General features: G+C 34.1%; 3 protein-coding genes, 2 long non-coding RNA genes and 1 pseudogene across 11 annotated transcripts; 4 read left to right on the forward strand and 2 right to left on the reverse strand.

Moving 5' to 3' along the window:
- Positions 1-4,635: 4,635 nt before the first annotated feature.
- On the forward strand, positions 4,636-7,312 carry LOC128923058 (uncharacterized). Its single transcript, XR_008472141.1, has 2 exons — positions 4,636-5,671; positions 6,573-7,312. It is a non-coding gene; the product is annotated as an uncharacterized LOC128923058 (long non-coding RNA).
- LOC128923057 (uncharacterized) lies at positions 6,059-36,779 on the reverse strand. Of its 6 annotated transcripts, XR_008472138.1 has the most exons (6): positions 36,640-36,779; positions 28,521-35,307; positions 23,902-24,151; positions 23,701-23,833; positions 23,467-23,641; positions 22,499-23,266 (listed from the first exon to the last, which is right to left on the reverse strand). It is a non-coding gene; the product is annotated as an uncharacterized LOC128923057 (long non-coding RNA). The 6 variants fall into 6 exon arrangements; XR_008472140.1 differs by lacking the exons at positions 22,499-23,266; positions 28,521-35,307; positions 36,640-36,779 and adding exons at positions 6,059-6,112; positions 24,219-24,616; XR_008472136.1 differs by lacking the exons at positions 28,521-35,307; positions 36,640-36,779 and adding an exon at positions 28,263-28,420.
- Positions 31,099-37,727, forward strand: LOC105220467 (tetratricopeptide repeat protein 39B). Of its 2 annotated transcripts, XM_054235423.1 has the most exons (10): positions 31,099-31,239; positions 31,397-31,544; positions 32,468-32,502; positions 33,271-33,559; positions 33,695-33,852; positions 33,918-34,083; positions 34,147-34,475; positions 36,738-37,220; positions 37,283-37,423; positions 37,580-37,727. In XM_054235423.1, exons 1-10 carry the CDS (start codon positions 31,157-31,159, stop codon positions 37,674-37,676), a joined length of 1,929 nt encoding a protein of 642 aa, XP_054091398.1. In that variant the 5' UTR covers positions 31,099-31,156; the 3' UTR covers positions 37,677-37,727. The 2 variants fall into 2 exon arrangements, with proteins under 2 accessions (XP_054091398.1, XP_054091399.1); XM_054235424.1 differs by lacking the exons at positions 31,099-31,239; positions 32,468-32,502 and having other exon boundaries at positions 31,403-31,544.
- Positions 37,728-43,818: 6,091 nt separating this feature from the next.
- Positions 43,819-46,109, forward strand: LOC128923030 (tetratricopeptide repeat protein 39A-like; annotated as a pseudogene).
- Positions 46,096-49,812, reverse strand: LOC128923054 (uncharacterized). The gene is made up of 2 exons (XM_054235422.1): positions 47,529-49,812; positions 46,096-47,448 (listed from the first exon to the last, which is right to left on the reverse strand). Coding segments are annotated over exons 1-2 (2,286 nt in total). The 3' UTR covers positions 46,096-47,446.
- Positions 49,813-56,007: 6,195 nt separating this feature from the next.
- LOC128923055 (tetratricopeptide repeat protein 39A-like) lies at positions 56,008-58,119 on the forward strand. Its single transcript, XM_054235425.1, has 3 exons — positions 56,008-56,144; positions 57,504-57,918; positions 57,981-58,119. The coding sequence occupies exons 1-3, from the start codon at positions 56,032-56,034 to the stop codon at positions 57,987-57,989; spliced, it is 537 nt and encodes a 178-aa protein (XP_054091400.1). The 5' UTR covers positions 56,008-56,031; the 3' UTR covers positions 57,990-58,119.
- The last annotated feature ends 4,434 nt before the right edge of the window (positions 58,120-62,553 follow it).

Here is a 62,553-nt window from a genome sequence, read left to right on the forward strand (position 1 = left end):
CAGATGTCTTAAATTATTTAGTTACGTTAAAAAATTCGTTTATATATGGCCCTGATATGATTCCCTCAAGCTTTCTTAAAAATTGCGCAAAACATATCTATCAGCCCTTAACTAAGCTTTTTAACCTATCTCTTAAACAAGGTATTTTTCCGTCAATGTGGAAAAACTCTTTTATATTACCTTTGCATAAAAGTGGAGTTAGGTCATCTGTTGAGAACTATAGGGGGATAGCTAAAATGTCAGCTATACCCAAACTTTTTGAAGCTATTGTCACTGACCAAATAACTTTCTTAATCTCTCCTTTAATTTCATTCTCTCAGCATGGATTTTGTAAAGGGAAATCTACAGTAACAAACTTGCTTGAATTTGTAAACCATGTGTCAATGGGTTTTAGGGATAACAAGAATACTGATGTTATATATACAGACTTTAGTAAAGCATTCGATAGAGTAAACCACTCAATTCTTTTGCAAAAACTGAATCTTCTTGGTTTTCAACCAAGACTTCTTGAATGGGTATCCTCATATCTTACTAACAGAAAACAACAAGTTTTATTTAATAATACATTATCCGATTCAATTAGTGTCACTTCAGGGGTTCCACAGGGTAGTCATCTCGGCCCGATTCTGTTCTTGTTGTTCATCAATGATATACCTTCAGTAATTAAGTTTTCAGAAATTTTATTATATGCGGATGATGTAAAACTTTTTAAATCATATACTTCTCATAACGAAAGGACTGAGTTGCAATCGGATTTAAATAGTTTAGTTACTTGGTGTCACAAAAATGATATGCCACTGAATCTTAAAAAATGTAAAACGATGTGCTTTTCCCGTAGAACTGTTGATCTTTCCCCCTATGTAATAAATAACTTCAGTTTAGAGCAAGTTTTTAGCTTTGTTGATTTAGGAGTTAATATGGACCCTAAACTAAATTTTAATTCTCATGTAAATTCAATTGTCTTAAAAGCTAAAGGTGCTCTTAGCTTTGTTAAACGTTGGTCTAAAGAATTTAGTGATCCGTATATTACTAAAATTCTTTTTACAACATTGGTAAGGCCTATATTGGAGTATGGTTCTGTGGTATGGAATCCTAGCTATCAATCCCATTCTGATAAGCTTGAGTCCGTTCAAAAACAATTTTTACTTTTTGCTTTAGGCCACTTACATTGGGATTCAAGATTGAATCTTCCCCCGTATACTAGTCGTTTAAAACTTATAAATCTTCCCACACTCACTAGTCGCAGAGAAATGCTAGGTATAATTTTCCTTGTAAAACTTTTGAATGGTTTAGTTTGTAGTTCATTCCTTTTGTCTGATATTAAGTTTAATGTCCCATTGCGTTCATCCAGGCAGTTTAGACCATTATTTCTAAAATCTTCTAGAACAAATTTTGAGTTAAATGAACCATTCTGCCGAATATGTCATGATTTTAATTCGCATTCCAGCACATTTGATCCATCTGACTCAATATTTAGCATCAAAAAAACTATTTTGTCTTCTCTTAATAAGTAATATTCAGAAATTTTTAACTTTTTGTTTTTATAAATTTTTAATTCTCAGCTGTTGAAATGTTTGTTTCTGTAGCTGAGCAGTTTGAGAACCGGACGCTTAAAAATCTCTTGCCTTTCTAGACTCGGCAAATTCCGCTCGCATGCGGACTGCGCCCCACGCGTCGGTTGGGCGGGAGGAGGGTAATCGTTTGGGTTAATAATAAATCTCCCTGAATTTGACTTGAATCGTATAGATTAAATCATCAACATCGGTATTTTTGACAGCTAAAATTGCGCGTGCACTCAACCAATCGTAGGTACTTATAATTTTGGCCAATGTATTCAGATCGTCTTTCGTTGAAGTGAATTGACAAATGGCAGGTGGAATTGATATCAAACCATTGAAAAAATCAACCGGAATTTGTCCATTTACAATTTTTAACAGTTCTTCTGTGGTTTTATCCTGTTGCAGGAACACTCGCATATTCATGGTCAATCATATGGTTTTCACGTACCGCCACAAATACTACGACTTGAGACATTCAATTCAGCCGCCGGTGTTGATTTTGGAATAACAGGAAGTATTTGTCGAAAATCGCCAGCTAACGGTATCATTGCGCAACCAAAGCGACGATTATTGATCCACAGATCTTTCATTGTTCTGTCTAGAGAATTGCACTTATCTCATACTATCAGTTTACAATTCATCACTTTTGCCACAGCTGATTGCCTTGCAAACAGGTGTTTCATTGATTTGCATGTTTAACGGAAGCTTCAGTGCCGAATGTGCCGTTCTTCCAACTTCTAGTAACGTTGCAGAAATTCCAGTAGATGCGAGAGCCAACGCAATGCCTTTTTGAAATTGTATTGTTGCCAAAATCAATATTATCTGTTCCGCCGTTATTGTCAACATAAGTATAATTCTTTTATTATTATCTTTCTAGCAAATTTTCAATATTTGTTTACTTTTTCCCTGTACTTCCACGAATATTTCAATACTAAAACATATAAGGAACGCCTAAGTTTGGGTGCAACAGAACATTTTATGCTCTTGCAATTTATTGCTATAGTTTTATTAAGATAACACACAATTTTATCCATATATTCGGCATAAAGTCCAATAGAATAACGAAAATCATCATATATAGTATAATAGTTATCACATAAACGGTACTCACGGACTTTTTAAGATCATTAAAAGACAAATAATTCTTTCATACATAACTTTTTTGTATCTTGAATCGCTTTCGCAGCGCAAGGAACGGAAGCCTTCAAAGATAAATAATTTCTCCCGTTTTTTATACATTTACCACTGTTTCCTCGCTCCTATTGGTCGCGGATGCAGCGTGATGCTATATAGCCTATAGCCTTCCTCGATCAATGGACTATCCAACACAAAAATAATTATTCAATTCGAACCAGTAGTTTCGGAGATTAGCGCGTTCAAACAAACAAATAAACAAACTCTTCAGCTTTATAATATTAGTATAGATAATTAATGATTTTGTTATTAATTCTCATTTGGGATTTTGGTAGAACTAACGGAAAATAGCTGGTATAGTTTCTGGGCTTTTGTGGGTCGCAGTACTGAAAGTGCACGTGGAGATATGGTTCGCAATATTGGGTCTTTCATCCGTGATTGTACCAATAACATTCCCGAAATTGTGCAAGAGGTATATATACATTGCTAAATTATGAATGTAATGTGCAAGAAAGGGATGAACGTTCACACGTACACAAGAGTTTCTTGTACTTTTGTCCATTCGACCTTAAGAATCGCATAAAATCTTTCATTGAAACTGCGAGTACCGCTCCCTGGCTTTTCACCGAAGAATTCGCCGGTACCTGTCTTGCAGGGCCGTCCTTCGATTTTACATTAATAATTGCTCACAACAAATAAATGGCCATAAAAAACATTTTTTCTTTAATAAAAACTGTTAGATTTCAAATTATTAAAAATTGTGTACCAACAAAATTCTTTTTTATTTGTTTTGTCAAACTGTCACAAAGAAATCAGCTGTTTCGAATTGAAATTCGAAATCAAATGAAATCGCACGAATTGCAGAAAACCTAAAACAAAAACAAAATAAAACAGAAACAAATAAATTTGTGTACTGTCAATGGCAACGCATCGAAAACACATGATGTCGGTCAGAACGACTTTGGTTCCACAATCCACAAATTGTGTTTTCAAAATGTTTTCAACGTTGGTCCGAACATATTAATAGGCACTCTTTAGTTGCTCATTCAATAATGGAACATTTCTTTGTACTTGCTGTTCCAAAGTTAATCTGTCCTATGTACGCTCTCGTTCCAATTTACGATTCAGTACATTTCTGATTTGGCGTTGCCATATGAATTTCAGTCAATAGTTTGCCACTCATAATATTTCATTGTACAGTACCCTGCAAGACGAGTATAGAAGAAAGATTGTATTATTTTTTGGTCTCGCAGCAGGTAAAAAGTTACCACTTCTCTCTTTTACGGCTTGTCGGTGTGATTATCTTGCTGCTCTCTCTCATTGATTTTGGTGCCAATGCTGCATATGTCTTTCTGTTCTAATTTTTCTTTGTTTGGAAAGGCATATGTCACTCTGTGTTTAGCAGAGCCCCCTGTAGGATTTTTTTTAATCAGCCATCTATCAGTGGAGACGATTGGTGACAGTGGTTTGATTTATAATTTTCAGGGTAACCCTTTAATCACAGGTATTGGTCATTTGTTGGGTCACCATTTCGTTACTTAAATTTGGTTCATTGGTATCCATTGGTCTTCATTCTATAGGTCACCTACTTTTCCGTTTAAAAATGAAAAATTGAAATTGTTTTATTTTTATTTATTTAATTGTATGAGGTATTTACATTTATAAATTAGTATGGTATTTTACATTTGTAATAATTATAATACATTAATTTTTAAATTAGCATTTCAGTAGAAAGTAAACTTTCATTTTTACAAACGTTTTACGGCTATCATTTATACATTGACAAAATTTACATATTTTACATATAAAGTTAGTATTATTTATTAAATTTTTATAATTTACAATTTCACAAAAGTTTTAAGTATTGTTTTTTTTTTTGTATTATACAATACAAATTAAATTTCACTACTATTACGATTGTTGCATATATTCGTACATTCATTTGTATATAGATACTAATTTAATAATATTTTACATTTATATTAATAAATTGAGTGCTATTGCTTGCGTTCAAAATTTATAAATTATAAATCACAATATTGAAAATGATAAATTGCAAGTTCAGCCTAATAATGCCTCCATAATCAAATCAGGAGCAAGATGAACAACTTCGGCGCCTGAATGTTGTTTTTAGAGATCTGTTAATTACACGACTCTACAAAAAAAAAATTTCTTAGTCCTAAAGTTTATTTTATGATTTTCTGATTAATTCTGAACAAAAACGACAAGAAAGTGCCATCTTTTCGTATAAAGTTTGCTTTTGTAAAAATTATAGTAATAATACTATATTTGGAGTTAAATAAGAGATAGTACCTATGAACATAAAAGAAAAAGTAAAAGTGTGCACTTTTAAATTATTTTTTACTTTTTTGTAAGTTATTTTGATAGTAAAACTTAATTAAAATGTTTCTTTAAGTGATTTCATTTTCAATTAAAAATTAAAACCACATTTTTTTTTAAATATTATTAAAACGGTGTTTTAACGATATATTGTTATGGACCTTAGTATTTAATGCATGCAATGTAAAGGATTGTTTGCCCTGAGACCGCAAATGATCCTAAACGAATCATAGCTAAAAGCAATTTTGTTTGCCCTTGAGATCGCAAGTGATCCTAAACTAACAATAGACAAGAAATCCTGACCTTGAATCTTCTTCTACTCCAGTTTCACACGATTTGACACGACATATACCTGAGCCATCGATAAAATTATCGCAAAATAGTAGCTTATCTCTTAGTTCTCATAAAAGTAATTCCGATAAGGAGTTTTTACCGACACCAGAACAACCAAAACCTCATTTCGTCACCACAGAAGATTTTAATGATTTGATTAGAGATTTTAATTTGCCAAAAAGTAAAGCAGAGCTTTTAGACTCTCGCTTAAAACAGTAATATTACGGATCAGAGGACTAGGCATGAAACATTCTCAACATTTTTCACAAAAGAAGATGGACTTTGTTTTAGCAACGACATAAAAGGTTTGTTCAAAGAAATTGGCATACTTTGTGTTTCTAGCGAATGGCGTTTATTCATCGATAGTTCTACTGTTTATTTACATAATGGAAATAAATTTCCATCTCTTCCAATCGCTCACTCAGTATATCTAAAAGAAAATTATGAGCTTCGATCAACGTTATCAAGGCCAATACAATGAAAACATGATGGGATACTATATTTGGGGTTTATTAAGATAGATTACCTATGAACATAAAAAAAAATAAAAGTGTTCACTTTTAAGTCACTTTTTGCTTTTTTTGTAAGTTATTTTGATAGTAAAACTTAATTAAAATGTTTTTTTAAGTAATTTCATTTTCAATTGAAAATTAAAACCACATACTTTAAAAAATATCGTTAAAACGGTGTCCTAAAGAAAAAAGCAAACCTTTTCATGGCATATATTTTTTTCGTCTAATTAAGACCTAAACAATGGAAATTTACTGCTTTAAAGTTATGGTCAAATTTTGTGTTGACACGTGTGTAAATCCAAAGGCATCATAGGAGACACTGTGTTTAGCACGTCGAAAATAAGTGTTAAAAGTGCTTCTCCAAAAGTCCGATGTAATTTGTAGTAGATCATCCGATGCCTGAAAAATATTTAAAGTTGGTTAGAAATAATTAAAATATCTATATTCGTAGAACAAACCTTGTTATTTGCCTGTTGCGTTGTGCGATTCTACTTTTATTGTGAATTTGAATATGTATAAATTGTTGTTGCTGCTACACCATTAGGCGATTATCCACCAATATTATAAACATGGGAAACATTAATACCAACTCTGTTAAATAATAAGAATATCATTATTGTTTTGTCTTAGTTTTGCAAATAAATTCGTTTCAATAATTCCTGTTGTTGTAGCATATTTTGTGTTGTATTTCTAGGTGCATGATTTTTGTTACTTCCTGACACAAAGGACTACGAGTGCGTCTTCCATCATACGTCGAATTTGTAATGTACGATTGATGAACGATTGCCGTTGTAAGCCTTGAAGAACTGCTGGTAGTTTTCCCTGCACCCATACCAAGTATAGCTACCTTCCTATATGGGAGTATATGGGTGGTATCCAGCTTAAGCTTTCTCCGAAGTTTGCAAATATCTGAAAAGGATAATAAAAAGATAAAAGTATATTCCAACAAAAGATTTCATGTTTAGTATATATGTACATATATAAGGTGTGATATTATCAGGGTGAGTTGATGCCACTCTACTACCGAGATTGCCATTTCACTACAAAAAGTTACTATAGCGTATGTGTTGGTAAAAGCTGAAAAACTTTGTATTTTTAGTGGTGTATGAGTTAGCTCCGTCTTGTAGGGTACTTTTCGTTTAATTGACCCTATGGTTAATTGGTTTCCCCGTTTAATAGAACGGTGTTATCGGGCAAAAAATATAGCATATGAAAGCCCATGTAAATTTTCTCGGATAATTGGACTCGGTCAATTGATTTTCCCGCTTAGTGGGTTCATAATATATGTCATCAAAAATCATTTTCCTTTTAAATTTCCCCGGTTAATTTCTCCAAATAATATTGTTGAAAAAATTAATCTTCTAATCAACACTGTACAATTTTTTAATAATAAATTTGAATAACAAATATATATATCTTAATATATAAAAATCACGTGTCACGTTGTTTGTTTTCGATGGACTCCTAAACTACTGAACCGATTTTAATGAAATTTTTAACACTGTGTGCAGTTTGGTCCAACTTGAAAGATAGGATAGTTTATAACTCTCTTTAAAGTCGCATTATTTATTTATTGCAAATTATTTGTTTATTATTAGCAAAGAGCCATCCACCAGTTGGAGGCGCCAAGTGCGCTATGTTACACTAGATGGCGCTACACTTCTTTCTAAATTTTCATGGATTTAGGCTGTCATAACAAAAGCTGCCACTTGCTAAAAACATTAAATGAAAATGAGTTGTTTGAAGTTTATACTATTTGTGGTAAAATTATACGAATCTATGACTTCCAATATTCTAAATTTAAGAAAAAATCACATACAATTTGTGAAATAAATAAAGTTATGTACATATGTATGGTCAGACAAATAAGCAATGCTGCCACTCTTTTCCAGTAAATCTTCCTCGAATTTGGGAGATTTCAGAGGAATTTAGGAAATCGAAGAGTTGCAAAAAAAAATTCATTTATTTGCATTTAGGTATAGAATTTTGTAATGCCCGGTTTCACAGTCCATACTTAAGTTGTGCCTAAATAAAATCTTAGCTAAGTATTGTTGCAAACTGAGTAGTCGTTTGCGTTTCACAGTCAATGCTTAATCTCTATAAAATTTTATTATGATATATGGCAACGTTATTATTATTAACCCAAACGATTACCCTCCACCCGCCCAACCGACGCGTGGGGCGCAGTCCGCATACGAGCGGAATTTGCCGAGTCTAGAAAGGCAAGAGATTTTTAAGCGTCCGGTTCTCAAACTGCTCAGCTACAGAAAGAAACATTTCAACAGCTGAGATTTAAAAATTTATAAAAACAAAAAGTTAAAAATTTCTGAATATTATTTATTAAGAGAAGACAAAATAGTTTTTTTGATGCTAAATATTGAGTCAGATGGATCAAATGTGCTGGAATGCGAATTAAAATCATGACATATTCGGCAGAATGGTTCATTTAACTCAAAATTTGTTCTAGAAGATTTTAGAAATAATGGTCTAAACTGCCTGGATGAACGCAATGGGACATTAAACTTAATATCAGACAAAAGGAATGAACTACAAACTAAACCATTCAGAAGTTTTACTAGAAAAATTATACCTAGCATTTCTCTGCGACTAGTGAGTGTGGGAAGATTTATAAGTTTTAAACGACTAGTATACGGGGGAAGATTCAATCTTGAATCCCAATGTAAGTGGCCTAAAGCAAAAAGTAAAAATTGTTTTTGAACGGACTCAAGCTTATCAGAATGGGATTGATAGCTAGGATTCCATACCACAGAACCATACTCCAATATAGGCCTTACCAATGTTGTATAAAGAATTTTAGTAATATACGGATCACTAAATTCTTTAGACCAACGTTTAACAAAGCTAAGAGCACCTTTAGCTTTTAAGACAATTGAATTTACATGAGAATTAAAATTTAGTTTAGGGTCCATATTAACTCCTAAATCAACAAAGCTAAAAACTTGCTCTAAACTGAAGTTATTTATTACATAGGGGGAAAGATCAACAGTTCTACGGGAAAAGCACATCGTTTTACATTTTTTAAGATTCAGTGGCATATCATTTTTGTGACACCAAGTAACTAAACTATTTAAATCCGATTGCAACTCAGTCCTTTCGTTATGAGAAGTATATGATTTAAAAAGTTTTACATCATCCGCATATAATAAAATTTCTGAAAACTTAATTACTGAAGGTATATCATTGATGAACAACAAGAACAGAATCGGGCCGAGATGACTACCCTGTGGAACCCCTGAAGTGACACTAATTGAATCGGATAATGTATTATTAAATAAAACTTGTTGTTTTCTGTTAGTAAGATATGAGGATACCCATTCAAGAAGTCTTGGTTGAAAACCAAGAAGATTCAGTTTTTGCAAAAGAATTGAGTGGTTTACTCTATCGAATGCTTTACTAAAGTCTGTATATATAACATCAGTATTCTTATTATCCCTAAAACCCATTGACACATGGTTTACAAATTCAAGCAAGTTAGTTACTGTAGATTTCCCTTTACAAAATCCATGCTGAGAGAATGAAATTAAAGGAGAGATTAAGAAAGTTATTTGGTCAGTGACAATAGCTTCAAAAAGTTTGGGTATAGCTGACATTTTAGCTATCCCCCTATAGTTCTCAACAGATGATCTAACTCCACTTTTATGCAAAGGTAATATAAAAGAGTTTTTCCACATTGACGGAAAAATACCTTGTTTAAGAGATAGGTTAAAAAGCTTAGTTAAGGGCAGATAGATATATTTTGCGCAATTTTTAAGAAAGCTTGAGGGAATCATATCAGGGCCATATTTAAACGAATCTTTTAACGTAACTAAATAATTTAAGACATCTGTTTCAGAAATAATTGGTGTATTAATTACAGTACTCGGACATAACACTTGATGATATGGCACATTCATAGGGTAGTTTGAACAATAATTGGATTTGAAGAATTCTGCAAACATATTAGAAATAATATAATTGTCACATGACATTGTTGATTTATATTTCATCGCGGACGGAAAATTTGAAATCCTGCGTTTGGAGTTAACGAAACCATAAAACAATTTCGGATTACGAATAATATTATTTTTTACTTTGATTATGTAGTTTTTATAAAATTTTTTGTTAAGTTCCTCAAACTGACGACGCAATTTAGAATATTTTAAATAGTCAACAAGAGCTCCAGTTCTTTTATAAAGTTTAAAAGCACGAGCTTTTTTATTTTTTAATTTACATAGCTCATTCGAATACCACAAATTTGAACTTTTTCTTTTGATAATAAAACATTTCGGAACAAATCTTTCAAAAATATTAAAAATTGTTTCATTAAAATGTGATACATTTAATTCAATATTACCACTATAATCAGGCCAAGTCAATTTAGAAAGTTCACAATTAATCTTTTTGAAGTTAGCTTTCGCAAAGTTGAACCGAGAACAAAGGTCCTGTTTGTTGCATACAAGTAATTCGTCTATGATTTCGATATTAATTTCCAAGGCAGGGTGATAAGAGTCCTCTGGCAAAACTAAAGGATCAGATCGGACCACAGAAACTGTTGAAGTATTATCAACATAGACCAAATCTAAGAATTTACCAAACTTGTTCGGTATTAAGTTAATTTGGTTAAGACCCATCCCAGACATTTCTTCCAAAAACTCATTAAAGCTTAAACGAGTGCAAAAAGGGGTAATGCAATCGTCAACCGATTTCCAAGATACACACGGTAAATTGAAATCGCCTAGAACAATTATGTAATCAGTATTCTTAGCAATTGAAAAAACATTATTTATTAAAGAAACATGCTGCGTATATACAGATAAGTCCGATTGAGGCGGAATATAAGATAAAGTTAGATAAATAGAACATTTATTAATACAAATTCGTATGCACTTAAATTCAATAAAGTCCGCATGAGGAACTTCTACTTCTTCAGATGGAATTGAAGAATGCACAGCAAATAATACACCCCCCCCGACTCTGTTCAGTCGATCGCATCTAAAGATTTGAAATTCACTATTTAATATTTCGTTATCAAAGATATGAGGTTTAAGCCAAGTTTCAGTAAAAGCGATGACTTTAAAATTACAATTAGTGCTGTTCAAATACAATTCTTTTAATTTTGTATTTAAACCCCTTACATTTTGATAGTGAATTTGTAATGAATTTTTTATAATTAGTTTTTTGAATCCGCGGCATTTTTTGGAATATGAGCAATTACAGTTTGTTTTTGTTGCTTTTGCTCGAATTCGCGCACGAAAGCACCAGGTGGCCAAAATGATTCATCAAGTAGCAATTGAAAATTAACAGCTGAAACGCCAATCTTGAAAGAAGATATGTTTCTTTCGTATTTAAAGTTAAATTTTCTCACATCAATATCAATATCGTTAATTTTTAATTTCGACGAGATGTAAAACTTTATATCTTCGATTGTGGTATCCGAAGCGAATCTCGAAACGAAAATAGATTTTCGTTGAGGTATTACTACCAAATTTTTTGCCACAAACTCAGAGTTAATAGGAGGCGGATCCTGAATAGTTTTCCGCTTAAGGTTATCGTTAATTGTTTTCGGAGGATTAAGCACTTTTGAAGAGGAAGGCTTCTCTCCTTGAGGGCAAGGAGATGAGAGATTAATAAGGTCTAATTTCACCGGTGACATACTTTTCACGGACAAAGTGGCAGGTTCCTCATTAGACGGACGTTTACGTTTTGATGAAGGCTTAGCATTATCATCTTGATCATTTAGGCATTTAAATGATTGAAGCAACACTTCATAATGCTTAAATTTTTCTGTAAGGTTTTGAAGTTCTCGACCGATTTCTTTAAAATTATTGCGCGCCTGTTTAAAAACTTTAAATAATTCAATATCTGTCGGTCTACACTTTAAGCACGACCAGCGCAGACCCTTTCCATCGAGAATAGAATCTAAGATTCTACCTGTCAATCCAGCACATTTAAGATGGGCAAGCCCGTCACAAAGCCAACAAGAAACAAAACGATCAGAATCGCCTTTAATAGTACAATTCGGAAAATTGCAAGTCATTATGAAAAAAAAAAAAATTTAAATTGAAGGAAAAAACAGAATAGTAAATAATAATAAAAATTAAAATATGATATAATAGTAAATAGAAAAACAATAATAGTTATACTGAATTAGCCGAGATCACAACCAATATAATAGTGAGCAGTTTGAGAAGCACTGAGCCACTTAAAAATAACACGCAAACAGCTGTGAGCAAAAATGAAAGAAAAAAAGACGAATCAAAAGAAAAAGAGCAAATTAAAACAAAAACAATATGCAATCGCACAAACAATTGCAAAGTAGGAAATAAAATTGATAATTGATAACAACAACAAATGATTTAAAAGACTCGGCACCAGAATTTAAGAAAATAGTTAAAATACAATTAAAATTTAAATATAACACAAAAGCAAATTAGCACAAATACTTAGCTTTAGATTACACTTATTAAAAGTAAACTTTCTTTAATTATATTAATAAATTTAAGCACAAATTCAAGAACCGAGAAAAAATTAAACTTCACAGTTTGACGTGTTGCCAGATTGTGGGCAACATATGTTTTACAAATGTCATTCATAAAAATATGTTTGAAATATTTAAATTATAACAGACAATACATAAATTTGCGAGGAAAATTATATCAAAAATTGATGAAAACAACAAAAGAACCCCAAATTTCAACACTAGCGAGTCGCAGCACCTATGGAAACTGAAGGAAAAGTATAAGCTGTTATTGAGTGCAAACGAACGGACACTTGCCCTACGCTACGAAAGATGTCGCTGAAAATTCAAAGCAAATTCAAAACAAAAATCAGCTGTTATTTAAGCATTGCTTAAGCCTCCCATTTTCAGTGCTTAAGCATAACCTAAGTATGGACTGTAAAACACTATTTTCCTGTTTTATCTTAAGCACAACATAAGTATGGAGTAAAATTATAAATAAATGTCCATTTGTGGGTTAGATTTGGATAATCCATGTTTTTCCCATGGGCAATTATATGTTGCATGCTCACGTGTGGGAAAACCATCAAATCTATTTGTGTTAGCTCGAGACAGGTTAACCAAAAATATTGTGCACCAATTAGTGCTAAGTTAAATTAAAATGTTTATAATTCATAAAAATAAATACTACTATTAAAAATTAAGAATTATATATCCTAAGCTTATAAAATAAAATGTTACATGTTATCAACTGCCCTGCGTGAAATTATTTGTTTTGAAAAGGAAGTTGAATTTAGATTGTATTGAAAAGCATTTATTTTCGATTTTTCTACATTTTTTTTTCAATGTAACGCAGCTTGATAAACAACATTTTTTGTTTTCTGTTCCGGAGCGTAAATCTACAGAACCGTATGAAAAACATGGCATTTCCAGATTTGCCACACATTTCCAGCGACTGTCATTGTGACCTCTTGATTGACATCGCAAATGCAAGTTTCACTGGAAACTAATACGTTTGAACTGAAATGGCAAATCGTTGGAACTCAGAGGAATTGGTGGAATCAAGCATTCTGCCCCTTGTAAGTCCCTTTCAAAACTCTTGCAACTATCACATTATTCGATAGCTGCGTCACAATCAGGGTTCAATTACACAGTTTCGACATAATTACATAATAATGACAGATCCAACTTTAAATGATGCGGCGGCATATCAAACAAATCCAAAATTTAGAAATTCAACACACAAAATGATCTGGCAACACGTCAAACTGTGAAGTTTAATTTTTTTTCGGTTCTTGAATTTGTGCTTAAATTTATTAATATAATTAAAGAAAGTTTACTTTTAATAAGTGTAATCTAAAGCTAAGTGTTTGTGCTAATTTGCTTTTGTGTTATATTTAAATTTTAATTGTATTTTAACTATTTTCTTAAATTCTGGTGCCGAGTCTTTTAAATCATTTGTTGTTGTTATCAATTATCAATTTTATTTCCTACTTTGCAATTGTTTGTGCGATTGCATATTGTTTTTGTTTTAATTTGCTCTTTTTCTTTTGATTCGTCTTTTTTTTCTTTCATTTTTGCTCACAGCTGTTTGCGTGTTATTTTTAAGTGGCTTGGTTGTAATCTCGGCTAATTCAGTATAACTATTATTGTTTTTCTATTTACTATTATATCATATTTTAATTTTTATTATTATTTACTATTCTGTTTTTTCCTTCAATTTAAATTTTTTTTCTTTTTTTTTTTCATAATGACTTGCAATTTTCCGAATTGTATTATTAAAGGCGATTCTGATCGTTTTGTTTCTTGTTGGCTTTGTGACGGGCTTGCCCATCTTAAATGTGCTGGATTGACAGGTAGAATCTTAGATTCTATTCTCGATGGAAAGGGTCTGCGCTGGTCGTGCTTAAAGTGTAGACCGACAGATATTGAATTATTTAAAGTTTTTAAACAGGCGCGCAATAATTTTAAAGAAATCGGTCGAGAACTTCAAAACCTTACAGAAAAATTTAAGCATTATGAAGTGTTGTTTCAATCATTTAAATGCCTAAATGATCAAGATGATAATGCTAAGCCTGCATCAAAACGTAAACGTCCGTCTAATGAAGAACCTGCCACTTTGTCCGTAAGAAGTATATCACCGGTGAAATTAGACCTTATTAATCTCTCATCTCTTTGCCCTCAAGGAGAGAAGCCTTCCTCTTCAAAAGTGCTTAATCCTCCGAAAACAATTAACGATAACCTTAAGCGGAAAACTATTCAGGATCCGCCTCCTATTAACTCTGAGTTTGTGGCAAAAAATTTGGTAGTAATACCTCAACGAAAATCAATTTTCGTTTCGAGATTCGCTTCGGATACCACAATCGAAGATATAAAGTTTTACATCTCGTCGAAATTAAAAATTAACGATATTGATATTGATGTCAGAAAATTTAACTTTAAATACGAAAGAAACATATCTTCTTTCAAGATTGGCGTTTCAGCTGTTAATTTTCAATTGCTACTTGATGAATCATTTTGGCCACCTGGTGCTTTCGTGCGCGAATTCGAGCAAAAGCAACAAAAACAAACTGTAATTGCTCATATTCCAAAAAATGCCGCGGATTCAAAAAACTAATTATAAAAAATTCATTACAAATTCACTATCAAAATGTAAGGGGTTTAAATACAAAATTAAAAGAATTGTATTTGAACAGCACTAATTGTAATTTTAAAGTCATCGCTTTTACTGAAACTTGGCTTAAACCTCATATCTTTGATAACGAAATATTAAGTAGTGAATTTCAAATCTTTAGATGCGATCTTCTTGTTTTAACCGTGAAACCGTACGCACGCGTTTTATTTTGACGGCTATTTTATATTTTCATTTAATACAGGCAATTAGGTTTTTTATATTAATCGCGCACCCCCTTATCTTTTCGTAATCGTAACTTTTCATTTCTCAAAAACGCTTGAGAATTTTCATGGAAACAAATAAAATGAATTTAAATAAATAAATAAATCGCATAATCGCATAGTACACCCCTGTTGCTGTGCATTCTTCAATTCCATCTGAAGAAGTAGAAGTTCCTCATGCGGACTTTATTGAATTTAAGTGCATACGAATTTGTATTAATAAATGTTCTATTTATCTAACTTTATCTTATATTCCGCCTCAATCGGACTTATCTGTATATACGCAGCATGCTTCTTTAATAAATAATGTTTTTTCAATTGCTAAGAATACTGATTACATAATTGTTCTAGGCGATTTCAATTTACCGTGTGTATCTTGGAAATCTGTTGACGATTGCATTACTCCTTTTTGCACTCGTTTAAGCTTTAATGAGTTTTTGGAAGAAATGTCTGGGATGGGTCTTAACCAAATTAACTTAATTCCGAACAAGTTTGGTAAATTCTTAGATTTGGTCTATGTTGATAATACTTCAACAGTTTCTGTGGTCCGATCTGATCCTTTAGTTTTGCCAGAGGACTCTTATCACCCTGCCTTGGAAATTAATATCGAAATCATAGACGAATTACTTGTATGCAACAAACAGGACCTTTGTTCTCGGTTCAACTTTGCGAAAGCTAACTTCAAAAAGATTAATTGTGAACTTTCTAAATTGACTTGGCCTGATTATAGTGGTAATATTGAATTAAATGTATCACATTTTAATGAAACAATTTTTAATATTTTTGAAAGATTTGTTCCGAAATGTTTTATTATCAAAAGAAAAAGTTCAAATTTGTGGTATTCGAATGAGCTATGTAAATTAAAAAATAAAAAAGCTAGTGCTTTTAAACTTTATAAAAGAACTGGAGCTCTTGTTGACTATTTAAAATATTCTAAATTGCGTCGTCAGTTTGAGGAACTTAACAAAAAATGTTATAAAAACTACATAATCAAAGTAAAAAATAATATTATTCGTAATCCGAAATTGTTTTATGGTTTCGTTAACTCCAAACGCAGGATTTCAAATTTTCCGTCCGCGATGAAATATAAATCAACAATGTCATGTGACAATTATATTATTTCTAATATGTTTGCAGAATTCTTCAAATCCAATTATTGTTCAAACTACCCTATGAATGTGCCATATCATCAAGTGTTATGTCCGAGTACTGTAATTAATACACCAATTATTTCTGAAACAGATGTCTTAAATTATTTAGTTACGTTAAAAAATTCGTTTAAATATGGCCCTGATATGATTCCCTCAAGCTTTCTTAAAAATTGCGCAAAACATATCTATCTGCCCTTAACTAAGCTTTTTAACCTATCTCTTAAACAATTTTTTTTTTAACCTTCCGTCAATGTGGAAAAACTCTTTTATATTACCTTTGCATAAAAGTGGAGTTAGGTCATCTGTTGAGAAATATAGGGGGATAGCTAAAATGTCAGCTATACCCAAACTTTTTGAAGCTATTGTCACTGACCAAATAACTTTCTTAATCTCTCCTTTAATTTCATTCTCTCAGCATGGATTTTGTAAAGGGAAATCTACAGTAACAAACTTGCTTGAATTTGTAAACCATGTGTCAATGGGTTTTAGGGATAACAAGAATACTGATGTTATATATACAGACTTTAGTAAAGCATTCGATAGAGTAAACCACTCAATTCTTTTGCAAAAACTGAATCTTCTTGGTTTTCAACCAAGACTTCTTGAATGGGTATCCTCATATCTTACTAACAGAAAACAACAAGTTTTATTTAATAATACATTATCCGATTCAATTAGTGTCACTTCAGGGGTTCCACAGGGTAGTCATCTCGGCCCGATTCTGTTCTTGTTGTTCATCAATGATATACCTTCAGTAATTAAGTTTTCAGAAATTTTATTATATGCGGATGATGTAAAACTTTTTAAATCATATACTTCTCATAACGAAAGGACTGAGTTGCAATCGGATTTAAATAGTTTAGTTACTTGGTGTCACAAAAATGATATGCCACTGAATCTTAAAAAATGTAAAACGATGTGCTTTTCCCGTAGAACTGTTGATCTTTCCCCCTATGTAATAAATAACTTCAGTTTAGAGCAAGTTTTTAGCTTTGTTGATTTAGGAGTTAATATGGACCCTAAACTAAATTTTAATTCTCATGTAAATTCAATTGTCTTAAAAGCTAAAGGTGCTCTTAGCTTTGTTAAACGTTGGTCTAAAGAATTTAGTGATCCGTATATTACTAAAATTTCTTTTTACAACATTGGTAAGGCCTATATTGGAGTATGGTTCTGTGGTATGGAATCCTAGCTATCAATCCCATTCTGATTAGCTTGAGTCCGTTCAAAAACAATTTTTACTTTTTGCTTTAGGCCACTTACATTGGGATTTAAGATTGAATCTTCCCCCGTATACTAGCCGTTTAAAACTTATAAATCTTCCCACACTCACTAGTCGCAGAGAAATGCTAGGTATAATTTTCCTTGTAAAACTTTTGAATGGTTTAGTTTGTAGTTCATTCCTTTTGTCTGATATTAAGTTTAATGTCCCATTGCGTTCATCCAGGCAGTTTAGACCATTATTTCTAAAATCTTCTAGAACAAATTTTGAGTTAAATGAACCATTCTGCCGAATATGTCATGATTTTAATTCGCATTCCAGCACATTTGATCCATCTGACTCAATATTTAGCATCAAAAAAACTATTTTGTCTTCTCTTAATAAGTAATATTCAGAAATTTTTAACTTTTTGTTTTTATAAATTTTTAATTCTCAGCTGTTGAAATGTTTGTTTCTGTAGCTGAGCAGTTTGAGAACCGGACGCTTAAAAATCTCTTGCCTTTCTAGACTCGGCAAATTCCGCTCGCATGCGGACTGCGCCCCACGCGTCGGTTGGGCGGGAGGAGGTAATCGTTTGGGTTAATAATAAATCTCCCTGAATTTGACTTGAATCGTATAGATTAAATCATCAACATCGGTATTTTTGACAGCTAAAATTGCGCGTGCACTCAACCAATCGTAGGTACTTATAATTTTGGTCAATGTATTCAGATCGTCTTTCGTTGAAGTGAATAGACAAATGGCAGGTGGAATTGATATCAAACCATTGAAAAAATCAACCGGAATTTGTCCATTTACAATTTTTAACAGTTCTTCTGTGGTTTTATCCTGTTGCAGGAACACTCGCATATTCATGGTCAATCATATGGTTTTCACGTACCGCCACAAATACTACGACTTGAGACATTCAATTCAGCCGCCGGTGTTGATTTTGGAATAACAGGAAGTATTTGTCGAAAATCGCCAGCTAACGGTATCATTGCGCAACCAAAGCGACGATTATTGATCCACAGATCTTTCATTGTTCTGTCTAGAGAATTGCACTTATCTCATACTATCAGTTTACAATTCATCACTTTTGCCACAGCTGATTGCCTTGCAAACAGGTGTTTCATTGATTTGCATGTTTAACGGAAGCTTCAGTGCCGAATGTGCCGTTCTTCCAACTTCTAGTAACGTTGCAGAAATTCCAGTAGATGCGAGAGCCAACGCAATGCCTTTTTGAAATTGTATTGTTGACAAAATCAATATTATCTGTTCCGCCGTTATTGTCATCATAAGTATAATTCTTTTATTATTATCTTTCTAGCAAATTTTCAATATTTGTTTACTTTTTCCCTGTACTTCCACGGATATTTCAATACTAAAACATATAAGGAACGCCTAAGTTTGGGTGCAACAGAACATTTTATGCTCTTGCAATTTATTGCTATAGTTTTATTAAGATAACACACAATTTTATCCATATATTCGGCATAAAGTCCAATAGAATAACGAAAATCATCATATATAGTATAATAGTTATCACATAAACGGTACTCACGGACTTTTTTAAGATCATTAAAAGACAAATAATTCTTTCATACATAACTTTTTTGTATCTTGAATCGCTTTCGCAGCGCAAGGAACGGAAGCCTTCAAAGATAAATAATTTCTCCCGTTTTTTATACATTTACCACTGTTTCTTCGCTCCTATTGGTCGCGGATGCAGCGTGATGCTATATAGCCTATAGCCTTCCTCGATCAATGGACTATCCAACACAAAAATAATTATTCAATTCGAACCAGTAGTTTCGGAGATTAGCGCGTTCAAACAAACAAATAAACAAACTCTTCAGCTTTATAATATTAGTATAGATAATTAATGATTTTGTTATTAATTCTCATTTGGGATTTTGGTAGAACTAACGGAAAATAGCTGGTATAGTTTCTGGGCTTTTGTGGGTCGCAGTACTGAAAGTGCACGTGGAGATATGGTTCGCAATATTGGGTCTTTCATCCGTGATTGTACCAATAACATTCCCGAAATTGTGCAAGAGGTATATATACATTGCTAAATTATGAATGTAATGTGCAAGAAAGGGATGAACGTTCACACGTACACAAGAGTTTCTTGTACTTTTGTCCATTCGACCTTAAGAATCGCATAAAATCTTTCATTGAAACTGCTAGTACCGCTCCCTGGCTTTTCACCGAAGAATTCGCCGGTACCTGTCTTGCAGGGCCGTCCTTCGATTTTACATTAATAATTGCTCACAACAAATAAATGGCCATAAAAAACATTTTTTCTTTAATAAAAACTGTTAGATTTCAAATTATTAAAAATTGTGTACCAACAAAATTCTTTTTTATTTGTTTTGTCAAACTGTCACAAAGAAATCAGCTGTTTCGAATTGAAATTCGAAATCAAATGAAATCGCACGAATTGCAGAAAACCTAAAACAAAAACAAAATAAAACAGAAACAAATAAATTTGTGTACTGTCAATGGCAACGCATCGAAAACACATGATGTCGGTCAGAACGACTTTGGTTCCACAATCCACAAATTGTGTTTTCAAAATGTTTTCAACGTTGGTCCGAACATATTAATAGGCACTCTTTAGTTGCTCATTCAATAATGGAACATTTCTTTGTACTTGCTGTTCCAAAGTTAATCTGTCCTATGTACGCTCTCGTTCCAATTTACGATTCAGTACATTTCTGATTTGGCGTTGCCATATGAATTTCAGTCAATAGTTTGCCACTCATAATATTTCATTGTACAGTACCCTGCAAGACGAGTATAGAAGAAAGATTGTATTATTTTTTGGTCTCGCAGCAGGTAAAAAGTTACCACTTCTCTCTTTTACGGCTTGTCGGTGTGATTATCTTGCTCGCTCTCTCTCATTGATTTTGGTGCCAATGCTGCATATGTCTTTCTGTTCTAATTTTTCTTTGTTTGGAAAGGCATATGTCACTCTGTGTTTAGCAGAGCCCCCTGTAGGATTTTTTTTAATCAGCCATCTATCAGTGGAGACGATTGGTGACAGTGGTTTGATTTATAATTTTCAGGGTAACCCTTTAATCACAGGTATTGGTCATTTGTTGGGTCACCATTTCGTTACTTAAATTTGGTTCATTGGTATCCATTGGTCTTCATTCTATAGGTCACCTACTTTTCCGTTTAAAAATGAAAAATTGAAATTGTTTTATTTTTATTTATTTAATTGTATGAGGTATTTACATTTATAAATTAGTATGGTATTTTACATTTGTAATAATTATAATACATTAATTTTTAAATTAGCATTTCAGTAGAAAGTAAACTTTCATTTTTACAAACGTTTTACGGCTATCATTTATACATTGACAAAATTTACATATTTTACATATAAAGTTAGTATTATTTATTAAATTTTTATAATTTACAATTTCACAAAAGTTTTAAGTATTGTTTTTTTTTGTATTATACAATACAAAATAAATTTCACTACTATTACGATTGTTGCATATATGCGTACATTCATTTGTATATAGATACTAATTTAATAAAATTTTACATTTATATTAATAAATTGAGTGCTATTGCTTGCGTTCAAAATTTATAAATTATAAATCACAATATTGAAAATGATAAATTGCAAGTTCAGCCTAATAATGCCTCCATAATCAAATCAGGAGCAAGATGAACAACTTCGGCGCCTCAATGTTGGTTTTAGAGATCTGTTAATTACACGACTCTACAAAAAAAAATTTTCTTAGTCCTAAAGTTTATTTTATGATTTTCTTATTAATTCTGAACAAAAACGACAAGAAAGTGCCATCTTTTCGTATAAAGTTTGCTTTTGTAAAAATTATAGTAATAATACTATATTTGGAGTTAATTAAGAGATAGTACCTATGAACATAAAAGAAAAAGTAAAAGTGTGCACGTTTAAATTATTTTTTTACTTTTTTGTAAGTTATTTTGATAGTAAAACCTAATTAAAATGTTTCTTTAAGTGATTTCATTTTCAATTAGAAATTAAAACCACATTTTTTTTTTAAATATTATTAAAACGGTGTTTTAACGATATATTGTTATGGACCTTAGTATTTAATGCATGCAATGTAAAGGATTGTTTGCCCTGAGACCGCAAATGATCCTAAACGAATCATAGCTAAAAAACAATATTGTTTGCCCTTGAGATCGCAAGTGATCCTAAACTAACAATAGACAAGAAATCCTGACCTTGAATCTTCTTCTACTCCAGTTTCACACGATTTGACACGACCTGTACCTGAGCCATCGATAAAATTATCGCAAAATAGTAGCTTATCTCTTAGTTCTCATAAAAGTAATTCCGATAAGGAGTTTTTACCGACACCAGAACAACCAAAACCTCATTTCGTCACCACAGACGATTTTAATGATTTGATTAGAGATTTTAATTTGCCAAAAAGTAAAGCAGAGCTTTTAGACTCTCGCTTAAAACAGTGGAATTTGCTTGATGATGTTAATATTACGGATCAGAGGACTAGGCATGAAACATTCTCAACATTTTTCACAAAAGAAGATGGACAGAAGATTTTAATGATTTGATTAGAGATTTAAATTTGCCAAAAAGTAAAGCAGAGCTTTTAGACTCTCGCTTAAAACAGTGGAATTTGCTTGATGATGTTAATATTACGGATCAGAGGACTAGGCATGAAACATTCTCAACATTTTTCACAAAAGAAGATGGACAGAAGATTTTAATGATTTGATTAGAGATTTAAATTTGCCAAAAAGTAAAGCAGAGCTTTTAGACTCTCGCTTAAAACAGTGGAATTTGCTTGATGTTGTTAATATTACGGATCAGAGGACTAGGCATGAAACATTCTCAACATTTTTCACAAAAGAAGATGGACAGAAGATTTTAATGATTTGATTAGAGATTTAAATTTGCCAAAAAGTAAAGCAGAGCTTTTAGACTCTCGCTTAAAACAGTGGAATTTGCTTGATGATGTTAATATTACGGATCAGAGGACTAGGCATGAAACATTTTCAACATTTTTCACAAAAGAAGATGGACAGAAGATTTTAATGATTTGATTAGAGATTTAAATTTGCCAAAAAGTAAAGCAGAGCTTTTAGACTCTCGCTTAAAACAGTGGAATTTGCTTGATGATGTTAATATTACGGATCAGAGGACTAGGCATGAAACATTCTCAACATTTTTCACAAAAGAAGATGGACTTTGTTTTAGCAACGACATAAAAGGTTTGTTCAAAGAAATTGGCATACTTTGTGTTTCTAGCGAGTGGCGTTTATTCATCGATAGTTCTACTGTTTATTTACATAATGGAAATAAATTTCCATCTCTTCCAATCGCTCACTCAGTATATCTTAAAGAAAATTATGAGCTTCGATCAACGTTATCAAGGCCAATACAATGAAAACATGATGGGATACTATATTTGGGGTTTATTAAGAGATATTACCTATGAACATAAAAAAAATAAATGTGTTCACTTTTAAGTCACTTTTTGCTTTTTTTGTAAGTTATTTTGATAGTAAAACTTAATTAAAATGTTTTTTTAAGTGATTTCATTTTCAATTGAAAATTAAAACCACATACTTTAAAAAATATCGTTAAAACGGTGTCCTAAAGAAAAAAGCAAACCTTTTCATGGTATATATTTTTTTCGTCTAATTAAGACCTCTTCTTCTTCTTAACTGGCGTAGAAACCGCTTACGCGGTTATAGCCGAGTCCACAACAGTGCGCCACGCATCTCTCCTTTTGGCGGTTTGGCGCCAATTGGTAATACCAAGTGAAGACAGGTCCTTCTCCACCTGGTCCTTCCACCGGAGTGGAGGTCTCCCTCTTCCTCGGCTTCCACCAGCGGGTACTGCATCGACCTAAACAATGGAAATTTACTGCTTTAAAGTTATGGTCAAATTTTGTGTTGACACGTGTTATCCATGGTGTAAATCCAAGGGCATCATAGGAGACACTGTGTTTAGCACGTCGAAAATAAGTGTTAAAAGTGCTACTCCAAAAGTCCGATGTAATTTGTAGTACATCATCCGATGCCTGAAAAATATTTAAAGTTGGTTAGAAATAATTAAAATATCTATATTCGTAGAACAAACCTTGTTATTTGCCTGTTGCGTTGTGCGATTTTACTTTTATTGTGAATTTGAATATGTATAAATTGTTGTTGCTGCTACACCATTTGGCGATTATCCACCAATATTATAAACATGGGAAACATTAATACCAACTCTGTTAAATAATAAGAATATCATTATTGTTTTGTCTTAGTTTTGCAAATAAATTCGTTTCAATAATACCTGTTGTTGTAGCATATTTTGTGTTGTATTTCTAGGTGCATGATATTTGTTACTTCCTGACACAAAGGACTACGAGTGCGTCTTCCATCATACGTCGAATTTGTAATGTACGATTGATGAACGATTGCCGTTGTAAGCCTTGAAGAACTGCTGGTAGTTTTCCCCGCACCCATACCAAGTATAGCTACCTTCCTATATGGGAGTATATGGGTGGTATCCAGCTTAAGCTTTCTCCGAAGTTTGCAAATATCTGAAAAGGATAATAAAAAGATAAAAGTATATTCCAACAAAAGATTTCATGTTTAGTATATATGTACATATATAAGGTGTGATATTATCAGGGTGAGTTGATGCCACTCTACTACCGAGATTGCCATTTCACTACAAAAAGTTACTATAGCGTATGTGTTGGTAAAAGCTGAAAAACTTTGTATGTGTAGTGGTGTATGAGTTAGCTCCGTCTTGTAGGGTACTTTTCGTTTAATTGACCCTATGGTTAATTGGTTTCCCCGTTTAATAGAACGGTGTTATCGGGCAAAAAATATAGCATATGAAAGCCCATGTAAATTTTCTCGGATAATTGGACTCGGTTAATTGATTTTCCCGCTTAGTGGGTTCATAATATATGTCATCAAAAATCATTTTCCTTTTAAATTTCCCCGGTTAATTTCTCCAAATAATATTGTTGAAAAAATTAATCTTCTAATCAACACTGTACAATTTTTTAATAATAAATTTGAATAACAAATATATATATCTTAATATATAAAAATCACGTGTCACGTTGTTTGTTTTCGATGGACTCCTAAACTACTGAACCGATTTTAATGAAATTTTTAACACTGTGTGCAGTTTGGTCCAACTTGAAAGATAGGATAGTTTATAACTCTCTTTATAGTCGCATTATTTATTTATTGCACATTATTTGTTTATTATTAGCAAAGAGCCATCCACCAGTTGGAGGCGCTAAGTGCGCTATGTTACACTAGATGGCGCTACACTTCTTTCTAAATTTTCATGGATTTAGGCTGTCATAACAAAAGCTGCCACTTGCTAAAAACATTAAATGAAAATGAGTTGTTTGAAGTTTATACTATTTGTGGTAAAATTATACGAATCTATGACTTCCAATATTCTAAATTTAAGAAAAAATCACATACAATTTGTGAAATAAATAAAGTTATGTACATATGTATGGTCAGACAAATAAGCAATGCTGCCACTCTTTTCCAGTAAATCTTCCTCGAATTTGGGAGATTTCAGAGGAATTTAGGAAATCGCAGAGTTGCAAAAAAAAATTCATTTATTTGCATTTAGGTATAGAATTTTGTATGGCTAATGCCCGGTTTCACAGTCCATACTTAAGTTGTGCCTAAATAAAATCTTAGCTAAGTATTGTTGCAAACTGAGTAGTCGTTTGCGTTTCACAGTCAATGCTTAATCTCTATAAAATTTTATTATGATATATGGCAACGTTATGGGCAACATATGTTTTACAAATGTCATTCATAAAAATATGTTTGAAATATTTAAATTATAACAGACAATACATAAATTTGCGAGGAAAATTATGTCAAAAATAGATGAAAACAACAAAAGAACCCCAAATTTCAACACTAGCGAGTCGGAGCACCTATGGAAACTGAAGGAAAAGTATAAGCTGTTATTGAGTGCAAACGAACGGACACTTGCCCTACGCTACGAAAGATGTCGCTGAAAATTCAAAGCAAATTCAAAACAAAAATCAGCTGTTATTTAAGCATTGCTTAAGCCTCCCATTTTCAGTGCTTAAGCATAACCTAAGTATGGACTGTAAAACACTATTTGCCTGTTTTATCTTAAGCACAACATAAGTATGGAGTAAAATTATAAATAAATGTCCATTTGTGGGTTAGATTTGGATAATCCATGTTTTTCCCATGGGCAATTATATGTTGCTTGCTCACGTGTGGGAAAACCATCAAATCTATTTGTGTTAGCTCGAGACAGGTTAACTAAAAATATTGTGCACCAATTAGTGCTAAGTTAAATTAAAATGTTTATAATTCAAAAAAATAAATACTACTATTAAAAATTAAGAATTATCTATTCTAAGATTATAAAATAAAATGTTACATGTTATCAACTAACAATTTTGAAATTAACTTATTTGTTAAAAACTTGAATATAAAATCAAAAATGAACTATTTTATGAAAATTTGTGCGTATTATCAACTCTACGAAAATTTTCATCAATAATTTTAAAAATTTTGACCTCAAGTTCAAATCTCAATCCCGTGGATTTTTATACCAGATATATACTAAGGTTTCCGTCTTTATTCATAAATAATAATTTCACTGTAGTGAATAGTATACTACAACACAGCAAATCTAAAAGTGAGGAAATGTTCATTCTGACAATTCGAATGATTCAAACCGATTTATCGTTTAAGTTCAAAATTTTACAGTTTCATATGTACATACATAGGTATGTATGTGTCATGTTAGCTTGTTGGAGAGCCATCTTCTTTATTTGTTTACACGCTACACAACAAAACAAATCCGTAATAGTACCAAGAACAGTACTGAAAGTGAACATGTAATTTTGGTTCGCAGTTTTGGGTCTTTCATCCGTGATTGTAAAACGATCATGCACAGAATTGTGCAAGAGGTATATCTAAATTGTTAATTGATGAATGTATTGTACAAGAAAGGGATGAACGATCACATGTTCACAATAGTTTCGGGTAGTTCTGTAAATTCGCCCTTAAGAATGGCATAGAAACTTTCATTGAAACTGCGGGTACCGCTCCCTGGCATTTCACCGAAGAATTCGCCGGTACCTTTCTTGCAGGGTCGTTACACAATCGTGGTGAATTCAGAAGATTGTTTAATCGAAGCTTTTATGGTGGCATACCCGCAATATCTAGCGCATTTATAAATATCAATTGGACAATTTTAACTTTTATTTTCATCAACAACAATGTTTATTGATTTAAAAGGCATTAGCTCTCCTGACAACTGTTGTATCTTGAAGTTAATGTCGTCAACAACAAAGTCTTACACCATACTATCAAATCAACTTTTTTTCTGGGTATTGGACCAAACTATGTTTAGGGATAGATTGCGTCATAATTAAAAAAAATATTCGAAATATTTGGCTTCGAAAAAGTACGAAAAGGGATTTTTTTAAGTTGTTAATTACAGTTACTTAATAATCCAAAATTAGGAAATAATCTAAATTTTTTACCAATAAAGCCTTTGAAAACTGCTGCAATTAGGACATTATGGGACCCTAGACAGATTTAGTTGCCCTAATTTCAATTCAATTCGGTTTTCCTATGGTTGTACATATATTTTTTACAAATAGATTTTATATAAAAATTCAATTTTACAAGAAAAAATCTGGTCTAACTTGTTTCATGAACACCTTGCAATATTTCTGTTTTTATTTAAAATTCAATAAATATGTATCACTTTGTATTTTGCTATAATGTTTATATATATTCATATATATAAAAATAAAAATTTTGATTATGTCTTCGTTGAAAATAAATATAACTTTATTGCAATTGGATAGAGTGAAATGACGATTTGCAGATTAACCTTTTCTTCGCGATCTATTTGCACACTTGACGAGGTGGCGAAACAAAAGTTTGCTCGTTTGAACTGGCTCTTAGTGCATATAAAAGTCGTACATATGTATTTATTTGATTGCACAATGACATAAATCCAATACAAATCTGAGAAGGTGAGGTGCTACAAAAGCATTCGGTATTCAATAAAGCAGTGTCAAAACAAAAGTGAAATAAAAATAATTCGAAATATAGCTTAACAATTGTTAATGACACTAATTCATAGTCACAAATAAGTGTTATTAAAAACTGGTATTAATATGAAAATGCATATTAAATGAAAACAATTAAAAATGATTCAGAAGCGCAGTATGGGAACAAACGTATTAGCATCCAACTAAAGTGCAGTCACCAAGTGTAAATCAGTTTCAAATACATAGATATTAATGTGAGTTTAAATAAATTAATATTTGTTGCTTGAACCGTAACCTGTTATGTATAATAAGTGATATTAAAGAACTGATATGTAAAATCTATATTAAATGAATATTCTATTTGCAATGATTCAGAAGAAGGGTCGGCTTTAGTAAACTATCCCAGGCTTTCGGTAATAAAATGTGTATCGTTGGAAAGAGGAGGTTCTCCAGATTAAGAATATATATATATATATATACATATGCAGCTGCAGCTGACTTATAGTTTTCGAGATATTCGCACTTAAAATTGAAAAAAGTGCTACTTTTATCTTGAATTTTCACAATATGTACTGAATATTTTAATTATATTATGCACTTATTTTATACTTACACTTCACCACATTGTTTCTGCTTATTTATTTTATAAAATTTATCACGAAAATAGATGTAAATAAATATTTAACATTTTACACAAATCTTCGTATAAAAAATGTAAAAAAGTGTTGCAGGTTGACAATTAATCAGTGTTGCCACATCAAATATTTTGTAAAAATTAAAAGAATAAAAATAAACAGAAAAAAGAAGGATTATACCCCAAATACATAAACCATAATGGTGTTATGACTAATGCAAAATCTTTCGGTATTACCTTTTCTTTGATAACCCCCCCCGGTGATGGCCCGACCAGGGTTATTTTTTTAAAGCGCAGCCGAAGGCCGCCAATGCAGAAAGTAGTTCTTTGCGAAAGAACTTTTCATTTCTCCTACTTATAGTACATAGAGTGAATATCATAAACACTCTTTATATTATCTTTATGTAATCTTTTTATAGGGCATTTGTTTTCTGCATTTGGGGTATTTATTTATTTTGGTTCTTCTCATTCGTTTGCAAAATATCTGATATGGCAACACTTATTACTTGTCAAGCTGCAACCCTTTTTGTTATTGTGAAAATTAAGAGATTTGTGTAAAGTGTTACCATATCACATATTTTGTAAACGAATTATAAGAATCAATAATGAAAAAGAAAGATTATATCCCAAATACAATAAGCAAAGTAGTTCCTCGCGGAAGAAGTTGTTATTCCACCACTTTGATAATCCCCGGTGCAGAAAGTAGTTCTACGCGGAAGAACTTGTTATTCCACCTCTTTGATAATCCCCGGTGTTGGGTCTTTACTTAAGTACTATTTATAGGATATTTGTTTTCTTCATTTTGGGGATTTTATTCATTTTGATTATTTTTATTCGATTGCATGTGGCAACACTTATGTTCTGTCATCTTGCAACCCTTTTTTTAATAAGGAAGACTTCCTCTCCCCAACGGTACCTTCAGGTCACGGCGCTAAAGAAATCGGAATTGTGCCACGTTTTGTTTGGAACTGACAGGCTCGAACCATAGGGAGGGGGGTTTTAGAGGAATCGGGTTCGTTTAGCATGCAGAGATGTTGGGCCACGATTTTAGTTACTAAGTCACTAAGATTTGAAACCATTTTTATGTTAATTAATCCAAACAAACACTTTTTATTAAATAAAAAATGATATCTCGCACTGTTTACGAGATATCGAGCGTTGAAGTGATGTGTTAACAGCAGTTGAAGTGATGTGTTAACAGCGTTGAAATTCAATTCGGTAGCCATGCCTCCTCGGACCGGGAGAGGTGCGCGAGCTATTTTAGCCGACAATTTATACTGCACCCCCCGGTTGACAGGGCTAAAAGGCGTGTCACCAGACGGCTGCGCAAAATGCAAAACAACTGCGTGCCACTTGTTTTCACCAGTGGAGAGGTGCAGGATGTCATTAGGAAAGCTAAGTTCTCCAAAGCCATCGACCCAGACGGAATCAATTCTTTGATGTTAAAACATCTAGGTTCAACGGGAGTTGAATATCTCGCCAAGGTACTCAATTTGTCGCTAACCACTCTTAAAATACCCGATATGTGGATGATCGGAAAAGTGGTTTCATTACTGAAACCTGGGAAAACCGTCAACCAAGGGGAGTCTTATCGCCCGATAACTCTCCTTTACCCAGTAGTGAAGACATTACAGTATACTCACGTACCAACTGAACCTAGCGAAACATCAACATGGTTTCCGTAAAGTGCACAGCATTACCACAACACTTAGCGTCATAGACGCCCAGATAGTTCATGGCCTTAATCAAAAACCACACTGTAAGAGAACCGTCCTAGTGGCGTTGGATCTGTCAAAAGCTTTTGACACGGTGAACTTAACAATGCTGCTAGAAGATATTGAGCAATCAACACTTGAGGAAAGGACAAAGAAACGCTGCTGGCCACTTATAAGGCTATCGGCCGGCCGGTCGTAACTTACGCGGCACCGGTATGGTCGCCTGGATGCAGCGGCACGCAGTAGAGGAAGATACAGACGTGTCAGAACACCGCACTCCGGACAGCTCCAGGATGCCTCTTGATGTCACCAGAAGCACATTTGCACAATGAGGCCACTATACTGCCTATTAAGGAACTGCTTACCAACCAGTTTCTACTAGTGTATTCATGTAGTGAGTTTCTGGAAGCAGAACCGCCCCCAGGTGCATTAAGAGGTCACTACTACAATACGTCGACGATCTTGAACAATACACCGACCAGACTGTGGGCGCAAACAGTTTCAGACACGCCCTAAACGCCATTCACAGTGGAGCTATTAACACCTTCCTTGAGTCCCTTCCAGTGAATGGCGTCCTTTGAAGCAAGCCACCACCTTTAGCATACGAAGAGCTCGAGTTGCCGCGTGAAACCAGAGTGACCCTTGTGCAACTTTTGGATATTGTAGCAGGTTAAACTCCTACTTATCCAGACTGAACCCCGACATACAAAATACATGTTCCGCATGACACTAACCACCTTTTTTGCATGCCCAACAAACTCCACTCATCTAACACCCCTCTCCCTTTGGTCCGACCCCATCGAAACAGCATGTTTCCTGGGCCTCCCGTCCTGCTTTCCGTTCCGGCAGGGATAGATAATCGTTACAACAACAAAGAGGTGGAAATGGAAAGTTCTTTCGCGTAGAGCTACTTTCTGCATTGGCTGCCTTCGGCCGCGCTTCGAAAAAATAACCGCTATAATCCGATATTTATGTGCGAATTTCTCGTAAGCGGTCTTAAGCGGTTTTCCACAGAAATAGTGGAACAGTTCGGAGGTTTCTCAAGCTTGTTAATTTTTAGCATATAGATGCTAAGGTCGCTAGATTGTTTATCAGACTAACGCTGGCTCATAAAATCGACTATATCTCCGACCATTCTTTGAAGTCCGTTGCAGTTAAATGGTTAGAAACGGTTTGTTTCCGGGCGGCTGTCATGACCCTGGGTGTGAGGCAGTAATTTATAGCTGGAGGTTACTGCAGCTGTAAGTACCGCACTTCGGTATTATATCGCGACTCTGGGTTTTTTATTGAAAAGTTATTTCATTTGAAAAAGGCTTTTTTTAAATCGGATAATTGGAAATATTAATTTCCCGTAATACTAAAAAAAATGCACATAGTTATTTTTAATCTTCCTTTTAGATTTGAAATGCTGCCAAAGAAAGATACACAAATGGCGCAATTGAGGTCTGACACCAATTTTCCCCAAAGTTCGCTAGGACACAACAGTGCAAATACAAGTGGAGCGAATGCAGTGCACGCAAATTTGGAAGATGAGGAGGAGGGTGAGGTATGTATATATGTTGACTACAATAATTATAGACATTACGAAGGTTTCAAATGATGTTCTGTTTCCTTCCACTCAAATACATTACGCACATTCATTCACCTCATTAAAGTGATTTGTTAAGACTCTTAAACTACTTTTCTAATTCTTGTCTTGTTTTTGGGACAACTTTACCCAAGTGTCGAAAAAGATCTCAAATCTATGAATATGGTCTTGACACATGGTTCTTATTTTATATTATTTCTTTTGTCTTGAAATGAAGAGACAAGTTGAAATCTGAATATCTGTATATACATCCGTGCAAGAGATAACTTGAGTAAATCTTCAGATATATTGATGAAACCTGGTAAGTGTGAAGCTTTAAAGCGCTTCAACCAAGTTTCAAATTAAATTATAAAATATATGGCTTGGTGGATTTGGCAAAAAATAATTTATTTTGAGCTACCCCTGCGACCAAACTTAATTCGAGCCTTTACTGTCAACAATGGGATCGTGTCAGAGAAGAAATTGCCCGGAAGTGGTCTGCCAATAGGAGAAGTGTATGTTTCATCAGGACAAGGACAGGCCACACATATTGATAGTGGCTTGATATAAGCTGCGGGAATTCGTTTTGGAGGTTCTTTTGCAAATTTTAGTTGAAACTTCAAACCAAAAAATGTGAAAATTTTACAAAAATTAATCAGCTGTAACATTTTAAACGTAACAATACAATCAAGGTTGTTTTATGAAAGTGGGATTAAATATTAAAGTGGAGATAAGTCTTGATGAATCTGCTTCTGACAGAAGCATTATTTATAGTATGTAAATTTTTACACAATCATCCATCCTTTCACAATTGCGTGAGTGCATCGTTTATCACATATCCTCTACTGATAACGCAGTCTTTTAAAACTACATTTTTTTATTTTACGAAATCTTATTCACAGTTCTTCGATGCCATCAGTGAACCAGAAGACTTTAAGTACGATTACACTTTCCCAGGTTCTATTAATAATTATTTGTTTGTGTGTATATAATTGTAGTATCTAAAGGAAGCCTGTTTGTATGTATGAATATGAGAATACAAGTTTTTTTAGGTAGAAATCTGACTGCGAGGGTGGTTTTGCTGAAAGCACTGATAGTGGAAGGTGTAGCGAGTCATAAGAGCTCATGTAAAGCGAAAGATAATCGACAATACAATCAAAAATCCATAACGAAGTTGAAATGTGCAATATTAATTTTGTTGGGTGAAATTCAGTCAGCCAAGACCGAAGCCACACTTTTCAATGCACATTAGAGGCAGTCGATTGAGCATAATTACTCTATAACCAATTAGCCTAAATATGTCAAATTTAGAAGAACGACCTTAACTCATTAATTTCTACAACAACTAATATTTCTAGTGTACTAGAAAAGAACGCGGTAGTTGCTCGATTAATTATGTGGATTTACGTTAGTTCATATAAAAGTATCACTCATAATTTTTGGAATTATCTCTTTATAACTAAAGTACGTTTGGAAGCGGTTTGTAACTTGTACTTTCAGTAATCAATAACATAAAATCATATAAAATAATCAGAGAAAATACAAGTCGTTGTTTACTCGTAATCCTAATAGATCTAGGAAAAAGTTGTTCGTGGTAAGATTCAAGAAGTTTTATCATATATATATGTGTATTATATTATAGTATGTATGCACTAAATAAGACATCGTTTGAAGTTATTTGTAAATTTGCATACACGTTATATAGAGAATTTGAAATGGATTTAGAAAATGCGCTGGAGGAAGCCAAATTGGCCATTTGCTATTTCTTCAACAACAAATTCGATGAAGCACGTTCACTGATGCAACCATACGCGCATAGCAGCATGTACCACTCAATGGGCCACGCTGTCTTTATATTCCTCGAAGCGATATTAACATTTGAGCAGCGACACATTGCCGAAGCCGGGGATGAGTTGAAGAAATGCTTAAATGTATGCCAACGTTACAAGCGCAAAAACACGATTACACAGTCCATCGGGAAGAAATTCAAGCGGGTATGTAAGTTATAATTCCTTTTAATATATCTAAATATGTACGGCAGTATCGCGAATAGCTGAGAAGAATAATTAAGAATCTACTGCCAACAAAATTATCAAAACAAAAGTAATGCATGTTAACATTCTCTGCAGACGAACTACACCCAAATCTCCGATTTGGAAGCACACGCTGAATTGTGTTATGCGGAGGCGTTACTCCTACGTGCACTACTCACATTCATTGAGGACGAGACTTTGACGAGTTTGATACGCGGCGGTATGAAGATACGACATTGTTACAATAGCTACAAGTACGTTTCGATATACATATTTATATTATCTGCTACCGCATTAAGTTTACTAATCCCCTTTTAAGAGAGTGCGCTCAAATACTTACACGAAGACAATGGGAGTCGAATGTATCCAAGGTGCATTTCGAGAGCGGTGTGCGCATGGGTGTTGGTGCATTTAATTTAATGATCTCTCTACTACCTTCAGGTGTTATAAAAGTCTTGCAGTTCATAGGATTCTCTGGAAATAAGGTAGAAAGTAGTATATCATCAATCAAATAACAATTACTCATCAATTGGCTTATTTTATTTTAGACTGCGGGTCTAGCTGATCTCAACACCGGCTATCGGTTATCCGGTTTACGTCAAGTGCTTTGTGCAATGACCTTGCTTGGCTATCACCTTATAGTATGTTATGTGTTAAGTCATCAAGGAGGTGATCTAGAACTGTGCCATAACATCCTTGAGGAACAATTACTTTTATATCCGCAGGGTGTGTGGTTTCTTTTTTTTAAGGGACGACTAGAATTCATGAAGGGTAATTTGGATGAAGCGCAGTATTGGTACAAAAAATCATGGAAATCACAAAACGTCTGGACACAGTTCCATCATCTCAGTTTTTGGGAGTTATTGTGGGTAAACTGGTTAGTAGTAATATATGTGTTATTTGTGTTTTGTCGGCCAATACCGTCATTCGTATATTTATACAGTTGAAGTACCCTTCAAATTAGAGAGACTTTGAATTAATTTTATGAAATTTGACTTCCATTGCCAATTTAAGAGTTCGAGTTATAGAAGTTGAGCTGTATTTTCATTTATGAATAATTAACAAATTGTTAACATGACAAGTTCATTTAAGTGGCAAGATTCGCAACAGTTTTAGTTACGTTAAGCAGCTTTTTGGGTCAAACTAATTGACTTATGTATGTAATAATATTTACCGTCTGTAAAGTCAAATAACTCTAAGGGCTACATTACAAACTAATTGACTTATGTATGTAATAATATTTACCGTCTGTAAAGTCAAATAACTCTAAGGGCTACATTGTCAGCATAGGCCGAAACTCCACAGCCTTGATTTTCAAGTTCCACCACCCCATCCAGAGCAAAGGGAAGAGAACACCAACTTGCGCGGTATCACTATTTACAGTCCGGAGCACATGTGCGCTACCCTACAGTTCTATGCGGTTCATGCTGAGCAGACTAGTATAAGATATAAGATGCTTAAGATTTGCTTCGATACCAAAATCGTCGGGCGCACTAATGACCGCTTGCTTGTTAGGGGGTACAGTATAACCCATAAAGAATTAGGAGGTTTTCGTGAATTTTTTTTAAGAAATTACTCGATCGAATATTTCGAAATTTTTGGACATAATAAGGTATAATTTCAGCTATATTTTGAGATTTTTCTTTTAACTTTTTTTTTGCCCAAAAAAAGGTCCCCAACTGCTGATATGATGGTGATCGAATGAGTACCTGAAAAAAATCAAAAAGGTTATTAAATTTGAAGGTATTTCCTATACAATGACCTACGATTTTTGAAAAACATAAAAAATTAACGAAATGTCGTAGTTCCGAAAAAAGTGTCGTTTTTTAAGGTAAAAAAATTGTAGAAAATTGTAGAATGCCAAATCGACAATTTTCATATATAAATATATTCAATAATACTCAGATTCAATTTGAAGTCGATCGGTAAATTTCTCGTTGAGTTATGATCTCAGCAATTTTGAAAAATGTCGTTTCGAAACAAAAGGCTTGTAAAGTTCCAATTATGGCGGTTTATACCTGATCGCGATCGGTCTTTAGAACACTGCCATTCAAAAACTTTTCAAGATGCGACCTTGCCGATTTTACAGGATACTTTTGAAAATATAAAAATCGATTTAGGTAGGAGTTGTAGGAGTAGGTTTGAGTTTCCTTCATCAGCTGGATTTGACAGCTTTACGGGGGGTAAGGTTTGACAATTTTTTTTCATTTTTTCTCAACATTCAACATCTCAAGAATATTGTGTTACAAGTTTTAGGTCATTCGGAGAAAAACCTATGAAGTTACAGCAGGTTGAATAACGGTTTCTCCAGCTACCTGCGCTGAGTGTTCAAAACTTTGAATTGATTTTTCCAAATATGTCATTTTTAAAGTCGGTGACCAGCCTACAGGAAAAACTACAGCATCGATCGTTTTGAAATTTTGAACAAATATTCTACATATATATAGCTAACGAATGACGTCGAGTCCAAAAATTTCAATTACTAACAATTTTACAATAACAAATAGGTCGATTTTTTCGTCTAAAATCGTAATTTTGGCTTGAAAATGTTACCAAAAATTGAAAAATTTAAAAAAACTCCACGTCAATTGAAAGATAAACTAATAAACTAAAGAAAGCATTTTGATTTTTTGGTTTTGGATGATCCAGCGATGCTGTAGGCTGGTCACCACACAAACACTTTTTTCGAGGTGCCTGCAGAGATCGACGATAAATCCGTTATTCCTCGGTATTTTTCGATAAAACTTTTTTTAAGTATCCTTCAAATGTTGTACTTTCATATAATAATAAGCATTTTGATTTTTTGGTTTTGGATGATCCAGCGATGCTGTAGGCTGGTCACCACACAAACACTTTTTTCGAGGTGCCTGCAGAGATCGACGATAAATCCGTTATTCCTCGCTATTTTTCGATAAAATTTTTTTTAAGTATCCTTCAAATGTTGTACTTTCATATAATAATAAGTAAAATTAACCTGCAGCAATAATTTTTTCTAAAAAAATTCATGAGAAAAGGTCTCTTTTCGACGAAAAAAACCTTACCTTTAACAACTCACTTGTTTTTATTGGAGTTCTATACATTTATTTACTTTACAGTTGCTACTTATTCTATATACAAATTTCCTTTATTATATATTCAGTTTGAAGCTGGACTGGCGGGAGGCGAAATTGTACGCCAGCTATTTAGTGGAGCACAGCAAATGGTCTCGTACGATTTACTCCTATCAGCAAGCGGCTGTAATGCTAATGAACGATGATCTCGACGACAATGAGCTGGAAACCGTTGAGTCTCTAATGCATGATACACCAAAGTATAAGCAAAGGATCGCCGGAAAATCACTACCTATGGAGAAATTCATTTGTAAGAAGGTGGCGCGATATTTTGCGCAAAATCATTACCTCTGTCTTCCAGCTGTTGAGCTGATGTTTGTCTGGAACGCATTCAAAGTGCTTAGCAAAAATTATCAGCTAGCTGACGGTATTTTTCGCTTAATCGAACACAAAATGGCACAGTTGGGCCATAAAAACGGGAGTGATATTTATGCATATGATAATCAAGCATTGTGTTTTTTATTACGTGGCGCTTGCTATCGACAAATGAAGCAGCCATTCCTCGCATTGCAGTAAGATTTTAATCGAATCATTTATAAAATTATTCCAACATTAACCCTGTCATCTTTTAAAGAGATCTTGAAGCGTGCATGAACTTGCAAAGTCAAATCAAAGAAGACACATATTTGATAGCCTACGCCTGCGTGGAATCGGGACTGGTGCATGCAGACGAACAAAATTATGAATTGGCTATCACCACAATTGAGGAAGCGAAGTAAGTATATTTTATTATACCATTAACGACAATAAACGACAACGCTGAACTATATTTTTTATCATAATACGAGTAAAATAATATGCTTCTGAGCTTTGACCCAAATATTCTAATGAGTATATTAACAAAAAAAAAAATTGTATTATATAATTGCAGGAAGAAATACACTGGCTTTTCGCTGGAGTCACGCCTACATTTCCGCATACATGCTGCGCTTATGGAATTTAAGGAAAAAATGAACTTTAAACATTAAGTTGGAAAATTGAAATAAACATATTTATGGAGATTTGGTTAAAAAATTAAATACACATATTTTAAATTATTTTTACTACAACGTACGCGCAAATGCCGATACACGCGATTTCCCAAGTTCTACTGTACCTATTCACCTGAACATTTTGAGGTTGGAATCATATTTTTTATACTCTCGCAACAAAGTTACTAAAGAGAGTATTATAGTTTTGTTCACATAACGGTTGTTTTTAACACCCAAAACTAAATGAGTTAGATATAGGATTATATATACCAAAGTGATCAGGGTAAAGAGTGTAGTTCAAATCGGCTAAAAAGTGCAATTATATGTTTACAAATTAGCAATTTTTCATTAAAGTTAAGTGAACGAATCAAATTTTTTAGATAACATTGACATTTTTTTTAGGTTCACAAATTTATTTCTACTCTTGTTCATTTTTTTTTTGATTCATTACTCTCGTACTATTCATGATGCAAAAGCATGATGTCGATATCTGATGGGACAGCAGTTGTACATCCCTTTATTTCTTCTCAAGCCTAACAAGTTATAAAATCTGAAATATTTTTAAAAATTGATAAGCTAAAGCAAGTGATTGCGCTATGTTTGATTGCAGGGATGTACTAAGGCATTAGCCAGTGGGCTTGGATGTTGTATGTCGGGGTTCAGTCTGGATAAGTAGCAGTTTAACCTGCTACAATATCCAGATCGAAGTTACGCAAGAGTCACTCTGGTTTCACGTGGCAACTCGAGCTCTTCTTCTGCTATAGGTGGTGGTTTGGTTCGAAGGACGCCATTCACTGGAAGGGAGTCAATGAAGGTGTTGATAGCACCACTGTGAATGGCGTTTAAAGCGTATCTAAAACTGTTTGCGTCCGCAGTCTGGTCGATATATGGATTAAGTTCGTCGACGTGTTGTAGGAATAATCTCTTGATCCAGCAAGTGATTACATGGGTGATTTCTATGAAAATGGCAGGAAGTACTAATTATGCTATCTGCTGCCTTGTCGTTTAGGAGTTGATTTCTTCCAACTCCTTCTGTTTTACTACAACCTATCGGGAGTACTCTGAGGTAGAAATAAGTTATGGAATTTCTTATACATTTAAAAATACGTTTACTATGGGATTTTATATAATTAAGATTATTTTCGAAGATACAGGAAATGCCGGGTGCAGCATCCAAACTTGCAAAACTTGAAACTGTTTTTTTTTTCGAAATGATACCCGTGATTTCTTTAAGTTTTAACTGTTCATATATATTTTGTTTTTCAAAACGATACACGCGATTTCTCAAGTTCTACTCGACCTTTTCACCTGAACATTTTGATGTTGGAATCGTATTTTTTATACTCTCGCAACAAAGTTGCTAAAGAGAGTATTATAGTTTTGTTGACATAACGGTTGTTTGTAACACCCAAAACTAAACGAGTTATATATAGGGTTATATATACCAAAGTGATCAGGATGAAGAATGTAGTTCAAAACCAGATGTCTGTCTGTCCGTCCGTCTGTGCAAGTTGTAACTTGAATAAAAATTAAGATATCTTGATGAATATGACTTGGAACACTTGTTTCTTGGCACCATAGGAAGGTTGCTTTCGAAGATGAGCAAAATCGGACTGCCACGCCCACAAAATGGCGAAAACCGAAAACACATAAATGCCATAAATAAAGCTATGGAAATAAAATTGGGTCCAAAGGATTGTTCTAGGAAGGGGCATATTTGGATGTAATTTTTTTGGGATGGGCATGGCACCGCCCCCTTATAAATTTTTTGTACATATCTCGTAAACTACTAAAGCTATATCAACGAAATTCTCTCCCATACAAAAGTTATGTTGAAAACGACTCAAAATGCTTTAATTAAGTAAGGGATAACACCAGAAACCTAAATTTTATTTATAAAGAATGTACAGAAAAATTTAAGTGGGTGTGGCTACTACTCGACCAATATCAATGACATTTGGTATATAATATTTTCCTTGCATCCCAATGATATGTTGTGAAAATAGGCCAAACGCCTACTTCCTATATACCAGAACTTTGAAGTCAACGTGAATAGTATACTTAACAATATGTAAAGTACGCACTAGTGAAGATATCGGAACAGAACTTTGCATAAATACTGCATTTATAGTGTAGCAGCCCCTTTCTAAAAAGCGAAATCGGACCATAGGTTTTCAAAGCCCCATATATCGAACAAGAGGACCTCGGTACTTCTAACCTAATATTAGGGTTTCCAACTTTCAATGGACTTTATACCATATATATGACGAATATGTGGGTCAAATTGTCTATTATATAATATTAATTAAATAAATTGCGAGAGTATAAAATGTTCGGTCACAACCGAACTTAGCCCTTCCTTACTTGTTAAATTTTTATTTTGTTTTGTATTATTTATTTTTATTTATATATTTTTTTATTAGTTTATGTTTAAATTTTTATTTTTATACTAGCAGACCCGGCCACACGTTTTTGTGGCTAAGGTATACATTAAATTAGTAAATCTTTCAATGCAGAGAAAAAATGCTTACGCATAAAGACGAAAACGTTATAGCCGATAAATTTTAAAATGATTGATAGACATTATTGTAGATCTGTGTTAAGCGTAAATCATCATAATTAGTAAAACTTTCTTTATCTTGGCTTTGGTGATGATATTGTTTACCTTCTTCACAGCCAGACTTGTTCTTTTGCAAAGTTTGATGTTGATTTATGTTACGCAGCATGATGACAACTTACACTACTTTTAATTGCAAGTGAGTGGGGATAGTTCAGCAATTTAAAATAGTCTGTGGGATAATTGAATACGTCGTCTTGATTTGTAGCTGTGTCAACTCTCCTTTAACGACATTCTAAATTGTCGCACTAAGATCAAAGAGATTCTTGTTTTTTTACCACCAATATAGGTCATTCAATCAGCCATTTATGTTTATCATATTATGGTTTCATGTCAGGAAAAACACGATGAATAAGTTCCTCTTTCGAGGCCATGAAGTGACAGAAACCCGTTAAAAATGTTATTAATCCATCGAGGTGTCACCCGCGTCGCTACCATTTTCAACTATTTCTACAATCGCAGTATGATATTGTTGGAAAAACACTCGTATGTTATTTGTTAATTGGCGATTTTTTATAAATTAGATGATTTTAGGAATGTGATTAGTTCGTCAGCAACAGTTGATCCAGGAATAGTCTGGCGAAAATTACCTGCCCACAGAATCATGGCTTCACCAAAAGTATTTTCGTTGTCGCGTAAATCTTTTAAAGTCCTGTGCAGTACCTCCAGCGACTTGAATATCTGGAAAATCTTCTTTATAGCTCTTTTTTTGGCGATTTTGCAGACTGGTATTTCGTTGATTTGCAATTTAGGAGTAATTTCAAGGCCGAATTGCCGTTTGTCTGACTACTAACAGGTGCCAAGTTGCCCCTATTCCCATTATAACTGGGCGTTGATGAGTGCAATCGGTTCAGGAATTACCTCAACCCTCATGTACAATATATGCTGATTTTGATTATTCTATTGGACTTTATTTCAAATTGTGTATAATAAAATTACATCAATAAATTGCGGGAGTATAAAATGTTCGGTTGCCTTTCCCTACTTGTTACAAATTGTTTTGGGCTATCGACACAGCCTTATACAATTGAACAAAGCAACAATGACAACTTTCATAATATTATTATTTTTTGTTTTGTTTTGTTTTTTTTTTTTTTATAATTTTGTTGTCAATTCAAATAAAATCATATTCTTGTTATCTTCCTCACAATTTTTCGATACATACTTACTTTCTAATCCTTCCCTGACCTTCCATAAATATTTCAAAACTAAAATTAGCCAGATCGGTTTGGCCCTTCTCGACTTTTTTCGAGACTAACGACACAAATTGTTTGTATGGGGTTTGTATTGTGGATTTAAGACTTTTTCAGGCAATTTTTCTAATTTTTTTCTCCGTAAGAACCATCCCGGTACCTCTAAAAACATTCTAAACAAATAATTTGCGAAATCGGTTCAACGGTTCTCGAGTTATGCGCTTAGCAACATATTTTGCGATTCATTTTTATATTATAGATTTTTTTGTTTTATTTGACTTTGTTTATTCAATAATTTTTGTTTTACATTCCTGTAATGTTAATGAATAAATGATAAAAAAATTTTATTACAACACTTTAAAAATGACTTGAAATTCATGCCTCTAACACCAGAACCCCCTTAAAAATGAATTATTCGATTTATCAGCTAAACGGCCACACACATTTGGTGAATTGTGCGTTCCTACGTTAGTCAATAGCATGTCTGAAAAAATTTTTATGAATCCTTTTCTGTCATTACAACTACAAATTTGTGTTGCGCTTGCGGTGTACTTCACATGCGATAAAAAACAATGTAATCGAGTAGGCATTATTTACTATAATTAATAATTTATATTTTATATGTGTATATATATAAAATTATTTAAATACTTTTAAAGTTTTTTGCTTATCTAGTCGAAGCATATTTGACTTATAACTAATGTTTGCAAATGTGCAACGCAGTTTACTATTAGCTTATTAAGGTTTGCTTATATTCATGTATTATAAATCTATGTGCATTTAAAAATATGCTATGAACTAAATTTACAATTGAACATAATGTGAAATTTCATTTAGAAACATGTATGTATTTTATTTTATTTATGCCGTACACACTATATTGTGTTGTTATATAAATTTAAACCCTTATATACTTTAATACCTATCCTTAATAAAAAATATAAATCGATAATAAATGCTCAAAAAGACATATTTATACGGATATATATGTAACATGTAAACTATGTGTTATTTGTATATATTAAATGCGACAAAAACAAATTGAAATCCTTAATTAATCAGTTCAAATCTTATTCAATTTTTTATTATTGTTCTTGCCTTTATTACAAACCCACATATCTAGTTTTATATGCGAATGACAACGAAACTATCGGTTCATGGCTGGTGTTCACGTGTGTAATTTTAACGTAAAATATTTGATGAAGGAAAGTGGAAATAAAAAAATGTTTTCCGATGACAGTATACACAAACAGCTAAAATGCTGTTCACACGATAAAACTATATACGCGCGCAAGTTCGTCTAACTACATACTGTAACGGATTTCCAAAATCTGCCGTTTACTCTAAAACTCTACCCTGAGTTCGATCACTGGATTGTCAAATAAAAGTCACACTTTAATGGCTATACACTAATCTTTATTTCTAATTCCTTATAACTTAACACTTTAGTACTCAATACTCTACTTTACAACTCTAACTTATAACTTGTTTACACTTTGCTCGACAACTCTCTCCTTAGAATTGTCCTCACTCGACAACTCTCTTATTAGAACTGTGTCTTGCTGCCAGCCCGGCAGCCCTTATATAGTCGATTGCTAGCATGTTATCGTCACTCGAACATTCTGGCAACTACGAATATCGATGTCTAGATAGATCTGGCAAGTTATCGATTTCGATTGTCAATTCTAGTTTGTTCTGGTGCCATTTTCGTTACAATACATTATACAATATGGTGTGATATCTTTCTTAATACTGTGCTAAGGGTGTCATATGATTTGAGATTAACAATAACGTTATTTATGAATATATAATAAACGTTTCTTTTATATAAAATGTATTAAGTATACCCTATTTTACTATTACTTGTTTCAAGTGTTTTGTAAATGTACTATGAAGGTGATTTGATCATCTCAAAGAGCTGAAATGAGTGGCAAATTGGCTCATTACATTTATTATTTATGCGAGAAATGTATCGTTTAGCGTTCGAAATTATTGAATTTTTTTTTTTGTTAGTTATGACTACAACTGTTGTTTTGCTATGCTTGTTGCTTAGTAAAAGAAAAGTAGAAAAGTTAAATATGTGTTAGCAAATTTTGATAAAATTATATTAAAGATTAAACTAACAGCTGGCCACAAATTGTTTATGTAATTTTTAAATTATCTTTTAATATGTATGTTATCGGCTCCAACCGTTAGGGTTGCATAAATAATAAGCATTATAACGCAAAATTGAAAAAGATAGAACGTCATAAAATTCGAAAGCACGCAAAAAAAGTGATTTCCATGTGCTACAATAAGTTGCTATTTTGGCATTTTCTTTTAATTATTTAATTCAATTGGCGAAAATTACATTTTTTGTTTGTTTGCATTTTGTTTAGGGGGGCTAGAACTGTGCCATAACATCCTAGAGGAACAATTACTATTATATCCGCAGGGTGTGTGGTTTCTTTTTTTAAAGAGACGACTAGAATTCATGAAGGGTAATTTGGATGAAGCGCAGTAGTGGTACAAAAAATCATGGAAATCACAAAACGTCTGGACACAGTTCCATCATCTCAGTTTTTGGGAGTTATTGTGGGTAAACTGGTTAGTAGTAATATATGTGTTATTTGTGTTTTGTCGGCCAATACCGTCATTCGTATATTTATACAGTTGAAGTACCCTTCAAATTAGAGAGACTTTGAATTAATTTTATGAAATTTGACTTCTATTGCCAATTTAAGAGTTCGAGTTATAAAAGTTGAGCTGTATTTTCATTTATGAATAATTAACAAATTGTTAACATGACAAGTTCATTTAAGTGGCAAGATTCACAACAGTTTTAGTTACGTTAAGCAGCTTTTTATGTCAAACTAATTGACTTATGTATGTAATAATATTTACCGTCTGTAAAGTCAAATAACTCTAAGGGCTACATTGTCAGCATAGGCCGAAACTCCACAGCCTTGATTTTCAAGTTCCACCACCCCATCCAGAGCAAAGGGAAGAGAACACCAACTTGCGCGGTATCACTATTTACAGTCCGGAGCACATGTGCGCTACCCTACAGTTCTCTGCGGTTCATGCTGAGCAGACTAGTATAAGATATAAGACGCTTAAGGTTTGCTTCGATACCAAAATCGTCGGGCGCACTAATGACCGCTTGCTTGTTAAGGGGTACAGTATAACCCATGAAGAATTAGGAGGTTTTCGTGAATTTTTTTTTAAGAAATTACTCGATCGAATATTTCGAAATTTTTGGACATAATAAGGTATAATTTCAGCTATAATCATTGGGAGAAAAACCTACGAAGTTACAGCAGGTTGAATAACGGTATCAAAACTTTGAAACGATTTTCCCCAATATGTCATTTTTAAAGTCGGTGACCAGCCTACAGGAAAAACTACAGCATCGATCGTATTGAAATTTTGAACAAATATTCTACATATATATAGCTCTCGAATGACGTCGAGTCCAAAAATTTCAATTACTAACAATTTTACAATAACAAATAGGTCGATTTTTTCGTCTAAAATCGTAATTTTGGCTTGAAAATGGTACCAAAAATTGAAAAATTAAAAAAAAATTGTTTTTATTGTAGTTCTATACATTTATTTACTTTACAGTTGCTACTTATTCTATATACAAATTTCCTTTATTATATATTCAGTTTGAAGCTTGGCGAAATTGTACCCCAGCTATTTAGTGGAGCACAGCAAATGGTCTCGTACGATTTACTCCTATCAGCAAGCGGCTGTAATGCTAATGAACGAAGATCTCGACGACAATGAGCTGGAAATCTAGCCTCTAATGCATGATACACCCAAGTATAAACAAAGAATCGCTGGAAAATCACTACCTATGGAGAAATTCATTTGTAAGAAGGTGGCGCGATATTTTGCGCAAAATCATTACCTCTGTCTTCCAGCTGTTGAGCTGATGTTTGTCTGGAACGCATTCAAAGTGCTTAGCAAAAATTATCAGCTAGCTGACGCTCAATGCTCAAGCATTGTGTTTTTTATTACGTGGCGCTTGCTATCGACAAATGAAGCAGCCATTCCTCGCATTGCAGTAAGATTTTAATCGAATCATTTATAAAATTATTCCAACATTAACCCTGCCATCTTTTAAAGAGATCTTGAAGCGTGCATGAACTTGCAAAGTCAAATCAAAGAAGACACATATTTGATGGCCTACGCCTGCGTGGAATCGGGACTAGTGCATGCAGACGAACAAAATTATGAATTGGCTATCACCACAATTGAGGAAGCGAAGTAAGTATATTTTATTATACCATTAAAGACAATAAACGACAACGCTGAACTATATTTTTTATCATAATTCGAGTAAAATAATATGCTTTTGAGCTTTGACCCAAATATTCTAATGAGTATATTAACAAAAAAAATTGTATTATATAATTGCAGGAAGAAATACACTGGCTTTTCGCTGGAGTCACGCCTACATTTCCGCATACATGCTGCGCTTATGGAATTTAAGGAAAAACTGAACTGTTAGCTCAGGTGGTGGAGTACGGTGTGCTTCGTTTCGTATTTGTGGTTGGCCGTGGGGAAATAGAGGGCGCAATTGATTCCACACAAAGTAATCCAAAAAAAGAAGATCAAATATTCTTATAATAATTATAATTTTATTAAATTAATTGGAATTACACTTACCACGTCTGGATCGGTTGAGATGTCGCAAAGGAAGCGAGAAGTAAGAAGAAGCAAAGCAAGAGCGCAACTTCAAATATTTAGTTGCGTTCGAATTAGACTTCGAAAAAGCTTCGAAGTAGTGATCTCTCTTCCGACACAGACGTGGCAGTGAAATTAGGCGGGGGCGGCGTCAACATTCCGCTCGCCTTGCAGTATTACTGCAAATGCAGTTTACAATTAATTAATTATTACTTAAAACTAACATGCGACTGGCTCCTGTACTTCCTCTGGCAAGCGATGCATTTCTTGCAGATGGGGTGGCCGACGAGACGAATCGAGTCTGGTTCGGTCCGGGAAATGCCGCTGAGACAAATGGAGTCTTAGACGATCATTGCCATGCCACCAAACTGCATAGAAATTACCACATTCCGAGGTCGGTGAGACGACTCGAGTCTAACTCGATCCTGGGTAAATGGTAAATGTCAGAGGCGTAGGTAGCCAGTGCATTTTATTGGGCCGATATTATACGACGCCGGATATTACATATCCCACCGTCGTATTTTGGGCGACGAGTTGTCCCACTGTCGCTGGTTGTAACCCTGGCAGTATGAGCCGGGAGTAGATGTCCCCTCCTAAAATTACCTCGACTGGCGCTGACTTGTAGAAGTCGTAGTCTGCGAGTCTTAGGTTCTGGAAGTGTTGAAGTGTGTGGTCTTCCAGAGACCTTACTGGCGTCGGTGGTAGTTGATGACGTTGTATTTGTGCAGTTACGGGGGTCCGGGTAATGTCGCTGAGACGAATCGAGTCTCAGTCGATCGTTACCATGCCGCCAATCCGAATAGAAGTTACCAGCACGCCGAAGTCGGCGAGACGAATCGAGTCTGGCTCAATCCTGGGCGTGTGGTATGCGGGAGAGGCACCGTTGGTCAGAGCTTTCCCTTGGTTGCATGACTGATGACGTCGGTTGACATGGTTGTGAAGGTATCGAATCCGCCGTAGCGATGGTTTCCTCTTCCATTTCCGCTGCCTCTAGCTCGACTTGTTGTGCCCATGTTAAGTCTACGACATCCTCGTCTAGTTCTTCAGCATCTGAACTAATACCATGGAGCATTGTATGGTGAGGGCTGCCGCAATGTTTACAGCGTATTACACTGTCGCACTCATCCTTTGAGTGGTTCGAGGCAAGGCAGTTGCTGCAGTAGCGGTATATTAAGGTTGTCCTCAGCCTAATTTCTGGGGACATCTGGCGAAATTTTGGGCACCAGCGAAGAAGGTGACTTTCTATGCAAAAAGGGCAATTGATGGTCGTCATTTTCAATAATTTCTTGAATGAAAAGAAAATTATTAAGGTGTTAAAAAGTTAACATTGATTGGGTAAAATGACATTTTTTGTGATAGGCTTACAAATTAAGCCGCGTTGTGTTTTGATGTCCACAACTTGAACTCGTTGGTCCATCCCTGGATATATTTTGGTGATCCTGCCTAATCTCCATTCATTTGGAGGTAAATTTTTATCACGAACTACCACTAGGTCGTTTACTTGGACGTTCTGTTGGGAATGTTTCCATTTCTTTCGTTTCTGTTTCAGTGCAATATGACGAGATGCTCCAAAAGTAGTTTCTGCTGGAATAACTTTGAATGGGAGTGAAACAATGTAACGCGCTTCGCTGTTTCTAATGGTTGTTTTTGAATATAACCTGTCACAATATTGTTCTTCTACAGTGAAAAATGGTTTTTTAGGTATTTCTTCTAGTTCCTGGAATTTGGAAAGCTGATTATCTAAAGATACCTCGTTGAAATATGTGACGTAAGTCGGTTTATTCTTTGTTTCTTCGGAGGGAACAGAACCTGTTAAAATCCAGCCGAACACTGTACGTTGGGCAATGAGGGAACCGAAGATCTTTGATTTTACCCCGTTTAATATGATTTTCGGGTAGATATCCCCTCCGATCAACAAGTCAACCTTTTGACTCGTATGGAAATTATTATCCGCTAAGGGGATATTGGGTAACCTTTTAACAATTGAAGGGTTGATTGATATGGAAGGAAGCAGTCCAGTCAGTTTTGGTAGTACCAACGCTTCCGCTTCTAATTTTAAACCTTTGTTACGGGGCGAGCCAATGGTGATTGAGCATACCGTTTGAACTCGTCCCGACACGGTATTATTCAATCCCGAAACTCGTGCGCTGACCTTCCTGCTTGTCAGATTTAAGCGTTTTTGCAAACTGTTGGTAATGAATGTTCCTTCAGATCCCGAATCGATCAGGGCTCTGACAGTGAAGGTGTTTTCGTTGTGACATATAGTCACCATAGCTGTACCTAAGAGCATGCTTTGACTGGTCGGCACATTTGATACTTTGGCCTTAATGGAGGCCATATGAGATTTAGTGGAAATCTCAGTAGGGTCTGTGCTGGCGGGTGACTGAGCTATTTCCTCACTCTGATCCCGGTGAATCATAGTGTGATGTCTCTGTTTGCATTTAGCACAATTAAACATGCTTTTACAATCTTTGACTTCATGTGTGTCCGATAAACAGTTTAAGCAGACGTGAAGTTTTCTGACCGCATTTAACCTTGCGTTAGGCTGCATCTCTATAAATCTTTGACAAGATTTTAAAATGTGCGCTTGAGATGAGCAAAGTTTACATTTAAGACTGTTTGTCTTGACGTGATGGGAATTTATGGGTTTGGACCCTGTCCTTGATTGCAAGGTTGGTGTCCGACCTTCACCATCAGCCGACTGAACCTTGGGTTGAGTAATCGACTCGCCTTTGAGGTTTGATACCCTCTCTAGCGTTTTAACCCGTTTGGTTAGAAATTTGTCTAACTCAACCCATTTTGGAATCTCTGAATCCGAATCCAGAGATTGTTCCCAAAGCGACAGTGTATAGTCAGGCAATCGGATAGAACACAAATACGTAAATAAGGCATCCCAGCTATCTATATTGATGCCATGTATTTGTAAAGCTGAAATGCAGCTATTTATCTCCCGCTGTAAATTTCTGAGTTCGGCCTCAGATTCAGTTGAAATGTGCGGAAGCTTGAATAATAAATTTAATTGTGTATTGACAAGAACTCGCTTGTTTTCATATCTACACAACAAATTATTCCAAGCCAATGCGAATCCATCATTCGTCAGAGGCGCTTTCGAAACGATAGCTTTCGCCTCACCTCGGGTTTTTTGATTCAGGTGGAATAACTTTTCGACTGGGGATAACCTCGAGTTGTTCCCATAAATTGCGGCAAATAGATCCCTAAATGAGGGCCATTGCAACACATCGCCATGAAATATTTCTGTATCACATGGCGGTAAGTTGAGGGAACACCTCACGGGTTCTGCCGTTTGTTGTAACCGTTCAGGTTGAATTATTGTAGAATTTGAACTTGGGCTTTGGTTGAACCCCGTGAGGTTGTGCATGTGTTCGCCCATCAAGGCCGCACAACACACATATGAGTGGTAACTGTTGGTATATTTAAGTTTTATGTCCTCAACTGTTTTTGTATCGGAAGCATCCACCTTTGGCAAACACAACTTGTATTCCGACTTTACCTCTGCCCACAGAGATTTCAGTTCGGCTTGTTGTACTTCAAGAGAGTAGGCACTTTGGTTGTTTGCAGTTGGAGCAAAAGACTCCTCAAACTCCAGTATAGCGTCTGCAGCTCTGATAAAGGCCTTGATGGATTCCATTGTATTTGACAATTTAACCGAAACTGCAAATATGTTGCGCAAAATCGTTTCTAAAACTTTAAAATTTGATTTAAATTTGAAAAAAATTGCAAATATGTTGCAATAAGTTTAAGAGTTACAGCACCAATCACGGAAAACTGCAAACTGAATTAACGCGTTGTTTAGTTGTGAAGCGTACAAATCTTTCGAAATAAAAAATTATAAATTTAATAAAGCCAAGTTCAAGTTTCGTGAAAATTTATTTTTCAAAGTGCTTGCTGGGTAATCGTACCAATGCACTTGCACGTCTAGTCTTCGAATAGATACACGAACAAAAATTGATATGTGCTAAGTCGTTGATATCAATGAGTTGCGCTCAAATTTGTTTGGAAAGTACTTGCTGGGTAATCGTCCCAATACACTTGCACGCCTAGTGTTCGTATAAATACACAAACAAAGATTGATGTGTGTTTAGTCACTCTTTATTTAAAGCAAATTACAAATAAAATTCACAAGTACTTATTTTAATTCTATCACTTGAACTTGGGCTTATGGGGTTATCTCCGCACTAATGCAATGCCCCTTTTGTTGCTGTCCTTTGGCTCTGCCTGCCTTTGCTGCTCTGCCTTTGCTGCCGGCCTTCTGTGATGGCTGCTGCGCTGCTTTGCCTTTGATTGCGTCGCTCACTTCAACGCTGTTTGGGCTATGTGCTTTTTGTTCTTTTTTTTGTTTTACTTTTCACTTATCACTCGCGTAACTGCAGCTGCGGTATTGCTGCTTGCCTATATTGCTATTCGAACAATATGAAAAGGCAGATTTGAGCGACTAGACTCAAATTAACTACACAAAAGGACCGAGAGAGATTTGTAACGAGAGCGTTACTGCAGCTACTGTATTGCTGCTTGCCTTTATTGCTATTCGAGCAATATATGGAAAGGCAGAGTTGAGCGACTAGACTCAAATTAGCAAGACGAAAACCGAGAGAGATTTGTTGACGCTCCAGACGTTGTTTGTGCGTCCAAGAAAATTAAATTTCGAATAACAGATATTGTTAGAATATATAAAGTGACTTAAATGACGACTGCAAGGCGAGGTGTATTTATTGTTGTACTTAAACGAAGTACAATACAACCTGCAGTGTGCGAGTTTTTGTTGGTAGAGCGCCAAAAATAAGTTTCGGTCTCTACTTCACACCGCACAATTAGTTTTGTACATACATAAATTATGTACAAATTTACTAATTTATTGCCTTATAGCTTGCAGAGCACAAGTCCAAAATATGTTTGGCTGTAACCTTGCGTGTTACTAATTCAGGCGAATCAATGCACTTTTCACTTTAAAAAATTCAACTTGTTACCTGTGATCCGGCTCGAAGGACCAATGTTAGCTCAGGTGGTGGAGTACGGTGTGCTTCGTTTCGTATTTGTGGTTGGCCGTGGGGAAATAGAGGGCGCAATTGATTCCACACAAAGTAATCCAAAAAAAGAAGATCAAATATTCTTATAATAATTATAATTTTATTAAATTAATTGGAATTACACTTACCACGTCTGGATCGGTTGAGATGTCGCAAAGGAAGCGAGAAGTAAGAAGAAGCAAAGCAAGAGCGCAACTTCAAATATTTAGTTGCGTTCGAATTAGACTTCGAAAAAGCTTCGAAGTAGTGATCTCTCTTCCGACAAAGACGTGGCAGTGAAATTAGGCGGGGGCGGCGTCAACATGAACTTTAAACATTAAGTTGAAAAATTGAAATAAACATATTTATGGAGATTTGGTTAAAAAATTAAATACACATATTTTAAATTATTTTTACTACAACGTACGCGCAAATGACGATACACGCGATTTCCCAAGTTCTACTGTACCTATTCACCTGAACATTTTGAGGTTGGAATCGTATTTTTTATTCTCTCGCAACAAAGTTACTAAAGAGAGTATTATAGTTTTGTTCACATAACGGTTGTTTTTAACACCCAAAACTAAATGAGTTAGATATAGTGTTATATATACCGAAGTGATCAGGGTAAAGAGTGTAGTTCAAATCGGCTAAAAAGTGCAATTATATGTTTACAAATTAGCAATTTTTCATTAAAGTTAAGTGAACGAATCAAATTTTTTAGATAACATTGACATTTTTTTAGGTTCAGAAATTTATTTCTACTCTTGTTCATTTTTTTTTTTTGTTTTGATTCATTACTCTCGTACTATTCATGATGCAAAAGCATGATGTCGATATCTGATGAGACGGCACTTGTACATCCCTTTATTTCTTCTCAAGCCTAACAAGTTATAAAATCTGAAATATTTTTAAAACTTGATAAGCTAAAGCAAGTGATTGCGCTATGTCTGATTGCAGGGATGTACTAAGGCATTAGCCAGTGGGCTTAGATGTTCACGGAGTTTAGATGTATATGTCTTGTTGCTACCCTCTCCTTCCTTCTCCAGCATAGGGATGCCAAGGATACGAACCATATTGTACAACGGTAAAAGGAATATCGAGACTTTTGCTTTATTCCATTAAAGCAATTCTGTGACGATTATCGACAATTGTTGATGAAATTTGAAGGTGCTATAGTTTGGTTTTATAATTATACGATTATGGTGTACGAAATCCAAAGAGCAATGCGGACATTAATGTACTGGTTGTTGTTGTTGTTGTAGCGGTTATCTATCCCTGCCTGAAAAGAAGAGCATAAATCTAGTTGTCGTCGAAATCATCTAACGGGAGGCCCAGGAAACGTGCTGTTTCGACGGGGTTGGACCAAAGGGAAAGGGGTGCTAGATGAGTAGGGTTCGTTAGGCATGCAAAAAAAGGTGGTTAGTGTCTTGCGGGACATGTATTTTGTATGTCGGGGTTCAGTCTGGATAAGTAGCAGTTTAACCTGCTACAATATCCAGATCGAAGTTACGCAAGAGTCACTCTGGTTTCACGTGGCAACTCGAGCTCTTCGTCTGCTATAGGTGGTGGTTTGGTTCGAAGGACGCCATTCACTGGAAAGGAGTCAATGAAGGTGTTGATAGCACCACTGTGAATGGCGTTTAAAGCGTGTCTAAAACTGTTTACGTCCGCAGTCTGGTCGATCTATGGATTAAGTTCGTCGACGTGTTGTAGGAATGATCTCTTGATCCAGCAAGCGATTACATGGGTGATTTCTATGAAAACGGCAGGAAGTACTAATTATGCTATCTGCTGCCTTGTCGTTTAGGAGTTGATTTCTTCCAACTCCTTCTGTTTTACTACAACCTATCGGGAGTACTCTGAGGTAGAAATAAGTTATGGAATTTCTTATACATTTAAAAATACGTTTACTATGGGATTTTATATAATTAAGATTATTTTCGAAGATACAGGAAATGCCGGGTACAGCATCCAAACTTGCAAAACATGAAACTGTTTTTTTTTTTTCGAAATGATACCCGTGATTTCTTTAAGTTTTAACTGTTCATATATATTTTGTTTTTCAAAACGATACACGCGATTTCCCAAGTTCCACTGGACCTTTTCACCTGAACATTTTGATGTTGGAATCGTATTTTTATACTCTCGCAACAAAGTTGCTAAAGAGAGTATTATAGTTTTGTTGACATAACGGTTGTTTGTAACACCCAAAACTAAACGAGTTATATATAGGGTTATGTATACCAAAGTGATCAGGATGAAGAGTGTAGTTCAAATCCGGATGTCTGTCTGTCCGTCCGTCTGTGCAAGTTGTAACTTGAGTAAAAATTAAGATACCTTGATGAATATGACTTGGAACACATGTTTCTTGGCACCATAGGAAGGTTGCTTTCGAAGATGAGCAAAATCGGACTGCCACGCCCACAAAATGGCGAAAACCGAAAACACATAAATGTCATAAATAAAGCTATGGAAATAAAATTGGGTCCAAAGGATTGTTCTAGGAAGGGGCATATTTGGATGTAATTTTTTTGGGATGGGCATGGCACCGCCCCCTTATCTCGTAAACTACTAAAGCTATATCAACGAAATTCTTTCCCATACAAAAGTTATGTTGAAAACGACTCAAAATGCTTTAATTAAGTAAGGGATAACACCAGAAACCTAAATTTTATTTATAAAGAATGTACAGAAAAATTTAAGTGGGTGTGGCTACTACTCGACCAATATCAATGACATTTGGTTTATAATATTTTCCTTGCATCCCAATGATATGTTGTGAAAATAGGCCAAACGCCTACTTCCTATATACCAGAACTTTGAAGTCAACGTGAATAGTATACTTAACAATATGTAAAGTACGCACTAGTGAACATATCGGAACAGAACTTTGCATAAATACTGCATTTATAGTGTAGCAGCCCCTTTCTAAAAAGCGAAATCGGACCATAGGTTTTCAAAGCCCCATATATCGAACAAGAGGACCTCGGTGCTTCTAACCTAATATTAGGGTTTCCAACTTTCAATGGATTTTATACCATATATATGACGAATATGTGGGTCAAAATATCTATTATATAATATTAATTAAATAAATTGCGAGAGTATAAAAAGTTCGGTCACAACCGAACTTAACCCTTCCTTACTTGTTAAATTTTTATTTTGTTTTGTATTATTTATTTTTATTTATATATTTTTTTTTTAATTTATGTTTAAATTTTTATTTATATATTTTTTTAAATTTATGTTTAAATTTTTATTTTTATATTTTTTTGTTTTATTTGACTTTGTTTATTCAATAATTTTTGTTTTACATTCCTGTAATGTTAATGAATAAATGATAAAAAATTTTTATTACAACACTTTAAAAATGACTTGAAATTCATGCCTCTAACACCAGAATACCCCCTTAAAAATGAATTATTCGAATTATCAGCTAAACGGCCACACACATTTGGTGAATTGTGCGTTCCCATGTTAGTCAATAGCATGTCTGAAAAAATTTTTATGAATCCTTTTCTGTCATTACAACTACAAATTTGTGTTGCGCTTGCGGAGTACTTCACATGCGATAAAAAACAATGTAATCGAGTAGGCATTATTTACTATAATTAGTAATTTATATTTTATATGTGTATATATATAAAATTATTTAAATACTTTTAAGGTTTTTTGCTTGGCTAGTCGAAGCATATTTGACTTATAACTAATGTTTGCAAATGTGCAACGCAGTTTACTATTAGCTTATTAAGGTTTGCTTATATTCATGTATTATAAATCTATGTGCATTTAAAAATGTGCTATGAACTAAATTTACAATTGAACATAATGTGAAATTTCATTTAGAAACATGTATGTATTTTATTTTATTTATGCCGTACACACTATGTTGTGTTGTTATATAAATTTAGAATGACAACGAAACTATCGGTTCATGGTTGGTGTTCCCGTGTGTAATTTTAACGTAAAATATTTGATGAAGGGAAGTGGAAATAAAAAAAATGTTTTCCGATGACAGTATACACAACCAGCTAAAATGCTGTTCACACGATAAAACTATATACGCGCGCAAGTTCGTCTAACTACATACATTATACAATATGGTGTGATATCTTTCTTAATACTATGCTAAGGGTGTCATATGATTTGAGATTAACAATAACGCTATTTATGAATATATAATAAACGTTTCTTTTATGTAAAATGTATTAAGTATACCCTATTTTACTATTACTTGTTTCAAGTGTTTTGTAAATGTACTATGAAGGTGATTTGAGCATCTCAAAGAGCTGAAATGAGTGGCAAATTGGCTCATTACATTTATTATTTATGCGAGAAATGTATCGTTTAGCGTTCAAAATTATTGAATTTTTTTTGTTAGTTATGACTACAACTGTTGTTTTGCTATGCTTGTTGCTTAGTAAAAGAAAAGTAGAAAAGTTAAATATGTGTTAGCAAAATTTGATAAAATTATATTAAAGATTAAACTAACAGCTGGCCACAAATTGTTTATGTCATTTTTAAATTATCTTTTAATATGTATGTTGTCGGCTCCAACCGCTAGGGTTGCATAAATAATAAGCATTATAACGTAAAATTGAAAAAGATAGAACGTCATAAAATTCGAAAGCACTCAAAAAAAAGTGATTTCCATGTGCTACAATAAGTTGCTATTTTGGCATTTTCTTTTAATTATTTAATTCAATTGGCGAAAATTACATTTTTTGTTTGTTTGCATTTTGTTTAGGGGGCTAGAACTGTGCCATAACATCCTAGAGGAACAATTACTATTATATCCGCAGGGTGTGTGGTTTCTTTTTTTTAAGGGACGACTAGAATTCATGAAGGGTAATTTGGATGAAGCGCAGTATTGGTACAAAAAATCATGGAAATCACAAAACGTCTGGACACAGTTCCATCATCTCAGTTTTTGGGAGTTATTGTGGGTAAACTGGTTAGTAGTAATATATGTGTTATTTGTGTTTTGTCGTTCAATACCGTCATTCGTATATTTATACAGTTGAAGTACCCTTCAAATTAGAGAGACTTTGAATTAATTTTATGAAATTTGACTTCTATTGCCAATTTAAGAGTTCGAGTTATAAAAGTTGAGCTGTATTTTCATTTATGAATAATTAACAAATTGTTAACATGACAAGTTCATTTAAGTGGCAAGATTCACAACAGTTTTAGTTACGTTAAGCAGCTTTTTATGTCAAACTAATTGACTTATGTATGTAATAATATTTACCGTCTGTAAAGTCAAATAACTCTAAGGGCTACATTGTCAGCATAGGCCGAAACTCCACAGCCTTGATTTTCAAGTTCCACCACCCCATCCAGAGCAAAGGGAAGAGGACACCAACTTGCGCGGTATCACTATTTACAGTCCGGAGCACATGTGCGCTACCCTACAGTTCTATGCGGTTCATGCTGAGCAGACTAGTATAAGATATAAGGTTTGCTTCGATACCAAAATCGTCGGGCGCACTAATGACCGCTTGCTTGTTAAGGGGTACAGTATAACCCATGAAGAATTAGGAGGTTTTCGTGAATTTTTTTTTAAGAAATTACTCGACCGAATATTTCGAAATTTTGGACATAATAAGGTATAATTTCAGCTATAATCATTGGGAGAAAAACCTACGAAGTTACAGCAGGTTGAATTACGGTATCAAAACTTTGAAACGATTTTCCCCAATATGTCATTTTTAAAGTCGGTGACCAGCCTACAGGAAAAACTACAGCATCGATCGTTTTGAAATTTTGAAAAAATATTCTACATATATATAGCTCTCGAATGACGTCGAGTCCAAAAATTTCAATTACTAACAATTTTACAATAACAAATAGGTCGATTTTTTCGTCTAAAATCGTAATTTTGGCTTGAAAATGGTACCAAAAATTGAAAAATTAAAAAAAAACTCCACGTCAATTGAAAGATAAACTAATAAACTAAAGAAAGCATTTTGATTTTTTGGTTTTGGATGATCCAGCGATGCTGTAGGCTGGTCACCGCACAAGCACTTTTTTCGAGGTGCCTGCAGAGATCGACGATAAATCCGTTATTCCTCGCTATTTTTCGATAAAACTTTTTTTAAGTATCCTTCAAATGTTGTACTTTCATATAATATTAAGTAAAATTAACCTGCAGCAATAATTTTTTCTAAAAAAATTCATGAGAAAAGGTCTCTTTTCGACGAAAAAAACCTTACCTTAAACAACTCACTTGTTTTTATTGGAGTTCTATACATTTATTTACTTTACAGTTGCTACTTATTCTATATACAAATTTCCTTTATTATATATTCAGTTTGAAGCTGGACTGGCGGGAGGCGAAATTGTACGCCAGCTATTTAGTGGAGCACAGCAAATGGTCTCGTACGATTTACTCCTATCAGCAAGCGGCTGTAATGCTAATGAACGATGATCTCGACGACAATGAGCTGGAAACCGTTGAGTCTCTAATGCATGATACACCCAAGTATAAGCAAAGGATCGCCGGAAAATCACTACCTATGGAGAAATTCATTTGTAAGAAGGTGGCGCGATATTTTGCGCAAAATCATTACCTCTGTCTTCCAGCTGTTGAGCTGATGTTTGTCTGGAACGCATTCAAAGTGCTTAGCAAAAATTATCAGCTAGCTGACGCTCAATGCTCAAGCATTGTGTTTTTTATTACGTGGCGCTTGCTATCGACAAATGAAGCAGCCATTCCTCGCATTGCAGTAAGATTTTAATCGAATCATTTATAAAATTATTCCAACATTAACCCTGTCATCTTTTAAAGAGATCTTGAAGCGTGCATGAACTTGCAAAGTCAAATCAAAGAAGACACATATTTGATGGCCTACGTCTGCGTGGAATCGGGACTGGTGCATGCAGACGAACAAAATTATGAATTGGCTATCACCACAATTGAGGAAGCGAAGTAAGTATATTTTATTATACCATTAACGACAATAAACGACAACGCTGCACTATATTTTTTTATCATAATTCGAGTAAAATAATATGCTTTTGAGCTTTAACCCAAATATTCTAATGAGTATATTAACAAAAAAAAATTGTATTATATAATTGCAGGAAGAAATACACTGGCTTTTCGCTGGAGTCACGCTTACATTTCCGCATACATGGTGCGCTTATGGAATTTAAGGAAAAACTGAACTTTAAACATTAAGTTGGAAAATTGAAATAAACATATTTATGAAGATTTGGTTAAAAAATTAAATACACATATTTTAAATTATTTTTACTACAACGTACGCGCAAATGACGATACACGCGATTTCCCAAGTTCTACTGTACCTATTCACCTGAACATTTTGAGGTTGGAATCGTATTTTTTATACTCTCGCAACAAAGTTACTAAAGAGAGTATTATAGTTTTGTTCACATAACGGTTGTTTTTAACACCCAAAACTAAATGAGTTAGATATAGGGTTATATATACCAAAGTGATCAGGGTAAAGAGTGTAGTTCAAATCGGCTAAAAAGTGCAATTATATGTTTACAAATTAGCAATTTTTCATTAAAGTTAAGTGAACGAATCAAATTTTTTAGATAACATTGACATTTTTTTTAGGTTCACAAATTTATTTCTACTCTTGTTCATTTTTTTTTTTGTTTCATTACTCTCGTACTATTCATGATGCAAAAGCATGATGTCGATATCTGATGGGACGGCACTTGTACATCCCTTTATTTCTTCTCAAGCCTAACAAGTTATAAAATCTGAAATATTTTTAAAACTTGATAAGCTAAAGCAAGTGATTGCGCTATGTTTGATTGCAGGGATGTACTAAGGCATTAGCCAGTGGGCTTGGATGTTCACGGAGTTTAGATGTATATGTCTTGTTGCTACCCTTTCCTTCCTTCTCCAGCATAGGGATGCCAAGGATACGAACCATATTGTACAACGGTAAAAGGAATATCGAGACTTTTGCTTTATTCCATTAAAGCAATTCTGCGATGATTATCGACAATTGTTGATGAAATTTGAAGGTGCTATAGTTTGGTTTTATAATTATACGATTATAGTGTACGAAATCCAAAGAGCAATGCGGACATTAATGTACTGGTTGTTGTTGTTGTAGCGGTTATCTATCCCTGCCTGAAAAGAAGAGCATAAATCTAGTTGTCGTCGAAATCATCTAACGGGAGGCCCAGGAAACGTGTTGTTTCGACGGGGTTGGACCAAAGGGAAAGGGGTGCTAGATGAGTAGGGTTCAATAGGCATGCAAAAAAAGGTGGTTAGTGTCTTGCGGGACATGTATTTTGTATGTCGGGGTTCAGTCTGGATAAGTAGCAGTTTAACCTGCTACAATATCCAGATCGAAGTTACGCAAGAGTCACTCTGGTTTCACGTGGCAACTCGAGCTCTTCGTCTGCTATAGGTGGTGGTTTGGTTCGAAGGACGCCATTCACTGGAAGGGAGTCAATGAAGGTGTTGATAGCACCACTGTGAATGGCGTTTAAAGCGTGTCTAAAACTGTTTGCGTCCGCAGTCTGGTCGATATATGGATTAAGTTCGTCGACGTGTTGTAGGAATAATCTCTTGATCCAGCAAGTGATTACATGGGTGATTTCTATGAAAACGGCAGGAAGTACTAATTATGCTATCTGCTGCCTTGTCGTTTAGGAGTTGATTTCTTCCAACTCCTTCTGTTTTACTACAACCTATCGGGAGTACTCTGAGGTAGAAATAAGTTATGGAATTTCTTATATATTTAAAAATACGTTTACTATGGGATTTTATATAATTAAGATTATTTTCGAAGATACAGGAAATGCCGGGTGCAGCATCCAAACTTGCAAAACATGAAACTGTTTTTTTTTCGAAATGATACCCGTGATTTCTTTAAGTTTTAACTGTTCATATATATTTTGTTTTTCAAAACGATACACGCGATTTCCCAAGTTCTACTGGACCTTTTCACCTGAACATTTTGATGTTGGAATCGTATTTTTTATACTCTCGCAACAAAGTTGCTAAAGAGAGTGTTATAGTTTTGTTGACATAACGGTTGTTTGTAACACCCAAAACTAAACGAGTTATATATAGGGTTATGTATACCAAAGTGATCAGGATGAAGAGTGTAGTTCAAAACCAGATGTCTGTCTGTCCGTCCGTCTGTGCAAGTTGTAACTTGAATAAAAATTAAGATATCTTGATGAATATGACTTGGAACACTTGTTTCTTGGCACCATAGGAAGGTTGCTTTCGAAGATGAGCAAAATCGGACTGCCACGCCCACAAAATGGCGAAAACCGAAAACACATAAATGCCATAAATAAAGCTATGGAAATAAAATTGGGTCCAAAGGATTGTTCTAGGTAGGGGCATATTTGGATGTAATTTTTTTGGGATGGGCATGGCACCGCCCCCTTATAAATTTTTTGTACATATCTCGTAAACTACTAAAGCTATATCAACGAAATTCTCTCCCATACAAAAGTTATGTTGAAAACGACTCAAAATGCTTTAATTAAGTAAGGGATAACACCAGAAACCTAAATTTTATTTATAAAGAATGTACAGAAAAATTTAAATGGGTGTGGCTACTACTCGACCAATATCAATGACATTTGGTATATAATATTTTCCTTGCATCCCAATGATATGTTGTGAAAATAGGCCAAACGCCTACTTCCTATATACCAGAACTTTGAAGTCAACGTGAAATGCCGGGTGCAGCATCCAAACTTGCAAAACTTGAAACTGTTTTTTTTTTTTCGAAATGATACCCGTGATTTCTTTAAGTTTTAACTGTTCATATATATTTTGTTTTTCAAAACGATACACGCGATTTCCCAAGTTCAACTGGACCTTTTCACCTGAACATTTTGATGTTGGAATCGTATTTTTTATACTCTCGCAACAAAGTTGCTAAAGAGAGTATTATAGTTTTGTTGACATATCGGTTGTTTGTAACACCCAAAATTAAACGAGTTATATATAGGGTTATATATACCAAAGTGATCAGGATGAAGAATGTAGTTCAAAACCAGATGTCTGTCTGTCCGTCCGTCTGTGCAAGTTGTAACTTGAATAAAAATTAAGATATCTTGATGAATATGACTTGGAACACTTGTTTCTTGGCACCATAGGAAGGTTGCTTTCGAAGATGAGCAAAATCGGACTGCCACGCCCACAAAATGGCGAAAACCGAAAACACATAAATGTCATAAATAAAGCTATGGAAATAAAATTGGGTCCAAAGGATTGTTCTAGGAAGGGGCATATTTGGATGTAATTTTTTTGGGATGGGCATGGCACCGCCCCCTTATAAATTTTTTGTACATATCTCGTAAACTACTAAAGCTATATCAACGAAATTCTCTCCCATACAAAAGTTATGTTGAAAACGACTCAAAATGCTTTAATTAAGTAAGGGATAACACCAGAAACCTAAATTTTATTTATAAAGAATGTACAGAAAAATTTAAGTGGGTATGGCTACTACTCGACCAATATCAATGACATTTGGTTTATAATATTTTCCTTGCATCCCAATGATATGTTGTGAAAATAGGCCAAACGCCTACTTCCTATATACCAGAACTTTGAAGTCAACGTGAATAGTATACTTAACAATATGTAAAGTACGCACTAGTGAACATATCGGAACAGAACTTTGCATAAATACTGCATTTATAGTGTAGCAGCCCCTTTCTAAAAAGCGAAATCGGATCATAGGTTTTCAAAGCCCCATATATCGAACAAGAGGACCTCGGAGCTTCTAACCTAATATTAGGGTTTCCTACTTTCAATGGACTTTATACCATATATATGACGAATATGTGGGTCAAAATATCTATTATATAATATTAATTAAATAAAATGCGAGAGTATAAAATGTTCGGTCACAACCGAACTTAGCCCTTCCTTACTTGTTAAATTTTTATTTTGTTTTGTATTATTTATTTTTATTTATATATCTTTTTTTAATTTATGTTTAAATTTTTATTTTTATATTTTTTTGTTTTATTTGACTTTGTTTATTCAATAATTTTTGATTTACATTCCTGTAATGTTAATGAATAAATGATAAACAATTTTTATTACAACACTTTAAAAATGACTTGAAATTCATGCCTCTAACACCAGAATACCCCCTTAAAAATGAATTATTCGAATTATCAGCTAAACGGCCACACACATTTGGTGAATTGTGCGTTCCTACGTTAGTCAATAGCATGTCTGAAAAAATTTTTATGAATCCTTTTCTGTCATTACAACTACAAATTTGTGTTGCGCTTGCGGAGTACTTCACATGCGATAAAAAACAATGTAATCGAGTAGGCATTATTTACTATAATTGGTAATTTATATTTTATATGTGTATATATATAAAATT

This window comes from Zeugodacus cucurbitae, chromosome X, assembly GCF_028554725.1.
Source record: "Zeugodacus cucurbitae isolate PBARC_wt_2022May chromosome X, idZeuCucr1.2, whole genome shotgun sequence".
Classification (NCBI taxonomy): Eukaryota; Metazoa; Arthropoda; class Insecta; order Diptera; family Tephritidae; genus Zeugodacus; species Zeugodacus cucurbitae.

Excerpts from the sequence above, each read along its gene's own strand:
- LOC105220467 (XM_054235423.1), top strand. The coding sequence starts at position 31,157 with ATGGTTAGAAACGGTTTGTTTCCGGGCGGCTGTCATGACCCTGGGTGT. Across the intron at positions 33,853-33,917 it reads CATTGTTACAATAGCTACAA|AGAGTGCGCTCAAATACTTA; the intron begins GTACGTTTCGAT and ends TCCCCTTTTAAG. Across the intron at positions 37,424-37,579 it reads ACCACAATTGAGGAAGCGAA|GAAGAAATACACTGGCTTTT; the intron begins GTAAGTATATTT and ends ATATAATTGCAG.
- LOC128923054 (XM_054235422.1), bottom strand. The coding sequence starts at position 49,812 with ATGGAATCCATCAAGGCCTTTATCAGAGCTGCAGACGCTATACTGGAG.
- LOC128923055 (XM_054235425.1), top strand. The coding sequence starts at position 56,032 with ATGAAGGGTAATTTGGATGAAGCGCAGTATTGGTACAAAAAATCATGG. Across the intron at positions 56,145-57,503 it reads GAGTTATTGTGGGTAAACTG|TTTGAAGCTGGACTGGCGGG; the intron begins GTTAGTAGTAAT and ends TTATATATTCAG.